Source organism: Cetorhinus maximus, chromosome 7, assembly GCF_964194155.1.
Source record: "Cetorhinus maximus chromosome 7, sCetMax3.hap1.1, whole genome shotgun sequence".
Lineage (NCBI taxonomy): Eukaryota > Metazoa > Chordata > Chondrichthyes > Lamniformes > Cetorhinidae > Cetorhinus > Cetorhinus maximus.
Window position 1 is genome coordinate 71,106,255 of NC_135885.1, and position 72,089 is coordinate 71,178,343.

Below are 72,089 nucleotides of genomic sequence, written 5' to 3' on the forward strand. Positions count from 1 at the left end.
GACTAAGTGGGAGGGGAGTCTGGGGATAGGGGAGGAGTAAGGCAGGGGTTCTGGGGGGAAGGGATTCTGCGGAGGCAAGGGGTCCAGAGGGGGGAAGGGCTCTGGAGGAGGGAAGGGGTTCCAGAGGGGGAAATGGGTCCATCAGTGAAATGCACTCCTCCAACTCACATGCCACTCTGCTGAGGGCTTCCAACAGCTCAGCGTGGTGTTCCCAGGCCTTCTACTGACTCTCCAGGATGAGTTGGAAGGCCAAATCTAGAGGCTCATCATCTGACTCAGATCTCACAGGTGCCAGATCACCAGCAGCCCCCCAAGCGCCAGGGAGCTCAATCGAACCTGCCTCCTGCTGCTGAGGACATGTGTCCATGCGATGACCACCAGATTGTGAACCTGAGCCTGCCCTAGGTCTAGGCCCCACCAAGGTGTGTGTCTCTGAAGGATGCAGGATGTGGGTAAGCACTGTGACAGGTCTTCCAGGGTGCTTATTTCCAGCTCTTCAATGGAGGAGGTGTCCTCTTGGCTGGAGATGGGGACCTGGTTGGAGCTGATGGACTGGCTAGCTGAGGGTGTTGGTCACTTTGCAGAGCTCCCTGTGAACCAAAGTATAGATAATTAGTGCATGGCAGCAGAGTCAAAAGCAGGAGAGAGAGAGCACTCACAGTTGCACTGAGAGAGGGATGACGTGATGCATGATCCTCGGGTAGATGTTCGCTGCCAATCTCAGTGTCACCGGAGACACAATCCACTTCCTCACTAGTCAGCGTAATGGCACGCCGCTCAAAGTGAGTGAGGGGCCTAATGTGGGCCACTCACCCCTGGTCTAGGACCTCTCCCTGCTGATTTGAGCCAGCTTCTCCTGCATGAAAACAGATGGAGAGAGTGTGAGCAGGACACATGGCACTGCATGGAATGTTTGTGTGGTGAGTGGAGTCATGGGCAGGATGAGGACGTGAGCTCAAGAGGCTATGAGCCTGATGGAGGTGTGTGTGAGAGTTAGTGGCATTTTCCTTGAGTTGTGAGATCCCTGTGGATGTGTGATGGGTTTGTGAGTTAAGAATGATGAGAAGAATGAGTTAGCTTGGTGGAACGGATGAGATTATTCATCCTGTGGCATCACTGGGTGACTGTCCTCTTTAGCAGGTCATTGGCACTGCCACCGCCTCCCAAGCCAGATAAGTGATGTTGCTGCCTATCCGGCTGCCAAAGTGAGAGTAGAGGACATTACGATGAACTTCCACTATGTCCAAAAGGCACTCAAGGGACGGACACTGAACCTGGGGGCTGCAGTTTCTTTGCCTTTCAGGGCCATTTCTTCTTTGCAGCAGTCGTGGGCTGGAAGCACTGAGAGGTGTGTGTGTGGCTGAACTTTAAATGTGGCGCCCGCCATGATGAAGTTTTGAGGTGATGGCGTGGCAGCTGAATGAGAACCCACCCGCCATAAAAATGGCGTGCTTCCCAGGAATGCATAATTAATGCAGCGGGTTTGGGACGATACAGTGTGAAAAGCCGCCATTGCGGCCAGCGGGTAAAACATTGTTTTACCCACCCGCTACTGAATTGAGTGCAAATCTGGGACGATTCGGCCCAATGAATTCTACAATACTTATTTTAATATAAACAAAGCAGGCAGAAGAAGCTGTACATCCGTACTCAAAGAGAACTGAAACACTATACTTGCCTTTATCTTTACTTGTAACTTTAGAAATGACTCTGTGCTTTATTATTTTACAAAGAGTTAATATGTTCACATTAAAATTCTCTGCCTGCTGTTTTAGACAGAGGCAAATTAATGCCTCCATTAAAATATTGAAGCATTTTAAGTATTACTAAATTAGTGCAATGTAAGATTGCACATGATTGCAATATACTTTATGGGTCACCTCCATTTCCTATCCAGGATTCCATCTCTGCATTGATTAGGTCATCTAGAAATTCATTTTATCTGGCACTTTACCTCTAAGTAAGCTAAAGTTAATACCCTTCTGTTATAATGTAATGAAGTTCTTTGATTAGGTTAAGAAGGCAAACCTTGCCCTATTAAACAAAACTATATTGTGGGCAGAAACCTGGTAACAGGGGGACAGGTAATTGTAGCAAAACCTGTTTCTGTCATTTAGTGGCTCCCATTGGTGAATGTGCACTTTTCCCTCAGTGCCTTCAGCTTTCTATCACTTCTCGAATGTATTCAGAAACATGCTGGAAAGCCTGGGTTCCTCTGGAAATCTCATCAGTTACATCCCCTCTATGGCCAGTGGTGAAAACAGTCACATGAAGCAAATCTACTTGTCCTACAGTGCAAATTGTGGGTCCCTTAAATCTCTATTCGAATGGCATTGGTCCAATGCAGATCAATTACCACTGGAACGTGGGACTCATCACCAGGGGAACAAGGGAGAAGAGAATTTGAGTTTTGTTTTTTTGTTCCATATGCTATTCTAAAAACCTGCTGGGTGCTGAGAGTGGACTCTGCAGAAGCAGTGATACAGGTGCAAATGCCTATCCCTAATACTTAGATAATCTCATTCCCAAGATTTGGCATAAGGGTGGGGGGTCACTCGAGGTAAGACAGGTAGGCAGGGGTACTTGCACACTGCATTTCTGATGGCACAACATGACTGTCAGGCTTCCTGGGCTTCAGTCTTTTGGTCTCCATTTGCCCTATTAGACCGATAAATGACTTCAGCCATACCCGCCTCTATCAATAAAACCAAAAGAGTGGTCAAACTTAGCTATATGTCTAAGTTGGTCCACTTTGACAGGAAAAATAGAAAAACAATATATTATTTGAATGGTGAAAGAAAACTCTACAAAAGGATTTTTGTGTCCTGGTACATGAATCACAAAATATTGGCGTGCTGATGCAGCAAGTGGTTAGGAATGCAAATGGATGTTGGTGTTTATTGCAAGAGGAATTGTGTATAAAAATAAGGAAGTTTTGCTACAGCTATACAGGGTGTTGGTGAAACCACATCTGCAGTACAGTGTACTTAAGAAAGGATACAATTGCATTCGAATTAGTTCAGAGAATGTTCACCAGATTGATTCCTGGGGTGAAAGGGTTATCTTATGAGGAATGTTTGAGCAGGTTGGGCCATTTCCCATTGGAATTTAGAAGAATGAGAGGTGATCTTATTGAAACATATAAGACCTTGAGGTGACATGTCAGGGTGGATTCTGGTAGGATGTTTGCCCTTGTGGAGGAGACTAGAACTAAGGGACACAATTTAAAAATGGGCTATCCCTTTTAAAATGGAGATGAGGAGAAATGTTGCTCTCAGAGCATCGTTAGTCTGTGGAATTCTCTTCCCAGAGAGCAGTGGAAGCTAGCTCATTGAACTTATTCAAGGCTGAGTTAGATTTTTGATAGAGAAGGGGATCGTGGCTTATGGGAGGGAGTTGGCAGAAAAGTGGAGTTGAGGCCACAATCAGAACAGCCATGATCTTATCAAAAGGTGGAGCAGGATCAAGACACCAAATGGCTTACTTTGTATGATCTTATAGTCTACAACCTTGGCAACAAGGGCATTGGTCAGTAGGGTGATGCAGTGATGTTTATTTTCTATTCATTCACAGGATGTGGGCATCACTGGCTAGGCCAGCATTTATTGCCCATCCCTAATTGCACTTGTTGATAGGGCATTTAAGAGTCAGCCACATTATTGTGGATCTGGAGTCATATGTAGGCCAGACCAGGTGAGGACAGCAGATTTCCTTCCCTAAAGGACACTAGTGAGCCATTGACATTACGACAATCGGCAATGGCTTCATGGTCATTTATTGAATTCAAATTCCATTTGCCATGGTGGGATTCAAACCCAGGTCTCCCAGAGCATTACCTGGGTCTCTGGATTACCAGTCCAGTGACAATACTACTATGCCATTGCCTCTTCAGCTGATTGAGAGGTGCCACAGAAGTCCATGGCTGAACTCTGAAAGGATCTATAGAGGTGAAGAAATTCAAGGCCACAGTTACCTTGGCTGCTACTGGCAAGGTGTGTCTATGAGTGGAGCAAGGTACAAGCTTCACTCCTCAGTGAGAAGGGTACAGATGTCTCTGACCATCTAAAGAGTCTAGAGTCTACTTTGGCACCCCCTCTCCTGCAGCCCACTGATGCCAAGCATTCCTTTTTTGTTGTGCAGGCTGCTGTTTAATGGTCTCTAATTTCTGAGGCTGTAGCACCCATTTTCAGCTTCACCCTTTCAGTTGATCAGGAAGGTCCACAAAGCCTGGGTCAATGAGCAGTGCCCTGGTGATGCTAGGAGGATGGGGAGCTGGCAAGAATCTGACTTCTGCCTCTTCCCCTGTCCCTTGATGTGCTCCAATAACTTTTCACTCCAGTGAGTGAACCCTTTCACCTATTTGATAACATGCTACTATCTTCGATATAAGTTTTCTTGTCGACTTACTCACCTCCTATTTGGTGCATGTCTGCCCTCATGAAACATGTCATTTAATCTGCCCTGCTATCCACCCTATCGCAGCCCTTCCCTTTTGTTCTTCTTCCCACCTTCCACCCTACCCATCCCCCATCACTTGCTCAAAACCTATTACATTTCGAACTTCTTCCAGCTCAGATGAAAGTTCATCAACCTGAAACATTAACTCTGTCTCTCCCCACAGATGCTGCCAGACCTGCTGAGTATTTCCAACATTTTCTGTTCTTATTTCAGATTTTCAGTATCCGCAGTGTTTTCTGTTTGTTTTGGCCCAGAATTTGCAGTCAGCAACGAAGCAAGGGCACTTTTCATTGACCTTGAAGTCTCAGTGGCTAATCTAGTGATACCTCTGGTGAGCATTTCACTCCTGTCACCCTGCAGCAATACTGTGGCTGACTGAAGAGTGAGATACTGGTGATTCCCAGCATGGAGCTACAGTGATGTCATAAAGCTGTCCAAATAACTAATCACATTAGAGGGTTTTACCAGGCACACAAACAGGAATTAAAAATGAGTAAAAGAAAATCACTTAAAAAAAATTTTACATGGATCAAATTAAAGATTAGGCCATACAGATGTGATGAAGGTAGAAGCTACAAAACTATTTTAAAAAACTTTAAACATCATTTTTAAAATAGTTTTTAAAAATCTAGAACTAATCATTTGACAAAGCTCTATGAAAACAAAATTAACTTTTCAGGGCCAGTTCTTTTGTTCATCAAAGTTGACTATCACATCACCATTGAAAACCCAGTTACACCTGATTGATTGCTGGCTCTGGGGTGGAATCCATGTCTCAGCCTGTGTCAAAGCCCTGAGTAGATGACCGACACTTCAGGATTTCCACATTAATATCTGAATGCCCAACATCCTGAAGTTACAATCAGTTTCAATAATGACAAATGCTGACAGTTTACCTTCAACACCCACCCCTCCTGTCGTAAAATCTGGGCCAAATTTTTTACATCATTGCTGGTTTCTGCAATATGCAGGCCATCTTAGTCTGGACGCTCAAGCCTGTCGAAGCACCTGTAGTGAATAAGTACATTGCTCAGGAAAAAGTCTGCAGCCAGGGAGCACAGGTTTAAGAAGATTGGTGAAGGAACCGGAGGTGAGGTGAGAGTTTTTCATCTGTAAGTAATTGTGATCTGGAATGCACTGCCTCAAAAGGTGTTGGAAGCAAATTCAATGATACATTTCAAAAGGGATTTGGATAAATTGAAGGTCAGAACATTGCAGGACAATGGGGAAAGAGTGGGGTGGGGGATGGGCTTGCAGTTTGAATGGACAGACACAATGGGACGAATGGCCTCCTGATATAAGATTCTTCGATTCTATAAGAAGGACTAATGCTTAATGACTGTACAGAAGACCGAACGACAGATCATCAAAGACACCAAGGATGAGGAAAATCACATGATGGCATGTGGCATATTCTAGTAAATTGGATTATAGGGGAGGCGGTGGCACAATGGTAATGTCACTGGACTAGTAATCCAGAGGCCAGGCTAATGCTGTGGGGACCTGGGTTTGAATCCCACCACGGCAGTTGGTGAAATTTAAATTCAATTCATAATTAGCTAGTCTCAGTAATGGTGGCCATGAATTATCGATTGTCATAAAAACCCATCTGGTTCAATAATGTCCTTCAGGAGAGGAAATATGCCATCCTTACCTGGTCTGACCTACAAGTAACCCCAGACTCAGCAATGTGGTTGACTCTTAAACGCCCTCTGAATTGGCCTAGCAAGCCACTTAGTTATATTAAACCACTACAGAATAGTCGATAAGGAATGAAACCAGGCACCTGGCATGTGCCAAAATTGGGATAATTATTCCACAGATTATTCAAGCAACAGCTTGGCATAGTCACACTCACAGAATCATACCTGAAAAACAATGTACCAGACACCACCATCAAAACCCCTATGTATGTCCAGTCCCACCAGCAAGTTAGGCCTATTAGAGATGGTGGCACAGTGGTATACAGTCGGGAGGGAGTTGCCTTTGGAGTCTTCAACATTGACTCCAGCCTCCATGAAATCTCATGGCATCAGGTCAAACATAGGCAAAGAAATTTCCTACTGATTACCACCACCGTGCTTGCGTTTACCCTTTCAGCTGATGAATTAGTACTCCTCTATATTGAACATCGCTTGGAAGAAGCATTGAGGGTGGCAGGGAAACATAATGTACTCTAGGTGAGGAACTTCACTGTCCATCACCAAAAGTGGCTCTGAAGCACCACTACTGACCAAGCTGGCCAAGGCCAAAATGACATAGTTGCTAGACTAGGTCTGCGGTAGGTGGTGACGGAACCAACAAGAGAGAAAACCTAATTGGCCTCAACCTCACCAATCTACCTCGTGGAGATGCATCTATCCATGACAGTATCAGTAGGAGCAACCACCATACAGAACTTGTGAAAACAAAGCTCCATCCTCACATTGCAGATACCCTCCATCGTATTGTATGGCACTACCACCTGCTGAATGGGATAGATTTTGAACAAATCTAGCAACAGAAAACTGGGCATCAGCAGCAGTGGAATTGTATTCAACCACAATCTGCAGCCTCTTGGCTCGGCATATCCCCCACTCTACCACTACCATCAAGCTGGGGGATCAACCCTGGTTCAGTGAAGAGTAGGAGGACATGCCAGGAGCAGCACCTAAAAATGAGGTGTCAACTTGGTCAGCACAGGACAACTTGTATGCCAAACAGCTGAAGCAACATGCAATAGACAGAGCTAAGCCAATAGATCAGATCTAAGCTCTGCAGTCCTGCCACATCCAGGCATGAGTAGTGGTGGACAATAAAACAACTAAATAGAGCAGGAGGCTCCACAAATACCCCCAGCCTCAATGATGAGAGAGCCCAGCACATCAGTGCAAAAGACAAGGCTGAAGAATTTGCAAACATCTTCAGCCGGAAGTGCTGAATGGATGATCCATCTCGGCCTCCTCCTGAGGTCCACAGCATTACAGATGCCAGTCTTCAGCCAATTCGATTCACTCCACGTGATATCAAGAAACTGCTGAAGGCACTGGATAGTGCAAAGGCTATGGGGCCTGACAACATTCTGGCAAAGGTATTGAAGTCTTGTTCTTCAGAACTAGCTGCATGCCTAGCCAAGCTGTGTCAGTACAGCTACAACACTGTCATCTACCCGGCAATATGGAAAATTGCCCAGATATGTCATGTCCACAAAAAGCAGGGCAAATCCAACCCAGCCAATTACTGCCCAGCAGTCTGATCATCACCAGCAGTTTGATCATCAATAAAATGATAGAAGGGGTTGTCAACAGTGCTACCAGGTAGCACATGCTCAGCAATAACCTTCTCACTGACGCTCAGTTTGGGTTCCACCAGGGCCACTCAACTTCTGACCTCATTACAGCCTTGGTCCAAACATGGACAAAAGAGCTGAACTCAAGAAGTGAGGTGAGAGTGACTGCCCTTGATATCAAGGCCGCATTTGACTGAGTGTGGCATCAAGGGGCCCTAAAACTGGAGTCAATAGGAATCAGGGGGAAAACTCTCCACTGTTTGGAGCCACACCTAGCACAAAAGGAAGGTGGTTGTGCTTGTTGGAGGTCAATCATCTCAGTCCCGGGACATTGTTGCAGGAGTTCCTCAGGGTAGTATCCTAGGCCCAACCATCTTCAGCTGCTTTATCAATGACCTTCCTTCCATCATTAGGCCAGAAGGGGGGATGTTCGCTGATAATTGCAAAATATTCAACACCATTCACAACTCCTCAGATATTGAAACAGTCCGTGCCCATTTGCAGCAAGACCTAGATAACACTTAGGCTTGAGCTGATAAGTAGCAAATAACATTCACACCACACAAGTGCCAGGCAATGATCATCTCCAAGAGAGGATCTCGCCTTTACATTCAATGGCATTACCATCTCTGAACCCTCCACTATCAACATCGTAAGAGTTAACATTGAGTGGAAACTGAACTAGACAAGCCATATAAATACTGTGGCTACAAGAACAGGTCAATATTTGGAATTCTGCAGCAAGTAACTCATCTCTTGACTCCCCAAAGCCTGTCCACCATCTACAAGGCACAAGGCAGGAGTGTGATGAAATACACAGCACTTGCCTGGATGAGTGCAGCTCCACCAACACTCAAGAAGCTCAACACCGTCCAGGACAAAGCAACCCGCTTGGTTGCCACCCCATTCAACAACTTAGCATTCCCTCCCCCCACAACCAACGCACAGTGGCAGCAGTGTGTATCATATATACATACCTATATATTTATCTACATCTTATATATCTATAAGATACATGCAGCAAATCACCAATGCCCCTTCAACAGCACCTTCCAAACCCGTGACCTCGATGGACAAGGGCAGCTGATGCATGGGAACACCACCACCTACAATTTCCACTCCAAGCCACACACCATTCTGACTTGGAAATATATCACTGTTCCTTCACTGTTGTTGTTTCAACATCCTGGAACTCCCTACCTAACAGCACTGTGGATGTACCTACACCAAATGGATTACACCGGTTCAAAAAGGTGGCTCACCACCAACTTTTTAAGAGCAATTAGTGATGTGCAAATAATGCTGGCTTAGCCAGTGATGACTACATCCTGGGAAATAATAAATAAGAGAAATATACCCTGGGAAGAATTGGCTGTTTGACTGCAGAGTCTCATGATCATTTATCTAGGCATTGGGGAGGAGCTGTTTTAAGGGATGTGAGCAAGGTGCTCCTATGGGAATGTCAACAATGCATACCAGTGTGTGCAGAGTAGTAGTGGCTTTTGTAGGCTAACGTTGATTTTAGTGATACTATCTGACATATCTAGCCCAGGTCTCCTTTCCACTATTAGGTGACCAGCAGATCAATCTGTTAGTGTGATTGATCTTTTGAGTGATCCTTTATTTTCAACAATATGGATTCTGTTGTTGAAAGCTGTATCAACTACCAGGAAGTTTTGACATCATTGGACATCATTTGCGTTCAACAGAGTTCATTTGCATTCATTTGACATCATTTGCACACAAAAGCAATCATTTAGCCACTATTTGATATCCCAAGGAGCGATCAATTGATAACATTGTCATCAATTGACATCAAAAGAAATCACATAGCGCTCAAGCATGATGAGCATCATTTCTTAACCTTCAGTACCCAGAAACATTCAACTGACATCAGAAGAGGTCATAAGTCATTGCAATTACAGCAAAATTTGACTAAGGCAAATTTGACTAAGTTTCACACATCAACTGGCATCAACACTATTGTGCGATGGATTTTTCTAAGACCAAGCTAATGCAATATGTTATACATTCAATCTGTAGATTGTTTAACATAGGGTCAGTGCATAGATCATGTAGTGGGGGATCAAACATGCCTCCCTTTTCTTTTCCTCAATTCCTGTAAAAGAGTCACCACATGTACATGTATGTTATAATACCTTATCCCATTCCACACAGAGAGAAATGCACTTGAGTTAAATAGTAATGTACTTGCAGTTAATTCACAAGTTCATGTTCTGTGTTTTTAGGTTTTTTGTCAGTTTGGTTCAGCTAGTGTTCAAAAAAACCCCCAAAAGTCTTGGCAAATTCAATCATAAGTTTGAGAAATTCGACAAACGTCACATGTCCATCCACCCCCCACCAACACCACCACCCCCCGCCTCCCCCTGCAGCACCACCACCATGGCCCGAGGACCGAGCAGCAGTAGCCAGCGTGACCAACCACTAAACAATAAGAAAAGGGACACTTTGCCATGAGGAAGTGGGAGGCAGCGGAAGTATCAGTGAGACCTGGGAACAGGGGCAGGAAGGGTTGTGAGACCAGGATGACCAACAATTCAAGATTTTTCAGAATTGTCCCATAATCCAGGCTTTTGTCCTGCATCCCAGGTCAGCCTCTCCCGGGACGCATTTTGTCCCAGATGTCTGCTTTGACTCATCTCTGTGCATGCACCAGGCCCCGAGCCTTCTTTTCTCATCTCTGTGCATGTGTTGGGCCCTACTGTTCTCCTGCTGTTTCTGCATCTGAGTTGGGACAGGTGTATTTGTTTGTTGATTCTGTGCATGTGTCAGACCCAGCCCATGCACAGTTTGTGTTTGGGACATATGCAGCAGGACACACCCCCACCGCTACCCCCAACAACTACAGTTCTGGCACCACCACCTAACCCCCACCTCCCTGCACATTGGTTTAATTACAGGGTTGCTGCCATGTCAAAGTGGCCTTTAAATATTTTGCCGTGACTTGGTCATCCTGGGTGAGGCTGTGGTGGGGATATGGGGCAATTGTCTCTAACTCATGCATGGGACTACCACCGCAGCCCAACAACCCAGCCCGAGTCTGATACTCAACCCCCGACCCCAGCCAGAAACCTGCTGGACAGCCCAGAACAGGAACCACCAACATGCTGCTGCTGACACAAGTGCAGGCACAAAGCCTGTGGAGATGGAAGATATCCAGGACAAAATGCACCCTGGGAAGACCTTACCCAAGATGCAGGATGAAAAGCTGAATTACGGGACAGTCCCAAAAATCCAGATGGTTTGCCAGCCTGGTAAACGGCAAGTGAGGACTGAGGGTGACTCTCCATCCTGGATTTCCCAGATTTTGCCGTGTTGTCCCAACCTCTCCTATGTGGGCTTCCCCAGAAATCCATTTGCGCTGTATTCCTCCAGGCATCAGCTGCGAGGACTTCTTAACATATTCTCTTGCTGCTCCTCATGTATCTTTGGTGTCAGATCACAGTCAGCGATCAGGTTTCCAATGAAGTCAGTGTGATAACCTGATGTGTAATATACCTTTAAGAAGAATGTTATAATAGAAGGTCACATGATCTTAATATCCAATAGAGGTGCAGCGCGGGCTACCTCAGTAGTCAATAGTCAATAGTCAGAGTCTGGAGTGTGGACACAGAGTCAGGGTTGAAAGCGCACAAGTGTAGCTGCTGAATACCTTTGTAAATAAACAGAATGTGTTCTACCCAAGAAGTGTCTACTGACCTACTCTGTCTATTGTACCAACTTGGCCATCCTAAAACAAGCGTGCAACCTGGATCCACAAGTCCCAACAAACTGGTGACCAGGATCCAACAAACTGGTGACGAGGAAAAAGCATGAAAAAGCTAGGAAAACAGCAAAGATACAATAAACTGGCTTTGGGAATAAAGCAAGTTAACAAAAGAAATCAAGAGAAATGAAATCGGCCGTACCTCGCACAGTAAATGAGAGTAGAATTTCCATCCTAATCGTCGAAGCAATCCCCTCACAGAATGCCACAATTCAGGAGAATTGATCCCTTCGATCCAGCCACAGATGATTGGTCTCATTACATTGAACGCCCCATGTTCTTATTCCAAGCGAACGACATTGGGGGGCAAGAGAAGAGGGGAGCGATCCTCTTATCCACGTGTGGGAGTAAAACCTATGGATTAATTTGAAGTCTGATGGATTCCGGTGCCCCTGATTCGAAAAGTTTTGATGAATTGGTGGACCTTGCGCAGGGTCATTACCAGCCAAAGCCCTCGGTAACGATGCAACGGTTCAAATTTAATTCAAGAAATAGAGCCCCAGGGGAGACAGTTGCTTGTTATGTGGCAAGTTTGAAACAATTAACAGAACATTGCGAGTTTGGCACATCTTTAAACGATATGCTCAGAGATCGTTTCGTGTGTGGTGTGAATGAGGAGATGACTCAGAAAAGATTACTGTCTGAAACAAATTTGGATTTTAAGAAGGCCCTAGAGATAGCATTGGCCATGGAAAGCGCAGTGAGGGATTCGAAAGCCATTTAGGGAGCACAAAATGGCATTGTCCTCCATGGTGGGCAGGAAGCTCCAGCCAAAACGAGTGCGAAAATGCAAGGCTCTGCCAAGAAGCGGGAAACAGCCACCGCCAGCAGACAAATAAAAACAAATGACTTAGCAGCGGAAGCAAGGAATAATTGTGACAGAGGTGGAAGCAAGCACACTTATAATGATTGGCAATTTAGAAAAATTGACTGTTTTTATTATCATCAAAATGAGACAGTGCAAGGAAAGAATCAGGCAGACTTTCAAATAAAAGAAAAAACCCCATGAGATTTATAGTGTAAAAGAGCCTGAAGTAACAAATTCATATATTTATTCACTGTATAATTTGAAGATTCAGAAAACAGAACCATATATGTAACAGTGAAGGTAAATGGCAGACCTATTAGAACGGAAGTGGACACAGGAACTTCCACTATAGTGATTGGTGAACATATCTTCAAATATCTGAATTATGGTGAACATAAAATAAATTTGGAAGAAACAGATGCCAAATTAAAAACTTACACAGAAGAAGACATACCAGTCAGAGGCATAAGCAGGGTTACTGTCCATTACAGAAGCCAATCGGTAAAACTACCCTTGATGGTGGGAGCAGGCGAGGGGTCAAGCCTCCTTGGATGCAGCTGGCTAAAGGAGATTAAGTTTGAATGGACTGAAATTTTCCAGCTGAGAGCAAGTGAGACACCAGGGCTACTACAAAATACACCTCAGACTTCAAGGACGAACTTGGGAAGATCCAGGGGCTGCAAGCAAAAATGTGTGTGGATCCAAAGGCAACCCCGCGACTCATGAAAGCGAGACCAGTACCTTATGCATTGCGGGAAAACGTCAATACTGAACTGGACAGATTAGAGAAACTGGACGTTGTACAACCTGTGCAGTTCTCAGATTGGGTAGCACCAATAGTCCTCGTTCTTAAACCCAACTAAAGCGTTCGAATTTGTGGAGATTACAAATTGGCAGTTAATAAAGTGGCTAAGCTGGACAGAGAGCCCATGCCAAAAATTGAAGACCTGTATCCCAAGCTGGCAGGTGGAACCCCTTGTACGATGCTTGAAATGAGTCATGCTCATCAACAAATAGAGTTAGAGAAGGCCTCCCAGAAATTTGTCATAATTAATATCCACAAAGGGTTGTACCAATATGTCATTTTGCCTTTCGGTGTCTCCTCAGCTTGTGCCTTATTCTAGAGAACAATGGAAAGTTTACTGCAGGGATTGTCCCATGTTGTAATATATTTAGATGATGTTCTGCTGACAGGACTCACTGAAAAGGAGCATTTGGAAAACTTAGAAGAAGTCTTAAAACGTTTCTTGTAGTTTGGAGTGTGTTTTTAAAAAGAAAAGCGCACATTCCAAGCGAGGGAGGTAATCTATTTGGGTCACCGGGTAGATTCACAGGGCCTCCACCTGGTTGAGGAAAAAGTGAGAGCAATAAGTGAGGCACCTACACCAAACAACACCTCCGAGCTCAAATCATTCCTAGGGATGATCAGTTACTATGGGCGTTTCTTACCTAATTTGTCTACAGAACTAGCACCCCTGCATTATCTGCTCAAGAAAAACCACCATTGGTCTTGGCAAACGCTACAGAAAGAAGTTTTCATAAAGATAAAAAAAATGTTGCACTCAGCCAATCTATTGGTACATTACGACCAAAGGAAAGAATTGGTGTTGACATGCAACGCATCTCCCTATGGAATGGGAGCAGTGCTCTCCCATCAAATGAACGATGGCATGGAAAGGCCTATAGGGTATGTATCAAGAACTCTCACCACAGCGGAAAAGGGATACTCACAGATAGAAAAAGAAGTCTTGTCAATCATCTTTGGTGTCAAGAAATTTCACCAGTATGTACACGGCCGGCATTTTACTATTGTTTCGGATCACAAGCCTTTGCTAGGATTGTTCAACGAGGACAAGGCTATACCACCCATAACCTTAGCAAAAATACAAAGATGGACATTGATCCTGGCAGCGTATGAGTATACTTTCATCCACAAGCCTGGAAATCAGATTGCAAATGCTGATGCACTTAGTCATTTGCCCTTACAAGAAAAAGATGAGGATACCCCAGTTCCTCAAGAAGTCGTTTTATTGTTGAACTTCTTAGATTCATCACCGATGTGCTAGACAGATCAGAGACTGGACAAATTGAGAGCTAGTCTTATCCAAAGTATGAGAACAAGTTCTTCATGGTTGGCCACAAGAGCAGGTATCTGACGAAATGAAACCGTATTTTAACAGAAGACATGAAATAACCAGCCGGGATGGCATCTTATTGTGGGGAGCACAAGTGATTGTTTCTCCAAAAGGGAGAAAGCCATTGTTAATAGAACTACATAGTGCACACCCAGGAATTTCCCAAATGAAGACCATAACACACAGCTATCTATGGTGGCTTGGGATAGATGGGGAAATAGAGAGCTTAGTGAAGAATTGCAAGCAGTGTCAGCAAGTGCAAAATTTATCTTCAACAGTTCCGTTACACCCTTGGGAGTGGCCAGAAAGGCCATGGGTGCGATTGCACATTGACTATGCGGGACCTTTTATTCTGTTTCTTCTTATTGTTGATGCCCACTCAGAATGGATGGACATATATGAGGTGAAGTCACCAACGCCTTCTGCTACAATTGACAAGCTACATCAAAGTTTTGCCATTCACCGGCTACCAGGAGTGATCATATCTGATAACAGCATGGCATTTACAAGTGCTGAGTTTCAATGGTTTATCATCCTCAATGGTATTACTCATGTAAAAATTTCATCGTACCACCTTCCTCAAATGCACTGGCTGAAAGGGCAGTTCAAACACTCAAGTCTGGCATGAAGAAATTAACTGGAGATTCCATTGTAACCAAGCTAGCACGCTTTATTTTCCATTATAGGACCACCCCTCACAAAACAAAAGGTTTTTGCGGAATTATTGGTGAAATGCTGTCTCAGGACGAAATTGAGCTTAATAATGCCAAATTTAGGAGGGAAGGTGGAAAGAAATCAGGAAAGTCAGAAAACTAGACACGACTGGCATAGTCGTGACAAGGAAGTTTACTGCAAGAGAAACAGTATATGTGAAGAATTTTGCAGAAGGACCAAAGTGGCTATCGGGTGAAATAAGTGCAGTGACCGACCCCTATCTTACTACGTAATGACCGAGTCATCTGGAGACATGTGGATCGTATAAGGAGAAGAGAAATTATTCACCAAGAAATTATTCCATCAGTGTTCACGACCGAGTCAGCGTTTTTGGTTGAAAGAACTCAACCGAGTACAGATGTGTCTGAAGGATCGGCCGTACCTGCAAGAGTTGAGGAAACAGATTTGCAGGTGCTCACCGAAGAACCTGATGTTCAGAAAACCGCAGAAAAGGATGTTCCTGACAAAGTATCTGAAGCTGTAGAGCTGAGACATTCTACACGCATAAGGAAACCCCCAGAAAGATTGAATTTGTAAATTACTTATATGTGTAAATAATTTGACATTTTAAGAAAATTGTAATTGTAACTGTAAAATGTATTTCTGAGTAAAGGGGGAGGGATGTGGTAATCTGATGTGTAATATACCTTTAAAAAGAATGTTATAATGGAAGATCACATGATCTTAGTAACCAATAGAGGAGTAGTGTGGGCTACCTTAGTAGTGAGTAGTCTATAGTCAAGAGTCTGTAGTGTGGAGACAGAGTTTGAGTTGAAAGCACACAAGTGTAGCTGCTGAATACCTTTGTAAATAAACAGAATGTGTTCCACCTAAGAACTGTCTGCTGACCTACTCTGTCTATTGTACCAACTGAGCCATCCTAAAACAAAAGCATGCAATCCAGATCCATAACAAACTGGTGACCAGGAGCCAACAGTCAGTTGGTGGGTTCACCCCATCATTTTAAAATTAAAATAGTTTTTTATTACTTTAAAAGCTAAGGGAGTTAACCAGAGCTCTGGGGAAATCAGATTTATAGATTTATAATAATCCTGAGGGGAGTGTGCCTGGATGCAGATCAGAACGTTCATCTTTTGTTTGAAGAGGATGGGAATGGAAATTCCCTTCAGGAGGGAAAAAAAAAACAGACAGCTGTATTTTTAAGAGAATTGTAGGTGGCAACAGATGCCCAGTTAGGTCCCCAGTCCCCAGTCCAGGAGCAGAAAGCAGACGGCCCAGAGGCTGGATGGGGGTGGATGGGAGCTCTGCCACAAATTGGTAACTCCAGAACTCTGAGAGTTAGAGACCCTAGCCAAGATTTTCCGTGCCAGCTGGAGCTGGGCCTGTTCGGTGGCATGATCGGACAATATGGCGCATTCAGTTTCACAACAGCATGAAACCAGTTTGCAATCGTTGGTTCAGTCCACCAATGGCAGGCTGCATTTCCCACCATTGGATGTCGGGAACCTCATTGTAATACATCAGCATATCATTATAAGGCCAGTCCACCGGACTCATTCCCCCACCTGCTGGATCATCCGCCCGCAACGGCGGGTAAACACGCTGACGTGTTTCACAACAGCACAGAAGCAATGTGCACCTGGTGAGCTGCACTTCGCTCGGGTCTTCAAGGTTTGTTTGCCTACCTTGCTTCAGTCAGCACTCGCAGTCATCAGCGCCAGGCTTCAGAGACAGCACCACATCACTTTTAGGGGGGCTCATGGGTAGGTCTCTACCTACCTGATCAGCCATATATGGGCGGCTTTTCAATGGCTGCAGGACAGGCTGTTGCTTGGGGAAGGGGGAGAAGTGGCCTCAGGCAAGGGAAGAGGCTGCAGGATGAGAGCTGTACTGAGGAAGGAGGGTAACCCAGGGTGTGTGTGGGGGAACATGTTGATCTGTGCAAGTGGCCTCAAGATAGTGAGGGCTGAGGATGCAGTCTCCAGGGGAGATGAGGCCAAATAGACATGTGAGGGTGTTTGCGTGAGGATGGGTGGTGATGTCCCTTGAGCTGGCAGTGAGTGAGATGCCAGTGAATGTGTGAAGGGCTTGAGTGTGTGAGTTTAGAGTGATGAGATTGTTGCCAAACGCTGGCTGCACAGATGAGAACATTCATCCTCAATCTGCATTGGATGGCCAACCTCTTTTGGCAGTGTTGGCACTGACCACTGCTGCCATTGCCTACCAAGCCAGGGTGGTAATGTTGCTGACTTTCCTGCGGCCAGAGCGGAGGTAGGGGACATCAGAGCGGCCTCCATGACGTCTAAAAGTCATCCGAGGGCTGCAGTCTTCTTGCCTTTTTGGGCCATGTCTTATATGCTGCACTCTTGGGCTGGAAGCACTGAGCGCGGCTGCACTTTAAATGTGGTACCTGGCATGATGAAGTAGCGAGGTGGGCTAATGAGAGCCCACCCGCCATGGAAATGATGTGTTTCCCAGGAATGCATAAGTAATGTGGTGGGTTTGGGACAATACGGTGTGAAAATACGACATCGCGGCCAGCAGGTAAAATGTCATTTTGCCCGCCTGCCACCGCACTTAGTACAAATCTGGGACAATTCTGCCCACTGTCTTTTTACCAAATGTCTGCATTAACCCCTTGCTACCCGGCCCTGTACTGCTGGCTGCAGCTTGGCTTTTTAGTAATTTATAGATCCAAACATGTCTATGGGTTTGAAATTATGTTCCATAAATTTCCCAGTTGGAGGGGATTCCGATCCTACATCTCCCCCTTTAAAATCTCTTTTATACCTTAAATGAGATATTACTGCTGATAAATCTTCAGCTGCGATGAGGTATTGCAGGTCCCAGCAAAATCTTACATTACTTACAGAATCTATACATTTAAATCCATCAACCCAAATCCCCCTTTAAATAATCCTTCTAATTTCTTAAATGCTTGGGTAATGGTGGGACAAGATACCCAAAATGAGTTTTACTGCTTGGTCACTTGTGTTTTGCCAACCATGGGTAACTGTAAGTGTTTCCTGCCCCTTAACTAACTATGTTACGTACAAAACAAAAACAAAAATACCTGGAAAAACTCAGCAGGTCTGACAGCATCTGCGGAGAGGAACACAGTTAACGTTTCGAGTCCGTATGACTCTTCAACAGAACTAAGAAAAAATAGAAAAGAGGTGAAATATAAGCTGGTTTAAAGGCGGGTGGGTCAAGTAGAGCTGGATAGAGGGCCAGTGATAGGTGGAGATAACCAAAAGAGGTCATAGACAAAAGGACAAAGAGGTGTTGAAGCTGGTGATATTATCTAAGGAATGTGATAATAAAGGTACTGATAGCCCTAGTGGGGGTGGGGTGGGGGGAAGGGATCAACATAGGCTAAAAGGCAAAGATAAAACAATGGATGGAAATACATTTAAAAATAATGGAAATAGGTGGAAAAAGAAAAATCTATATAAATTATTGGAAAAAAGGGGGATCAGAAAGGGGGTGGGGATGGAGGAGAGAGTTCATGATCTAAAATTGTTGAACTCAATATTCAGTCCAGAAGGCTGTAAAGTTCCTAGTTGGAAGATGAGGTGCTGTTCCTCCAGTTTGCATTGAGCTTCACTTTTACAATTTTAACAGTTGAAGCTAATGCAGATCTTGTTACTTACAGTTTACCTGTAAGAAAAACATAAAAGATCCATTTAGCTTGGAGCAAAATGGGTTAATTTGACCAAACATATCTGACAATTGAGAAACTTAAAAATGTCGTGATGCCCAATACAAATAAATTTAAAAAACGGAAACTGTTTCTACGTTTTGAATTCTCATAATGTCTTTTTCACACCTCCTCAGATTTCTTAACATTCTCCTCAGACTGTAATTTAAAACCACCCTTCCTGTTGTTTAAAATTCCAAGCTCTCTTTTCTTATTTCCCCTACTTTTGGCAGTCTGAACTCAAGTTCCAATTAGTAGTATCCAATCTCAAAATTTTCCCTTTTCTAGGGACAAAATCCTCAAAACCTTAATCTTTGTAACAAGTTTCTAACCCAAAACCAATCCAATTAGGATTAACCATGATCACTTCAAATATCCCAGATTCCAATCAATCCTCCCAAACATTAAAACTACCTCGCTCTCACATGTGTGAATTCATATCCGGATTAAAATCTCCATATGTTCATAAAAATACCCTGGAATCGTGATTCTTTCCAGTAATCATGACTCTAGATTCAATCTTTGAAGATTTTACTTCACTAATTCCACCTCCCTTTTTAGATAGATATCACAGTTTCAGGGGAAATTATAAAATATGCTCATCCACGCACATTTTTTATCACACACACATTAATTACACCTTACTTTTAAGATGGATATCACAGGTTCAGGAGAAATATTAAAACATACTCATCCATGCAAAATCTTTATCACACACACATTCTCTCACAACATTATAACTGTGAAAACACATTAAACAACCAGCTGTTTTAAACTACACACAAAAACAGGCCACAAGGGTTTAAACAACTTTTAAGTGACAAACAAGACCCTTTTCTCTCTCTCTCACTCAGCACAAGCATGCAACACAATTGGATTTAACACTTCCAACATCCACTCAGTGATAGACACTGAACACCGGAGCACAGACACACAAAATCAACAAGACACACAAACAGATTCAAACACACAGATAGAAACTGACTCCACTCACATACACACAAGGTTTCTTTTACCGTTCACACAGCATTTTAACTATACTGTGGGCATATCAACTTAATTTCTTGATTTCCCCTAACCATTTTCCATGACCCCAAAATTTCTCTTATATCTCAACCTTACACAAACAGATGGACCATGGTCTCGCTGACAGAGGACCTCATGTCTTCTCATCTCAGCAGGGACAAGTACCTGTTGCCTGCCCATTTTCCCTCTTAAGTTCCGAATTCCTTTGTGTGCCCAGCATCTTACATTCTCTGACTCCTGAAAATCCTTGCCAAATTTCTCAGCACAATAAACTGTTTTAATCGAAAGGCTTGTTAGCTTTTCAGCTCTTAGCTTTTTCTCCTCCATTCATTCTTGAATGAACACAACCTCCGCAAAAGGGACCCTGTCCCCCTTCTCCGGGAACTCAGTGAGCTGTGTCTGGACCTGTTTGTTAGACAACTTCTCTACTTCAAAAGGCACCTTGTCCCTTTTCTGTTCCTTTACCAAATGGTAAGCCGCCTTCACACTTAGTCTTCAAGCCCTGAGCCTGTGCCTTCACCTCATAATAGAACCTCCAATACTCATTTCTCTCTTTCTCTACCTTACAGACCTGGCCCTGATAATAACTCATGGTCTATTCATGCCCTGACTGTTCGGTGGCACTTTCTGCCTTTAGCCCCTCAAGTTCATTCATCAAGCAGTTAACTACCGCTTCCCTGAGTCTTGGTTACTCAGGATCTCGACTTCTTGCCTGAGTTTAATATTTTCATACTGGTCTTTACATTGATGATGGTCATATCCATACAACCACACTGCCTTTTCTATCTACTTTCACTTTTGGGATGACTCAGTCCACCCCTCGACCCGTCCTGACAGATCCTCTGAATTAGCCATTTCCCTTAATCAAGCCTCACTTGGCTTTAGCTTCTCACAGACAGACTTATGTAACCTCATTTCCATTGTCACGGGAGGATCACTTTGTCCATGGTGCCGTCTGTTCAGCTATATCATCCACTGGTCCTGTCGCGCAGTCACCCTCAGAGACCATCCCCACATTCAAGTTCGTGAAACCAGGCACACAAGTGTATGGCTTGAACAAAATGACCAGTGAAACAGTTTCTCCTGATAATTCACAATTGCTTTTTGAATCACCCACAACCCCACAGTACAAAACCCCAAAATTTAATTCCCAGTACCCAAAACAAAATCACCACAACTCGGGCTTAAACTTACAAAAATACTAACTCCACACTAAGTCCCCACGACTTGATTTGAACTTACAAAAACACAGGCAACACACCACGTCTTGTCCTGAAACCTTAAGAAAAAACCCTCAGACCAATATCAACAATATGGCTGAAACAAGTTACAAGGTACCAGCAAAAAACACCAATTTTCACACCGAACCTTCATAAAACCCTTAGACCAATATCACTATGATTTGGCTGAAATTTACCATCCCCAACACGACTGGCCTGTCCGGTGTAGAATGTAGACCTGAGTCAAAGTGACCAACGTTGGCCCTCCTTCCAACTGCAGCCCAGATACTCATATCTGCTCTTCTTTTGTAACAATTTAACTCAGACATGTCAAAACATATGTTCCAGTGTCCATTTAGTTGATTCCATGCAAAGGCCAGACAAATGTCATCAGCTCCTGCTGGATGAAACAGCACGGAGTTTTCCATGGAAGATGTATCCAGACGAATATTATTAGTTCTCATTGTATGATCAATTCTCCTACTCTTTGAGGTGGCACAGTAATAGCATAGTAACAGCACTTGGCTCCAACGTTAACAAGGGTTATAGAGGGCCAGTGATAGGTGGAGGCAAAGAAGAGATTGTCAAAAATGTCATAGACAAAAGGACAAAGGGGGGTTGACAGTGGTGATGTTAGCTAAGAAATGTGCTAATAGTGACATTAAGGGTAGAAAGCAGGACAAAATTTTTTTATATTTTTTTCTTTTCCCACCTATTTCTATTATTTTTAAATTTATTTCCATCCATTGTTTTATCTCCACCTTTTAGCATATTTTGATCCCTTCCCCCCACCCCACCCCCTCTAGGGCTATCTGTCACTTGCTCGTCCTGCTTTCTACCCTTAATGTCATCATTAGCACTTTTATTACATCATTTGGGAGGTATTGCTTTAACAGATCACCATTTTGTATCGCGTCTGCACCTGAGATTTTTCAGGGGATGATGACATGTATCCTGGAGGATTTGGAGGGAGTAATTTGCCGCATGGATGATATCCTAACCCATGGTTCACTACAATGAGCATGATGCCAAAGTGAGAGCTGTGCAACAACATCTACAAGAAGCAGGACTTACCCTTAATATCAAATGTGACTTCTCGTAATTGACGATTAAATTCCTAGGGCATTTTGTTTGTGTGTCAGGGGTCAGTGCAGATCCTGAGAAAACTAGAGCGATCAAAGAATTTCTACCTCCTCAAAATGTCACTGAGCTCCAGCGATTTACGGAGCTGGTGAATCAAGCGGGGAAGTTCTTACCCAGCTTAGCAAATGTGAATGAACCATTACATCAGGTGCTAAGACAGGACCAGGCTTGGTGCTGGGACAAAGCCCAACAGATAGCATTTGGAAGTATCAAGGAAATGTTAATATCACCAGACACATTGGCTCATTATGAGCCAGAACTGTCGACAATTGTTGCCACATCATTGACTGGATTGAGGGCTGTACTTTTCCAGATTCAGAGGGATGGTAATCATAGGCTGGTGTACTATGTTCTTTGACTGAAACGGAACAAAGGCATGCAGTATTGGAAAAGAATGCTCAGCTGCTATCTGGGCTTGTGAGAAGTTTGCAGACTATATCCTGGGTCTTGAGTTCACAATTGAGACTGCCCACATACCTTTAGTTACTCTACTAAATTAGCAAAGATGCCTCCAAGAGTTTAAAGATTTTGTGTGCGGTTGATCAAATTTGGTGCTACAACTGAGTATGTGCAAGGGAAGAAACAGACTGTAGCGGATGTGTTGTTGCATATTCCTAAAGCAAGGCCGGAATAAGTGGATATGAATTTTGTGGAAGACGTTATCTTCAAGACGTGAATGGTTTTATGGATAGCGGTAAAGGCATCCCCACGCCTGGCAGGTTTGATCCTGCAGGCTGTTGGCCAGTCAAAAGAGTGGGGATTCCTCCTTTAAAAGCTCCTGGTGACAATCAAAGGCCCCCTCCCAAATTTTTTACTCCCCATATCAGTTGTTGGTTACAGATCAGCATGTCTTAGAGAAGTCTCAGTAGTCTTCTGTTGGAACACTGTAAGTATTTATTAACTACTAGAACTATTTACACGTACAGTAAAGGCTACATTCTAGGAGCTGTCTCCATGCTTAGGTCTACACATGTCTCTGTACAACACACTGACCCCTGGGTCTGGATCCCGTAACTTTTTATATCACTGTGTGGGCACTACTGTATTCAGTCCCACATTACCTCTGTGCCAGACCCTTATACTGCAACAACTACCCTCCCCACACCACCCCCGCCGCAACCCAGTTTTGTACAAAATGGCACCCCATCCCAGCCCCCTTGGTAAGGCCTGCTAGCCTGGCCCACTTTAACTCCCAGACATACATGGAAGTCCAGGTCCATCGCTGAACACCTCCCTGATGTCTTTGGTACAGTACAGGCAGTGACCTCTGCTCCAGGTGGCTGATGTCGGTACTGCAGAGCTGCAAACTTCTGATTGGCTGGTGCTCTCTGAGGCAGAAGTCCTGCCTCTAGTCAACTAACGACCAATCGGCCATTAACTGTCTGTAGGGCAGCCATTCTCCTGCTGGGCAGTCTCCCCACCTGATATTTTGGTCATTTGATAAGGTGCCACATGGTGTAGGGGGCAACATATTAGTGTGGATAAAGTATTAGTTAGCTACCAGTAAGCAAAGAGTAGGGATAAATGGATCTTTTTCAGGATGTAAGCTGTAACTAGTGCAATGCCAAGGAATCAATGCTGGGGCCTTAACTATTTACAATCTTGAGACAGAATCGTCCCAGATTTGCACGAAGTGTGGAAGTGGGCTGGAATAATAACATTAATCTAGCGGCTGCAATGGCGGCTTTACACGCTGTATCGTCCCAAACCCACCGCATTAATTATACATTCCCAGGAAACATGCCACTTCCATAACGGGCAGGCTCTCTATTCATGCAGGACAAGCTGGTGCATAACAAGGGGGAGAGGTTGACATAGTTGACCCCTTGTTGCACCAGAGATCAGAGCGCTGTGAAAGTGCCATTTCCATGACAGGCAGACTCTCATCACCTGCCACGCCATCACCTCGCTGCTTCATCACACCAGGCACCATATTTAAAGTGCAGCCACGCGCACACCTCTCAGTGCTTCCAGCCCATGACTGCTGCACGAAAGACATGCAGAAGACTGCAGCCCCCAGGTTCAATCACGCATCCCTCGAGCATCTTTTGAATGCAGTGGAGGCTCGCTGTGAAGTCCCCCACCCCCACCTGGCCGCAGAACATAACTAATCTGGCTTGGGAGGTGATGGCAGCAGTGGCCAGCGCCAATGCCCTTCAAAAGAGAACAACCACCCAGTGCCACGAGAGGACTAATGATCTCCTCCGTTCCTCCAGAGTAAGTCACTCTTCTCATCACTCTCAACTCACACATTCACAAACCCATCACACATCCGCATAGGCCTCACTCACTGCCAGTGCAAGGGACATCACCATTCACTCTCACACACACACCTGCATTGTCCTCATCCTGTCCATGGGACCAGTCACCACCCACACATACCAGGCATACTTATCATCTGACCCAGCAGGCATCCTGCTTACACTCTCCGTCTCTATTCATGCAGGACAAGCTGGTGCATAACAAGGGGGAGAGGTTGATATAGTTGACCCCTTGTTACACCAGAGATCAGAGCGCCGTGTAAGTGCAGTCGATGGCACAATGCACCTATGGGAACCCCAAGATCTGGGCAAATTCAATCACTCTTGCATCCTGGCTGTCTTGGTCCCGGGTGAAATGCACAAAGTTGTGTGCACTTGTGAAGATGGCATCCATGACCTCATGGATTCATTTGTGGGTGGAGGCTTGTGATACCCCACAGAGGTCAGCTGTGGAGCCCTGAAAGGAGCCACTGGCATGAAAATTAAACACCATGGTCACTAAAGTTGCCGATGACAACAAGATTGGTAGGAAAGTGAGTTGTCACAAGGAGGTAAAGACTCTACAAAGGGATTTAGATGGGTTAAGTGGTTGAGCAAAAAATTGGCAGATGGAGTATAATGTGGGAAAATGTAAACTTGTCCACTTTGGCAGGAAGAATAGAAAAGGAGCATAACTATTTAAAAGGGGAGAGATTGCAGAACTCTACAGTACAGAGGAATCTGAGTGTCCTGGTACATTAATCATAAAAGGTTATTATGCAGGTGATTAGGAAGGCAAATGGAATGTTAGCATTTATTGCAAGGGAGATGGAATATAAAAGTAGAGAGGTTTTACTGAAGCTGTACAGGGCCTTGTTAAGATACCGTGTAAAGTTTTGGTCTCCTTATGTAAAAACGGATACAACTGCATTAGAAGCAGTTCAGAGAAGTTTCATTCAACTCATTCCTGGGGTGTGGGCTTATCTGATGAGGAGCATTTGAATAGGTTAGGCCTATACCCATTGGAGTTTAGAAGAATGAGAGGTGATGTTGTTGAAACATACAAGATCCTGGGGGGATTTGACATGGTGGATGCTGAGACGATGTTTCCTTCATGAGGAGTCCAGAGCCAGATATCACAGTTTAAAAATTAGTAGTCTCCCATTTAAGCCTGAAGTAAGGAGAAATTTTTTCTCTGAGGGTCATTAGTCGTTGGAATTCTCTTCCCCAGAAAGAAGTGGAATCTGGGTCATTGAATATATTCAAGACTGAGTTAGATAGATTTTTGATCAGCAAGGGAATCAAGGGTTATGCGAGGAAGACAGGAACGTGAAGTTAAGGCTGCAATCAGATCGGCCATGGTCTTATTGAATAGCAGAACAGGATTGAGGGGCCGAATGGCCCACTCCTGCTCCTAATTCTTGTATTTTTGTGAGTTTAATTTTTGTTCGGGAGAGGGGTTTTCCTAATATTGAAAACAAACAAATAAATATCATACATAAATAGATGCCCCAGAAGATGCGCAGGGGAACCCGCACCCTGCCCAAGCTCCAGAAGTCCCCTGTGGTAATTTGAGGTGCAATACACCTTTAAAAGAATGTAAGCAGATTGACCACATGACTGTATTACCCAATTGCTGTGTTGCCAGGGCTATAACATTAATCAGTAGTTTAAAGTAGGGTCCGTTGGGGAAGCACACATTGTCTTAGTGCTCTGTTACTTGTGTAAATAAACAGCATGTGCTTCATCTTATATTGATTTCTGCATCTGCAGTATATTGTTGCCAACTCACCCACTTGTAGATAGGTGTGCAACCGTGTTCACTAGCAGAGCAACCTGACAGAAGAAACATAATAACTGGTGATGAGGCAAAACACGACCAGTTGACAACACCAAGGAAAGCCTTGAAAATTCCACTGAAGTGAATCATCTGTGCCTTGCAGGTCGATTGTAAGTACAGCCCTCACCGTAGTCGTTGAAGTTATCTCCTGCCGTTATGCCACAATTTGGCCGCATGGAACCATTTGATTAGACCACTGATGACTGGTCACACTATATTGAATGTCTTGCGTTATTCTTTTTGGCCAACGATATATCGGGGGAGGAGAAGAGGTGGGAAATCATCTTATCGACATGTGGCAGTAAAACATACAACCTAATTTGTAGTCAACGGCACCCAACACCCCAGATTCCAAGGGCTTTGATGAATTGGTAAATCTTGTGAAAAGCCACTTGCAGCCGAAATCCTCGGTAACAATTCAGCGTTTTAAATTTAATTCGAGGTGTCGCACCCCTGGAGAGACAGTCGCTTGCTATATAACAGCCTTGAAACAACTAACAGAGCACAGAGTTCGGGACGTCAATTAATGACATATTAAGAGACCGATTAGTATGTGAGGTTTACGAAGGCGCCATTCAATAAAGGTTGCTGTCAGAAATGAATTTTAGACTTCGGCAAGGCGCTGGAGTTGGCGCTCGCAATGAAATGCGCAGTCATGGATTCAGAATCAATCAAAGGAGCGCAAAGTGGCTCTGTCCTTCACATTGGGAGGGAAGCACCGGTTAGAAATGGCATGGAAACGCTGGGCTCTGTGGAAAGGCAGGAAACAGCCACTATTAACAGACCAGCAAAAAGCAATGGTTTAACGGATAAAACCCAATAATGGCAGAAATGGAACCAGACAGCCTGCAAACAAACAACAGTTTAAAATAACCGAGTGTTTCTACTGCCATCACAACAGGCACATTATGCGATATTGTAAAGACAGATTGAGACAAAATTTTAAATAAAAAGGCAGAAGCCATGAAACCCACACAATAGAGGAACTAGAAGAAACATAGTCAGATATTTACTCACTGCACAACTTAAAAATGGGTAAACAGAGCCAATCTACATGTCAGTGGAAGTCAAAGGAAAACCCATCGGCATGGAGGTGGATACAGGGGCACCCACGACAGTTATAGGAGAACATATGTTTAACTATATGAATGGAGGAGGCCACTCACTAAATCTGAAAAATTCAGATGCTAAACTAAAAGTGTATGCTGGTGAGGGCATGCAAGTAAGAGGTATATACAAGGTTCCAGTATAGTATGGAAATCAGTCTGTTGATCCAAACCTAATAGTGATAGCAGGTAGAGGACCGAGTCTCCTCGCAAGAAACTGGTAAGAGAAAATAATCTTGAAAGACTGATAAGATCTGAAGCAGAAGCAGAAAATGTTATTGTTTTCAAAAAGGACTATGCAAAAACTCAAGGAACTTGTAAAGGTGATGCTTCAGGACAGAGTGCGAGTTGAAGTCAGTAACCTCCAAAAAGAAAAAGACAACCTGCTGAAAGACTTCTGCATATTGTAAGATTCCCTCAGGTCGCAATTTGTACCACTAAAAAGGTATGAGGAAGAACAGAAAGAATTCAGCAAATCCCTGGCCGAGATGAAGAATAAATTAGCCAAGAAAGTACAGCAATGCTTGATTCTCCAGGAAACAACTAACAAATATTAAAAATAAATGAAAAAGCTGAAGAATCAGCTAGAAGCTTTAAAAATAAAGACCCCTGAGTTTTCAAAGGAGCTGATAGATGAGGAAATGCTGGGAGACTCAACCATCGAGTTCACTCAAATTGAGCTTAAATCTGAGTCTAGTCTGGCCAGTAGGGAAATTAAAAAGAAGGCCGAGATTAAAGTCAGCGCTGCCAAGAAGAAAACCCATTAATGAAGATGTGTAGGAAGAAAGGGCAGAATTACTAACCTAACAAGGCCCTGAATTTTTTTTTACACAACAGGAAGCTGATCATACCACATTCAATTTAGCCTTGTCCAGCATGTTGATTTTGAGAACAGTCCTGACAGTTGACACTCACATTGTTGAACTTGGAGGGGGGTGGAGGGGGGCACAGCAGGGTGCATGCAATTGAGCCCAAAAGAGGGTGAAAGCATTTCCGTTGAAGCCTACACCACATGTAGAAGGAACTCCACTTGATTTGGAAGTGCCTGTAGGATCCGTTGAGCCTGAGAGACTCAAAGAGACAAATTTACAGGTTCCAACTGGAGAGCCTAGTGGACAGATGACTCCTGAGAGGGAGGCCTCGGATAAACCATCTAATGTTGTAGAACTACAACGTTCGACATGTTTGAAGAAGCCTCCAGAGAGACTGAATGTGTAAATAGTTTATGTAAATAGTTGGTATATTAGTTGTAGGAGACAGAGGGTGATGACAGAAGGCTGCTTCAGTGACTGGAAGCCAGTGTCCAGTGGCGTACCACAGGGATCTGTGCTGGGTCCCCTATTATTCGTCATTTATATAAACGACATAGATGACTATGTGGAGGGTTGGGTTAGTAAGTTTGCGGATGACACAAAGATTGTCCGGGTGGCTAACAGTGAGATTGAGTGTCTTGGGCTACAGGAAGATATAGACGGGATGGTCAAATGGGCAGATAAGTGGCAGATGGAATTTAACCCTGAAATGTGTGAGGTGATACACTCTGGTAGGAGTAATTTGACAAGGAAGTATTTAATGAATGGCATGACACTAGGAAGTTCTGAGGAGCAAAGGGACCTTGGCGTGTGTGTCAATAGATCTCTGAAAGTAGAGGAGCATGTTAGTGGGGTGGTGAAAAAGGCATATGGGACACTTGCCTTTATCAATCGAGGCATAGATTACAAAAGTAGGGAGGTCATGTTGGAGTTGTATAGAACCTTGATGATGCCACAGCTGGAGTTCTGTGTGCAGTTCTGGTCACCACATTATAGGAAGGATGTGATTGCACTGGAGGAGGTGCAGAAGAGATTCACCAGGATGTTGCCTGGGATGAAACATTTAAGTTATGAAGAAACATTGGATAGACTTGGGTTGTTTTTGTTGGAGTAGAGAAGACTGAGGGGCGACCTGATCGAGGTGTACAAGATTATGAGGGGCATGGACAGGGTGGATAGGGAGCAGCTGTTCCCCTTAGTTGAAGGGTCAGTCACGAGGGAACATAAGTTCAAGGTAAGGGACAGGAGATTTAGGAGGATGTGAGGAAAAACTTTTTAACCCAGAGGGTGGTGACGGTCTGGAATGTGTTGCCTGGGAGGGTGGTGGAGGTGGGTTGCCTCACATCTTTTAAAAACTACCTGGATGAGCACTTGGCACATCATAACATTCAAGGCTATGGGCCAATTGCTGGTAAATGGGATTAGGTAGGTAGGTCAGGTATTTATCATGTGTCGGTGCAGACTCGATAGGCCGAAGGGCCTCTTCTGCACTCTGTGATTCTGTGACTCTGAGTTGAAAAAAAATTAGGGTGCTTGTAATTTTAATGGCTGTTTGTTGACCTTCTCAGGATGGCAGGCTGTTACTAATGGGGTACCACAAGGATCAGTGCTAGGGCCACAGCTGTTCACAATCTATATCAATGATTTGGATGTGGGGACCAAATGTAATATTTCCAAATTTGCTGATGACACAAAAGTAGATGGGAATGTAAGTTGTGAGGAGGATGCAAGGAGGCTTCAAGGGGAAGTGGACAGGCTCAGTGACTGGGCAAGAATATGGAAGATGGAATATAATATGAATAAGTCTGAAGTTATTTACTTTGATAGAAAAAACAGAATAGACAGAGTATTTCTTAAATGGTGAGATGTTGTGAAGTGTTGATGTCCAAAAGGGGCCTGGGTGTCCTTGTTCATGAGTGATTAAAAGCTAGCATGCAGGTGCAGCAAGCAATTAGGAAGGCAAATGGTATGTTGGCCTTCATTGCAAGAGGATTGGATTACAGGAGCATAGATATCTTGTTGCAATTGTATAGACCCTTGGTGTGACCACATCTGGAGTATTGTGTGCAATTTGTATCAGTTTATCTAAGGAAGGATATATTTCCCATGCAGGGAGTGCAATGGAGGTGCACCAGACTAATCCCTGGGTTGGCAGGATTATTTTATGAGGAGAAATTGAGGAAACTGGACCTGTATTCCCTGGAGTTTCAAAGAATGAGAAGTGATGTCATTGAAACTTACCAATTTTTTACAGGGCATGTAAGGGTAGATGTAGCTAGGATGTTTCCCCTGGTTGGTGATTCTAAAACCAAAGGGCACAGTCTCAGAATAAGAAGTAGGCCATTTAAGACTGAGATGAGGAGGAATTTCTTCACTCAGAGGGTGGTGCATTTTTGGAATTCCCACCTCAGAGGGCTGTGGAAGTTGAATCTTTGAGCATGTTCAAGACAGAAATCGATAGATTTCTGGAAACTTAAAAAATGTCAAGGGATATGGGGATAATGCAGGAAAGTGGCGTTGAGGTAGACAATAGCCATGATCTAATTGAACAGTGAAGCAGGCTTGATGGGTCAAATAACCTAATCCTGCTCTTATGTTCCTATGACATAAGCCTCAGGGTTATCACTACAGTATTAGTACTGCATGGCTTCTTTCACAACCTATCATTATCACAGTGGGGAGCCTGTAATTTCACAATTTGGTTGACAGCTCCAAGTAGTTATAAAGGTATGTGGTGCTATGAATACAGATGTTTGTTTTAATGAGGGATTAAGTACATGAAGTGATTTAAATGTATTGAATAGGCTTTTATCAATGAGAATTTTTTTTAAATAGACTGAAGTCTGTAATAGAAACTTAGAACTTCAATTTTTTTCATCTCAGCATGGCAGCTGACGTCTGGCCTTGGTGGATACTGGGTGGGTCAGCTTGGAGGGTGTAAGGGCATAGGTTGGTGAGGCATAAGTTGGCATGGATGGGGCAGGGGGAGTATGTAAGGTGTGAGGGCTAGAGGGCCTTACTGTTTTTATTCTGAGATGTTTTTTGCCTGAGAAAAGCAAGGCAGGCCTTTTAAACAGCCCGTCTTGGCACTCAGCAGCCCCTGTGGCTGCCTCCACACTGTTTCCAGGGTTGGTTGGCCCAAATCTAGTACATACACATGCCCCCAGCCAGTGCAAAAATCTGACCATTTGTGCAGTTTCCCCGAGCCGGTTTTGGAGAATTGGAAAATTTCTTGACGCTGTGTTCTTGACTCAGAAGTGAAAATTTGGGCCTTGGTCTCTAGTGGTTTCAGAACCATAGGACAAAATGCAAGGCAAGGGAGTAAACGTTTTCCCAGTTGCACTGAAATTCTTGGGCATTTTTGGAGTACACATATTCACAAATAACAAATAGAAGAAATCTTGCCTGAGATGATTTAGTAAAAAATTGAAAAATACACACTGGCCCAGATCTTCCGGTCTCCAGATGGCAGGAATCAGATGCACCCCCTCAAGATGCGCTATGGAATCCTGCAAAAGTCCCGATGCAAAAACTCTCTGGAAATTGCCTGGAGCGTTTGAGTTTCCAGTGGGAAATTCCCTGCCCCCTGGTGTAGTATAAAGGCTCAATAGCTATTATGTTAATAGCTAGAGTGCATCATTAGTGATGTCAGATGATGTCAGATCAAATGTAACTGGAACTTGAGGGAAGAAGGTTTGAATGGAGTCCTGTTAAAGTCCATCTCTGTAAATAGTGTAAATATTCAATAAATGGTCACTAGATTGCAACAGCATTGTATCCAACGCTCTTCTATTGAAGACACCCAGAGCTTGATCATATTAATATACTTGGAACCCTGGATTAGATGGTTCCAACTTACTTATCTGTAAAGTTACCCAGGAAATGTTAGTCAGAAAAATCCTAGTCGAACTCCTGGGCACAATTGACACCCCCAACTCTCCCCTCAACCACCCCACTACTTCCCAACCACCCCCCAGAGCCCCTCCCTACCTAATCTGACTCTCTTCCACCACCCGACTCCATCTCGATCTGACCTAACCAGCCCCCATCACTTGCCTCCCCCTCCCTACCCAACCTGACTACCCCCACCACATGACTCCCTCTTGAACTCAACTACCACCCCAGACCCAACCTGGCTAGCCCTTACCAATCAACTTCCTGCAACTCCCCCAATCCAAGCTGATTATCCCTCAACACCCGAATATCCCCCTGACACACCCAACACCCTCCTAAGCCCCGACTCCCCCGACCCGACCTGACTAGCCCCCCCCGACTTCCCCTGGCCTCTTGACTCCTCACACCCACCCAAGCTGATTATCCCCCACCACCTAACTACCCACCCCCCAGGATCCCCTGACTCAACCAGACCAGACCCCACCCTTCTCCCATTTCTCCCACTGATTCCGCCCTAACCATACTTGACAATCCCTCCCGATCTGACCCGGCTCGACTACCCCCGACCCACCCTATCTACTTCACTCACCTGCCAACCTACCCAGCTGTCATGTAACCCACCCGCCACCCTACTCACTTACCTCACCCACCTACCCAATTATACACTTATACACTCACCCATTCACTCACTCATTCACTAGCACACTGAGAACTTTGGAGACCTTTAAATGTTGATCAGAATACAGCAGCTAGTGCAGTAAAAAGGGAGCATGGCTTCTGCACAGATCTTCACTGCTCTCTGCGTGGATTTTTGTGATGAGGGAGTTCTGCAGGGTCCTCCATCAGAAGTTGGAGAATTTTCAAAGTATGCAGGTAAGTGGGTAGTTTTCTGCCTGATCAGTGTTGGGAGCAGGGATTCCGACTCTGATTGGAAGTTTTGGGCCCTATTACAGTGAAGATTTTCCTTCAGAGATTGAGAAAGTCCTGTGTCGGGCAGAATAGGTTGTACAATGCCTAACGTCAGAGTTATGATGCTAGATGTAAAACCCTGAAATCAGTTGGGCTAGTCATGGTGTTGAACCAACCCTCCCCTCCCATCCATACACACACACATTTACTGAACAGGTAAAATGTCCTGCTTTGGGAGGAGTATGTGCAATTTAATTTGCCTTCTTTTTGTATTGTATATGTATTGCCATGGCACAAACCCAATCACTGGTGGAGTGCATGAGTGTCCTGAAACAAATCCCACCTGCAAACTTTAGGAACACCCCTCCATTTTTGAACACCCTAAGGTATACTTAGAAACCCCTTCCTGCCTCATCAACTGTACCCCTATGCTGGCCCTGCATCCACTGGAAGGACATATCCATTCATTTTGGGAACTCCAGGGCTATATTGTGAGGGTGAATGCCTGATATAACCGCTTTTCATCCCAATTCCCACCTTCAGAACTGAACATTCCCTTGGCACAGCAAAGAGGTTAATCTCCCTGAGTGTTTCAATCTCCAACTTTGACATCCATTTCCCAAGAACACAATTCACTGAAAAAAACTGGCCAGATAGAATAGTCTGCAAGATTGCATGTTGAATCCAAGTCTTGTTTTCTTTCAGTCCTTTAGACAGACCACATTTCTCGTATAACAAGAACACCTACAATGCAAACTATTGATGGCTTGTCTTTGCTGAAGTTTCAAAATGAAATTAAATGCAGGTTTCACTGAGTAAAGAAAGCAAATCACCAAAGCAAGTTAAGCTATAGAGACAGTTGACAGATGTTACCTTATACCAAGCAAAGGTGTTGAAAATGTCTTCAAACACAGATGTTTTCTGCTGTTAGAAATACCCAAGGCTCTACTTAAAATTTTGATGATATTTTATTACCACATTATCTGAGTTTGGAAATGCAAATTTTTCTCTCATAAAGCCTTTGGTATTCACTGCTAGTCCTGTAATTAATTAGCTTGAAAATGTGCCTTCTTTATTTTTGCCACATTCCAGAATATTAAGGAACTACAACAAATAGACGACTGATAATACAATGCAGTTCCTGTGGAATAACAGGATGTGACTGTACCCATGACTCTCTGACACAGCAAATTTTCATTCTTAGAGTGGAATTTTCTCAGAATTGCACTAAGTGCGGTAGCGGGCGGGTAAAATGGAGTCCTACCCACCGACGAAAATGGTAGGATTTCATGCCATATTGTCCCAAGCCCACCTCGCTATTCATTCATTCCCACAAAACATGCCGTTTCCATGGCGGGCGGGCTCTCATTCACCCACCTGCCATCACCCGGCTGTTGCATCACGCCAGGAACCATGTTTAAAAGGCAGCCGCCAGCACAGTGCTCATCGCCAGCAGCTCACCAGCGCTGCACGGGAGACATGGCCAACAACGGAATAAAGACCACAGGCCCCTGCTTCAACAATGGGTACCGCAAGTGACTGCTGGATGCCATGGAGGCCTGCCAGGATGTGCTCTACTCCCGCTTTGGCCGCAGGATGAACACCAACCTGGCTTGGGAGGCAGTGTCAGCGGTGGTCAGCGCAAACGACCTGCAGAGGAGAACAGCCACCCAGTTCCAAAAAAGGATGCATGATCTCTATTCTGCCAGGGCATGTAACTCTTTTCATCACTCCCAACTCACACACTCACAAACCCATCAAACATCCACAGGGCCCTCACTCACTGCCAGTGCAAGGGACATCACCATTCACTCTCTCACACACACCTGCATTGTCCTCATCCCATCCAGGGGACCACTCACCACCCACACGGGCCAGGTATACTTATCATCTGACCTGGCAAGTGTTCTGATACACTCGCCTCATCTCTATCCATGCAGGACAAACTGGAACAAAACAGGAGGGAAAGGTTGCAGACAGGTGGAGGGATGCAGGAGATCAAAGTTCTGACAGAATTCGAAAACAAAGCCATCCAGCTGGCCGGCAATGACCAGGACCGGTCCTGTGCTGGCGGTGAGGTCAGTGCTGCTCTACCAAGTGAGGATCCAGCAGTGCAACATCCATCAGACAACCATGCTGTGAGTGATGTGTTCACTCTCACAGACCACTACCATGCACTAATTAACTCCCCTTGCTTTCACAGGCACATCTGCCAAACAGCCAAGAGCATCCATGACCCAGGGCCTCCAATCAAGCCCTGAAGAAACCTCTGAAGAGGAATCTGAAGACACCCTCCTTGAAGTCCCGTCACAGCGCTCACCCACACCCTTCACCAGTACAGAGACTGCTGGAGGCCAGAACGTTGCTGAGCCTGAGTCAGCCATGTCACAGTTGCTGGATCTGCAAAGGCAAGCTCGGGAACATCAGGGAGGGATGCCCACTGCACTCCTCAGATTGAAAGGCAAGATGAAGGAATCCATCTGTTTCAGGCTGAGGTGATAGTGCCAGCACTGCAACGCACCAATGTCAACACTGGCAGGATGGCAGCTACCATGGCGACCTTGGTCCAGGACATCACTCCTGCACTGCTGCCTGAGCTGAACGCCACTGCTGGCCTTCAACAGCATGTACGTGACAGAGGTGGTGGGCAGCCCGATCTCACTCCAGCTATCCCTTCTGCTCATGGAGTCAGCTCTTGGGCTCTCGGGCCATCAGGCACCCAAAGGGAGGAGGATTAGCAGGCGCACGTTCCAAGGCCATCCACCCAGGTGACTGTGGGTGTGATCAGCCCATCCAATTCCCCTCTTCCTGTGACCTCCGCACCTCCAGCTTCACAGGCCGAGGAGGGTGCCTCTGCCACACATCAGTACCCCAAAAGCAGGCCGGGGCCCTCCAAGTCTCGGCCCTCCAGAGGACACCCGCCAAAGTCATCACAAACAGAGTATCACAAACAGCACACTGCCTCCACCTTTGTTGTGGATGTCCAGGGAGCACAAAGACATAGCGGCAGGGTTAGGAAAGTTAAGTAAAAGCAATTGCGCAGCCTGGCCATGGGTGTTGATCATGTGTACATACTGTTCATTATTGTCAATAAACTCCCAAGAACGCAGCCCTGCCTGTGGCTCCTTGTTCTGATGAGCAGTGTTCTTGTCACTCAGATGTGAAGCCTTTCTATATGAGACAAAAGGCAGGTGCCTCAGTCCAGGGTCTCTTCCCTGTGCTCTGTGCAGCCTTCAGACAACAGTGAAGGTCCAGCCTCACACTCCCTGGAGAAATTACTGATGCTTGTACCTCGGCAGTGCTGGTCATTGCTGCCAGGATGTAGTGGGCAGGCACCACAGAGTTCTCTCATTCTCTCTGTGTGCTCTCAGCACCTTTAAGGTGGGGCTGGCCCCCATCACACCAGCATCTGTGACCAGTGATGCTGTGCACCAGCTCCTGAAGGGCTGAGGTGCTGAAGTCGGATTCAGCATCAAATGCATCTAAAGTTTCATGGCTGCATCTCTGAAATGACCCTGATCATGGGGCACAAGCGAGCTGCCCTCAACCAGACAGGAGTCACACATTCTCAGAGGCTATGTGAAGATCTATGGAGTGCCCTCACTGCATGTTGTCATCATCCTCCTGTGATCGAGCGACTATTAGGGCCTCCACTGCATCTCCATGACAGAAGCATTCTCACAGAGGGTATTGGCGCTGCCATAAGCCAGACCAAATGTTCACACCAATCACACTGTGAGGATCTAAGGGGATACCTCACTGCATGTCGTCATCATCCCCCAAAAATCTGACAGCTAAATCTCCTGAGCCCGCCTGCCTCGTCTAACCATCGTCATCACCACTGAGGAGCTGCTCACCCTCATCCCTGTCGGCATCCTCCTCATCCGAGGAGACCTCCATCTCCTCCAATTCCTCCTCCTCAGGCAGCTCCTCTCCCCATTGCAACGCCAGGTTGTAAAGGGCACAGCAGACGATGACGATGATGCGTGATGCCCTCTGTGGACTGTATTGCAGGACACCGCCAGACCGGTCCAGGCACTGGAAGCACATCTTCAGTATCCTGATTCGTCTGCTCCACCAAGTTGCGAGCTACTGCATGAGCTTCATTTTCCGTCGCTCTACTGCAGCCTGAGGCCGCCGCATGGGTGTCATCAGCCATGGCCGCTGCAGGTAGCCCTTGTCCCTGAGGAGCCATCCCTGCAGCCTCTGTGGACCCTGGAAGAAGTCAGGGATTTGTGAGTGACTCAGAATGTAGGAATCGTGCATATTTCCTGGAAACCGTATGCACACCTGCAGGATATGTTTCTGATGGTCGCATACCAGCTGCACATTCATTGAGTGGAAGCCCTTGTGGTTGATGAAGTCCACCGAGTGTAGCGACGGAGACCTGAGCACCACATGAGTGCAGTCAATCGCACCTTGCATCTGTGGGAATCCTGAGATCTGGGCGAATCCAATGGCCCTTGCACCCTGGCTGACCTGGTCCCAGGCGAAATGCACAAAGTTGTGTGCCATGGAGAAGATGGCATCCATGACCTCATGGATGCATTTCTGGGTGGCGGATTGTGAAATCCCACAGAGGTCACCTGTGGAGCCCTGACAGGAGCCACTGGGGTAGAAATTGAACGCCGTGTTCACTTTCACAGCCACTGGCAGTGGATACCCTCCATGCCCCCTTGGCACCAAGTCCTGCAGTAAATGGCAGTTGTGAGCCACCAGGTCCCTAGACATGTCCAGTCGTCAGCGACACTGGTTCTCAGTCATCTGCAGGAATGGCAGGTGGCGTCTATAGACCCTGGGAGTCACTAGGCGCCGACCAGCCACAGCTCGCTGCTGCTCCTGGGTAACGCGTGCGGGGGCCCCTGCTGCTCCTGGGTAACGCGTGCGGGGGCCCCTGCTGCTCCTGGGTAACGCGTGCGGGGGCCCCTGCTTCTCCTGGGTAACGCGTGCGGGGGCCCCTGCTGATCCTTCATCATGAGATTGCTGCTTCTGCCTTTGTGCAGCCAGGAGCCTCAGTCGCTCTCTCCTCCATCTTCTATGGTCTCTGTTGGCCATCAAACATACAACTAGGTCACCTCCTGCAGCATGAAAGAGAGAGAGAAGGACGTAGTTATCATGGCTGTACTTAGCACCTTTCCTAGCCCTGTGTGACTGCCCCTTAACACTTCCTAGAGAGCGCTGGTCACCCCTCGGATGGCCAGAGATGAGTGCACCGCATGGCTGCTCTGTCATCCTGTGACATGGAGGAGACGGGCCCCAACCAGGATGCTGAGATTGCATGGGGCTGTGAGCACCTCCAGCAGTGACTGCTACATGGCCAGCGTTGTTGAGGAGATTGTCCAACATGTGCAGCCCAACTGCTTCGTGGTCCAATAAAGTGGTGGTGGACTCGAAGCCTGTGCCCAGAGGGGGTGGGGAGGTGGGGGTGGGGGGTTGGGTAAGGTATGGAGCACTTGGTGGCCCTTTGGCTGCATCTGATCTGTCTCAGTTGCAGAGGCATGGTCAGTTTATACAGGCATCCCTAATGCGTGGCCACTTTCCATGCTTAACCTGTCCCCCATCGTTGTGAAGCAGGTCGTGCCATACTTACTGCGCATGCCACCTATCGCGCCCGCTGCCAGCAGGCTTGGAAAATTCCACCCTTAGATTTGAAAAATGGCAGAATCTTACTGCCTTTAGAGATTTGCAGTGTTCGGGACCAAAAGCTGACCCTGACCCAGGCGGTGCCTGGCTGCTCACCCATATGATCTTACCCAAAGCCATGAGCCATGGTGGGAGCGGCACATGAACCCTGCTGGGTTATATTGTGGGACATAGACTTGACATAACAGCTTTTCATCCTAATTCCTTCAGAGTTGTCCTGCCAGCAGTCCCACTCGGAAAGGCAGGAGCTGCTATGGCAGAGAGGAGACCACATGAGCGCTTTAAGATGGAGGCACCCTCTGAAGATGTAGGAAAGTTTTACATTCATATGTGACCACAGGTGCCAGACCATCATTGCCGAGGGGAACCCCATCCACAAGATATCCTGCAGCTGCAGCTGTATCTCTATAGCAGAAGCAGCTCTGGATGGGCTGGGAGGATAAATAAAGGAGCCGTCACTGCCCTCAACCCAAGCCTGCTGCTAGTAGGCTACCTACAGGAACCTACTGACTTGGCCTGCAGTGCGGGACCCATCTGCTACTGGTAAGATCCCAGCAGCATCCCCAATTAGCCAGTTGTTTGGCGCTGATTGACTACCTGCTACTGTCGGACAGTTAGCTGTTTCCATTACACAGTTGCCAAAAGCAAGACTGGCCAGAGCTGGGAACATGTTGGGTGGCCGAACCAAAGTTCCATTTTCAAAATTCCCACCTCCCACCTCTGTGCGGCTGATAAATTTCCACCCAATGTTATGATACTGTCAGCAATTCTAACAACTGCTTTGGTGAAAATTTGTAGAGCAAAAGAAAGCTTAATTGGATTGCTGTCCACTATAGCATGCTTATACATGTATATTGTTTGGCCCAAATTATCTGGTCCCAATAGCCCAGACTTGGAAGTTCTGGGGAACTGACTTACACTGGAACCCTGAACTTCTGGTCTGCCAGTCATGGCTCTCTGGGAACCTCCTTTGATGATCCAGCCGGGGCCTGACAGCACATGAACTTAGGTTGCTTGCCCAGAACTTACCTAGTTTTTGGACCTGATTTATTTAACGCTGTTCCTAACAGGCATGGAACATGTTGGGAGCAGGCCTCTAAATCGGGAGTGCCTTCACACTCCCTCCATTCCTGGTGCTGCTAAACCTTCCACTCACAACCCCAGCTTACATCACACCACTCATCCTACCTGCTCACTCTTCTCCTGCAAACCTGGCTTACCCACTCTCCCTGCTCCCATACCCCTGCTCATTCCCACCTGCATCCCCCCCCCGCGCCCCCAGCTCACTACCCCTCCCCCACCAATGGCATGCCTGCTCCTCTCATCAACCCTCTCTCCATCGAGAGCAACAGTCCTTTGCCCCACCTATCCCCACCCCCACCCTGCTATCCCAGCATTCTCAGCTCCTTAGATCCACCAATGGTGGACGAGAGCCAGTGGTGCCTTTGTGGGGAGGGTTGAATGGTGATGGGTGGTCATGAAGCGTGGACGATGAGAGATGTGAGTGACACTTGGGATGTGCATGGGGTGGGAAAGAAAGCCAGAGGAAGAAGTTCGCATTGCAACCAACAAAAAAAAGGTAAGAACGCAATTTAAAATCTAGTCAGCGGTATAAGCCACAGCTTTGCTGCTGTCAGGAAGACCTGAGCCAATATTTCTGATGAATATATTCAGCTAGGATATTGGCAGAAGGAATGTTCATTGAGACCATAGCTGAAAGAAGTGATAAAATGAGCAGCAACGATTAGTTGATTTGAATATATTTCATTTAATATAGATTAAAGCCTACTTTACATAGGAATTCGATCAATATTACTAAAAAGGGCAACTTCTTATGCTGTTCGAGCATCATTAATGAATCAGCTAGAACAAAGGATAAATAGAAATCATTTGTCTCTATGGACCCTTTTTATTAATATTATCTTAAAAATTAAACTTGTGGCCCTGGGAAAAGCTCTAATGGTAGCTGGACAAAGCTGGAAAAATTGTGAGTGTGTAGAAAAGCATGGCCTGCCACATACACTGATATGAAGTTCATTTCTCAACACATTGTAGATTGAGTGTTATGATCCTGATGGGGAACCGTAAACTAAAATAATCTGATTTACCAAACAACTCCCAAATGAAGAAATTACCAACAATATTTCACTTTTTATAACTTTTACTTTAATAGGAATCAGAACCAACTCAAATTAAACATGAATTAACTGGCAAAAGTTACTTCAAATAGAGAGGTCGAGACAAAAAATATACATCTTCTGCAACCACAGGCACCAAAATTACTCCCTGCACAATCATGGCACCATGTGCAATCTCATAGTCTTTCCAATTCAGCCTCTTATTTTTCCACTCAATTGATTTGGCCATCGAGTTGCACTGACTGGCAGCCATATTTTATACGGGATCCACAGAAACAGTCGTCACCCAAATGGTACACTCCTGAAGAACCTCCTTAGCTAAGTTCGTGGTTATCTTGATGGCACAGATTCCTGTCAGGAAGATATAATAATTTTCATAATGTTATTGGAATTTATTGTAGAGTAATAGTGGGGTCTGTATCTATGGGTCTATGTATATGTGTGCGTGTGTGACTTAATTGAATTAAAGGCAGCTGATCTGAAGGTATTGATGTATCAGAAGATAAGCTAGGTTTGAAATATTAAGTAGGTAGACATAGGTGTAAAGGGAATAGTTGTTTTTTTTAAATAAACCAGACTAGCTTGAATTCAAAGGAGGGTGTGAAATGTTTCACCTAGTCAGGAGAAGTTTAGAGAGTGTGTTTAATTTTTCCAAAGATCATTGGTAAAATTGGTACTATGAGAGATTTTTATTATTAGAGAGGTAAAGCCCAAAGGCATAGTGAAACAATGGGAATTTGCTTTCAAAGGGGAATATATGTATAAAGGAGTGGAAGCTGTGTGTAAGGGTAGGCATTCTAAGTTCTAAAACAAGTGTGATAAAGCCTCCAGCGTCTAAGCCTCAAGCTGCTGTCTACAAAGAGCTGAAGTTAAGAAAACCCACTTTGAATTAGATTGTTCAGGGTACCGTGTTTCTTTGCCTGGGTCTTTTAAAATTAATGTGTCTTACTGTTGCCTTAATGAAAGTGTAACTGGGAGTTAGATTAACTAGCAGATTTAGAAGTTATCATAGTAGTAATTTGTAGATCTATGTATGTACTTAAAATCATTTTTTTCTATTAATAAAGGTTTAATTTAGTTTTGTAAGAAACCTATAAGACTCGGTGGTCTTATTACTATTGAATTCAAGGCATGCATCTCAAAATTTATACAAATTACAAAACAGTTGTGGCAGTTGTTTCAAGTTTCCCTTTGGGATTTGAGCAGCTCAGCATTTACCATCGGCTGTGCCATAACATTCCCCAGAGACTCCTTTATCTGAATCCTTTAATAAACTGCGTTGAACGATCTGGTTGGATGCAGCAAAACTGAAGCAGCAGAAGTAAAATTGTCCAATCCATCCCTGTCTTCAGCCTTCTGTCCTGTTTAACCGAATTACTTACACACAGCTCCTTGAAAATGTCCCTTCTTTATTCTTCCCTTTGCTGCAGCTCATCTTTGTTTTTTATTACAGTAGCTTCTTTGTCTGTCTTCTCTGTTGCTAGCCATGTGTTTTTTTTAATCTTAATTTGCTTCCTGTTGGTATTGCTTCCAAATCATGGATCACCAGGTCACATGATCCAGTATTTCCTTTGCTCCAAGAAAATTGCAATTGACCTCTTTACAATTGATGCAAGCTCTTAAAAGTCCGTTTCAAACATTCTTAATTATAGATTCCCCAAACAATTATAGATTACCTACACATTTTAAAGAAATTACTAATTTTCCTTACTGTACTGCTTTGGGTCAAAAGTCACCACAAGAGGCATATTAGGGATAGTTTAATTCATTCCCCCTTTCCATGTACCTACTGCAGGATATCCTGATCCAAATTTTGTTAAAAGTTTTATGTTCTTCCTTTAGCTACAAAATAATTGGATCTTTTAGCCCATCCAATCAAAATAAGCACGAGCAAATATTTATTACACAATACATATTACACAATATGTAACAAGTTCTTGGACTTTTTACCATCATTATATGTAAACAGACACAGTCTGATCTAATGAATAAGAGCCTAAATATTTTCAGAAATTATTATTTATATCTTTGCACTTCGATAAATGTGAATACTGAATTATCAGGAAACCAATCCATGTCTACCCTCAAGTACTAACTGACCTTTATTCCCTGCCAAGGGCCACTTAGACGATTCTTGGTTTACTGAGAGATGTAGTCACAAATATAATCAATAAAGGCAGGTTCCCAATAATGTTTTCTTGTTCAGTCTTTCCAGCATAATCTAATTCTTATAATTAAATGTCTACTTCATAGGCAGTGAATCTAACTCATCGCCAAAGAGCAAATGGAAAAATCTTTACTCTGGGAGCAGTCCTATCAGTAAAACAAATATTGTTTACCAGCTGCCTGCATAAATGTTGAATGTTGCTGCAGATCTCACTTGAATATGCAATCTAGATATTAACGCATTGCACTTTTCGAAAAGAGCAAGCTGCTGACCTCTTAATTATTTAAAGTTTATATCAATGTGAGAATCAAAAGCTCGAAAAAATCTGTTATTTTCATACAATTTGTGTGTTAATAAGCGCAGTGATGATTCAAAGAGGTTGTGTTATTGGAGTGAAACATGTATAATTCCCACTTCAGGCTCCAATTGTTTCTTAAAAGATTGCAGAGTCTGAACAAAGTCTAGGCAGTTGGATCACAACACCCTTTGACCTGTATTGTACTATTTTGGCTATGTAGTTTAACACCCTTCTGACTATCCACTAATATCTGTGTCTATTGGAATACCTAGGTCTATTTTAGATTAAAGGCTTAGCTATATCGACACTATTCATGGAGCATGCACATCACTTATTTTTTCTTCTATGATCAGCATTTGTTAAACTTTTTCAGCCATTTCTCTGCCTGCTTGCATATTGTATTCAACACATTTTCTCATTTCTGTGCTTTCTCCTCGAATTCCACTGCCCCATCTAGCTTTGCATCACCTGCAATTTTGATCATTTTGGAATAAGCATCTAAATTCAAGCCATTTTTTAAAAATTAGAAACAGCAGTGGCCCAAACTAAGAGGCTTGGAGCACTCAACTAATTACTTTACGTCCTTCTCCACTATCCCAGTATAACACCTCCAGTAAGTGCTTACCTTTTCTGCCCTTCAGCTGATTTCTTACCTAAGTCCATAAAGCATTGAGTGTAACCAAATACTTTTTGAAAGTTGATTCAATACTTCATGGGGACTGCCGCCATTCTCTAAAAATTGGTTCCTCAATCAAGGTCAAACAGAATTAGTTCCTCCTGAACAAAAACAAAAATACCTAGAAAAACTCAACAGGTCTGACAGCATCTGCAGAGAGGAACACAGTTAACGTTTCGAGACTGAATGACTCTTCATCAGAACTAAGGAAAAATAGAAAAGAGGTGAAATATAAGCTGGTTTAAGGAGGGGGTGGAGTGGGATGGGTGGGACAGGTAAAGCTGGATAGAGGGCCAGTGATAGGTGGAGATAGCCAAAAGATGTCATAGACAAAAGAACAAAGAGGTGTTGACGGTGGTGATATTCTTTTTTTACATCTTATCCCTCTTTTCTATTTTTCCTTAGTTCTAATGAAGAGTCATTCGGACTCGAAAGGTTAACTGTGTTCCTCTCCGCAGATGCTGTCAGACCTGCTGAGTTTTTCCAAGTATTTTTGTTTTTGTTCTAGATTTCCAGCATCCGCAGTGTTTTGCTTTTATCTTAGTTCCTCCTGAAACCATTTTGACTGCTGTTTACAGAAAGTGGGTAGATTTTCTCACATTGATTTGTGCTGCTGTTGCACAAGTGGAAAAAGACTTTTGTCCACCAGTGGGCAGTCAGGAGAGGTATTTGCATAACAGTTTCCTGGGTAAGCTCATTTACATTATAATTGGAGCAGCGATAGATGTTAATCCCTTGTAAAATAATCTTGGTGCTTGAATTAGCAGCTGTAATGACAGTTAAACATGGGCATCCAGAAGTTGCTGTCAATGATGCCTTGCTCCTCCACAGGGTAAACTGTTGCAGTACTCACTGATGCAATCAGCACAGTCCGTTTATATGAACTTCAACTTTTTTGCATATTCTCGCTGTAAAACCATTAAAATTTTTAAGCCTTGTTGAATGAGGTGTAACTGAGTTTGTAACAATGTACTAAATCATAATTACTGTTAAGCAATTTTTCTGGCCCTTAAAAACTAAGTGCATGTGTGTGGAGTGTCATTCCCTCTATTACATGATAATAATTCCATAATTTTGAAATGTAAGAAGTTTTTAAAAAATGGTTTATCATGGTTCAGCCTCTACCTTAACCCCATGTTAATATCCAAAGCCGTATTTCACTCTCCGATTAAAAAGGGATCAATAACCTGTGCTTTATACTTCTTGGTTTGCTGTCTGTGAACATTCTTCAATCTGATTGGCTACTCAGCCTGTTTGATGACTTCATTGTTGCTGGATTGGACAGATTTCCTACAGATGGCACCAGATCGAAAGTCATTTCAGAATAGGAGCAACCTTTTTTGGGCAGCCATTTTCAAGGTAAGTGTTGAGCACCATCTGTTCACCATCCGCTCATCCCAAATTACCCTTGAACTGAATAGCTTGCTTGGCCATTTCAGAGTCAACCATATTGCTGTGGGTCTGGAGTCACATGTCAACCAGACCAGGTAAGGATGGCAAATTTCCTTCCCTAAAGGATATTAGTGAACCAGATGGACTTTTAACAAAACTCAATTATGGTCTCGTAGCCACCATTACTGAGACTAGCTTTTCAATTCCAGATTTATTTGTTGAATTTAAATTCCACCAGCTTCCATGGTGGGATTTAACCCATGTCCCCAGAGAATTTGTCTGGTCCTCTGGATTATTAGCCCGGTGACATTACCACTACACCACCATCTTCCCCTAACCTTACAATGCCAATAACATACCAGGGTAACACACCAGAAATTCCCCTTTCTTCTTTGTCCACTCTGGGCACCAGCAGACACTTCCAAAAGTGCAAATCTTGGCTTCATGGTAGTACACTTGCCACTGTCAAAAGGTTGTTAGTTCAGTCCACTTGAAGTTGAACACATAGGTCCGGAATTTTGTCTCGGCCTGGGGGAATGCGAGTCAGGCCCTTTTGCAGCTTCCGAAACCTTAGCCCACCTCAAAATCCCATTCCCATCATACTTGTGTCTCTGAGAAATGTGGGCGGGAAGGGCTTGGGTTTTGCAAGCCGCAATGCAGTGCAGGAGGAGTGCAGGTACAGAGGTGGGCCGGTTAGAATGTCCACCTTGGTACTTGGAGACAGCAGCCCATTTCACAACATTGCTCTTTTGTCCCCTAAACCTCAACCCTCATGCACCATGCACCCCTATACTTCTCCATGCTTCGCATATCCCCCATTCTACACCATACCCCCACATACCTCCCTTAACCCCTCCATGATCCCTCATATCCTCCATGTCATCCCACCATCCTGCAAGCCCCCTCATTCTCCAAATGCCCTCTCCATGCGCCCATATATCCCATGCCATCCTATACCCCTCCAAGCCCACTCAAACCATCCCTGCCCATTCCTCTTCCATTTCCCCATGTGTCCTTCATTGCTGCTCATCCAATATCCATGAGGGGTAGACCTCAGGCTGTCTTTGAAATAAAAAGTCATTTTTTTTGGCTCATCGCTTGCTAAGACATTCTGTTTAACCTTAAGACATTTGCTTTACATATGGGCCATGAGATCGCCCCCCTCATTATCAGAATTAGAAATGTATTGTTTCAGTCCCTGTGCTAAAGACATACCCTTGTCAGACATCATGGCCTTCACTGCCTGGTTTGTCAGCTCAAGAAGCTGCTATGGGGGTTTCTTATTGAGAGAGAGAGAGAAAGAAAGCGACAGAGAGCCCTATTCCTATAATATTTAATATATTCCTTTGGACTTTATATAAATATAACACAGCGATTTCTTATAAGACACTTCATTGTGGAAAAAACTCTCATTCATAACAGCCATTAAAAATGTAAATTCCGTCATGTGGTCAATCTGTTGTAAAAACGAACATATGCCATTTATCACATCAAAGACAAGTAATCATTTAATATCCTCTTAAAGCTGCTAAATGAAATTTCAGTAGAGCCCCCTGCAGAGATACGTGGTACTGGAGCATTGGAAATCAGCCAGGCATTCATAATAGACTCATCTGTCACCTGAGAAATCTAATATCGAGGCTGAAAAAAAGATGGTTTCTTTTAAGCTACAGATGGTGTTTCATTTCCATTTCAAAGCAAATTGACTGTCGATCAATTGAGTCGAGCATGTATTTAGATTTTATTTTACGTTCAACAACAGGGCAATATTTTCAAAGCAAAAGATCTCCAGACATTTAAATCCAAAGTCCAAAACATGACTAGAGCTTTTTTTTACAATTTGAATGCATTATTGCACTTTCTCAAATGGGCAAAACACTTCAATGCATCCCAACACTTAAACAACACTAATTAATGTAATGGTCAATTCACCTTTTCAGGACAGAGCACTGTGAAGAATCACTGCAGTTAGAACATATCTACATTATAATACCGCATCTAGTAATGATATTTTAAGTTGTGAAAACATTTTAACACTTATCTGTTAGAATGTTCCTGACTCTGGGGTCAGATTTTCATCTCCCAATGGAAATGGAAATAGGGTCCAGAGAGCTGAAACATTGAAGTTTTTCACTGATAAAATAAGTTTCCTCTCCCTTCCTGACCATGCGCTATTTTTGTGCAGCCTTTTCGTGAGTCGGGCAGGCATTGGATCATGGCTCAGATGCACCTCTCCTGAGGTCGCGGTCACCATTTTCAGCCCTATAACAAATTTGAACTTCTTCCCTACTGCTATTTTCGTGTGGTGGTGTGAGTTTTGTAAGCTCAAAAAAAACCTGCCTCATAGGAAAGTTTGTGACCATTGGGGGAAGCCAGCTTCAGTGCAGTATTGAGGGAATGCTTCAGTATCAGGGTGCCATCTTTCAGAAAAGATGTTAACCAAGATCTTGTCTGCTCTCTCAGTTGAGTCAAATTGAAAGAAGTCTTGATGGACATCTATCACTCAATCAACGTCAATAAGCAGATTGCTATTTATGGAATCTTGATTGCATAGATTGTCTGAAGCATTTCTCTACTTTACAGTTTTGCCCTAAGGTTCCGTGTCATAATCAACTAATGAACACTGAATTTGTATTGATTCTCCTGTTAATTCCCCACAACACTATGATAAGACTTGGGGCTTGATTTTTTCTCCTCTTCTCCAGTCAGGCAGCACCTACTGGCTTGCTACCAAAGTTGGATAAATGGCATGATTCCTGGCATTTAAACTTCTTACTAAATATTAGTCAGTTTGATGATTATTTTTATTGTGTCTTCAATGAGATGGAGTGATTCTATTCACTCTGGAGTTGTTGGACTCCATGGTATTAACTCACTGGCAGCCAAATGCTAGTCAAGAACTCTAGCAAACCTGAACCTGTCTTTTACCAATGGTTCCTTCTGTATGCACATTACCTTCAAACCACAAAATGATCTCTGGTTACATTTAGGAAAAAAAACAGTAAAATGTGGGAAATAGGAATACTGGTCTGAAATGGTCTTGTATACCTTAAATTGGAACACCAGTAAAACTGGGAAATAAGAGTACTGGTCCAAATTGTTTTTTCCTTCTGTCAAGAAGCCCACCCATGTCATGTGTTTCAGACAGATTTCGCAGTTCTGCCATGAACCAAGCAATATTTTCATGATCACTTTACATCCTTTCAAGGTTAAACTTGAATCATTCTTTCAAGTCTTGGGTAAATGAGTTCATTGGCCAAACAAACTTTAACTGCATGCCTTCCTATGTTCTCTTCAGTTGTTGCTTGCAATGAATAATGGAGAGAGACTGATGTAAGAATAAACAGTGATGATTTATTGAGACATAAGGCAGAGCACCAGATCATACGTGCTCACTCGGAAACTTCCAGAACTAGACTTACAGTTCCTAGTTGCCCCTGCTGTGCAGTGATTCATCAGTGCTGTTACATGATCAGAACACTTGCATTCCCTTAAAGGGACAGGTTACCTGACTATACCCTCCCCCTTTCCTTAAAGCTACAGCTAACAAGCTTAAAACACAGTAATTATTTACACAATAACTATTTACAGGTCAAGTCTCTCAGGAGGCCTTCTTTGACAGGTTGAGCGTCATAGCCCAACAACCTCAGCTGGTGTTTCTGAGACCTCCTTTTCAGGGGCAGTTGCCCACTATGTCTCTCAGTGGGTGATTTCACCATCTTCCGGGTGCAGTCATGTTCATTCCTGTTGCTCCTCCCCTCCAAGCTAAAACAGGTAAAGGGCAACAAGCACAAAGCAATACAGCGATGAGCTACATGATGTGTGAGGAGAAAGAGGAAAAGGAAAAAAAAATATTTTTGTTTTGCTTTCCGAGGGCTGTCAATAATTTCTCTTTTTCTTTCTGTGTGTCCTTTTCTTGGTAGCACTGACTCGTATCTCTGTCTTCTCTTTAATTTCGCCTGTTGGCTGGACTAGACTCAGGCATGAGCTGAACATGAATGAGCTCAGTAGTTGGGTTCTCTGACATCTCTTCTGAGAATTCAGGGCCTTCCAGCTTTAGCTGCAGCTTCAGCTCTTCCAATTATTTCCTATTCTCATTAATAGTTTTCCAGAGAATGGCATATCATTGCCCCTTCTCAGATAAGTCATTACTTAACTTGGCCAGAGACAGGCTTAACTCTTCCTTTTCTTCTTCATATCTTTTTCATGGAACAAATTGGGAGCTGATTGAATTTTGTAGCGCACAAAAGCCCTTTAATAGATTTTCCATTTCCTTTTGAAGGATGCTGACTTCAGCCTGAACTCTGTCCCAGTGTAACACTTCTACAGGCTTCTCCCGTTGGTTCTTTGCGTACTCATTTTTTTCTTGCAACGCTTCTGGTGTCGAATTGGGAACTTAATGGGCCCTCAAGATTTATCTCTCCCAACCAGTTCCTTCTGAGGAGGCTCGGTCCCCTCCATGACATTACAAATAGAGGTCATTTTGCTGACTGTTCCTCATACTGCACCTTGACTTGACATATCCCTTTCACATTTATTTCTTCACCTGTGTATGTCCTCAGCTTTGTGCTCAAAACTTCAACTTCAAAGGATGGGTTCCTTTACTCAGATATCTAAATGTATGCTCTCCAATGACAGACATCAACACACGCGTATCAACTTCCATCTTAATGGGTTGTCCATTAACTGTAATGAGTACTTAGATTGGCTCAGTTCTACCCACCTTGAGGTTATATAATGAATGGATGCCTGATTCTATTTCTTCTGGCTCCTCCACGAGACATATTTCATGATTTTTTCTTCTGCCTTTATAGTGTTGCTTTAGCCTTTCTCCGCAGTGCCGCATTATGAGGCCATAGTGGTGGCAGAAAAAGCACTCGACTTGTTTGAGCTGTCGTTCACTCACTGGAGGCCTGGATGTATTTCTCTCATTCATGTTGTGGATTTTCACTGCAGTTTTTAAGTGGTCTGGAGCTAGTGAGCATTTCCCGTCTTTCCGTGGAGTCCAAAGATTTCACGTCTTTTGTTGCTGTATTCTCCCGCTTGACCAGATGGATGGCGCCATTTTGTGTATCTTTTATAACTTCAGAATTTCTAACAGCACTCTCCATTGCAGTAGCTAACTCTAATACCTTATTGAAGTCTAGCCTAGGTTCGGCTAGCAAACGCCTTTGGATAGTATCATCTCCACTCCCACATATCAGCCAGTATCTCAACATATCACTAATGGACGTTCCGAGTTTGCAATGCTCAGTTAATGCCTTTAAAATGGCTACATAGTCAGCTATTGTCTCCTCTGGAAGCCTGTTCCTTGAATTGAACTTGAAGCACTGCATAGTAACTGGGGGTTTGGTCTCAGGTGGCTCTGTATAATTTTTATTAACTCGTCGAAAGTCTTTGAGTCTGGGATGCTAGGTGACGTAAGACTGAGGATCAGCCCGTACGTTTTGCTCTTGCATGAAGACAAAAGAATCACCCTCTTCTTTTCCTCCCCCGCAATGTTGTTAATGGTAAAAAAGGATACTAGGCATTCGACACACTGAGACCAGTCATCTGAAATGGAGTCGAGCGGATTGACACACCCGAACTGCGGCATCATGAATGACTGCACTTCCAATAGGCTTTCCAGATAATGACGAATTTAGGTGTTTCGCTTACCATGGAGTCACGCTCTCTATGGGGTCTCTTATAATTTTCTGTCCATAGCCATTTTTCATGTATTTACCCTTTTAAACGTATTGCCGCTTTAAGAGCAGTCACCATTTTTTTCCAACTCTGTCTCTGCAGCTGTCAGCTTTTCTCTGCTGGGTTTTGCACTCTTTTCAAGTTTTGTCAGGATCCCCACGATCACAATTCTGCAGGGGTTTTTTTTTTATTATTTTAAACTGCAGCACTGCTTTCTGCTCTGATTGCCGGCTGTCACCTATTTCACAAGCTTTGCTCACCTGTCATGAAATTTATTTTCTTTTGTTCTTTATCCTCATCACTACTTTTATGTCTTGGGTAAATGAGTTTCTTGGCCACCCGAACTCTAACTGCTTGCTTTCCTATGTTCTCTTCAGTTGCTGCTAGCAATCAATAATGGGGAGAGACTGATGTAAAAATAAACAGTGATGGTTCATTGAGACATAGGGCAGAGCACCAGAACATACGTGCTCACTCGGAAACCTCCAGAACTAGACTTACAATTCCCAGTTGCCTGCACTGTACAGTAATTCATCAGTGCTGTCACATGATCAGTACACTTTCATTCTCTTAAAGGGACAGGGTACCTCACTTTACCACACCTTCCCCGATAACAAATGGCTTCGGGTGTAAACGTTCTTTAACCACTTGGACCAACTCCTGTTTGCCTTTAAGCTGAGTAGGAGTGATGTGATTCTGGCTTTGATGATAACTGCCCCTCCACCCCCAGACCTGGCAGAAATCATGGCCCAGTTCTAATACATTCAAAACCCCTTTACTTATATCAAGTAAAAACAGGGCCCCCAGGATCTTAACCAACCCCTTCACACCCCAAGCTGGCCAACTGCAATTTTAACTTGTAATCAATAAGGATAATCATGGCAAGCCAGCAGGGCATCCTTAAATATATGGTTTGGGTTCTGATAACATCAGGATATAATCTTCTATTTTAACCCAAGGTCTGAATGGAGATGCAGTTGTAACCTCCTCAGCAAAGCAAACCTATCAGAAACTGCACCAAGGTCTAGAAAGGGCCCAGTGAAGTAATTTTTTACATTTTCCCTGCATGCTATGAAGAGCAGGAAACAGACAGCCAACCAAAATGACAAACTCCTTTTTCCTTCTTGGGCACCATAGGTACCATTACACTGTTCACCTTTGAAATCAATAGCTGCACGAATTACTTTTCATGCAATGTTGCTAATAAATCTACAAAATCTATGTCTTACAAGATGTGTTAATTCTGCCAATCAAAGGTCAAGATATGGAGCCTGAAGCACCTCTGAACACCAATCTGCCATGGGAGGAGGGCCTTTTCAGCTTGGGGGGATTATTGTACCATGTAAGTAGCCAAACACCTCTTGTGATGCTCAATACTTAGGTTGAGAAAGAAAAGCATGATTGGATACCCAGGAAAATGCAACTGAACAAGTAGGCTGGCTTGTGATTATTAATGGAATCATTGCAAAAAGTGAGAAGTTGCACTTAGCCTGTGAAGTTGTAGTCATGTAAGAAAGAGGACGCTCATTTTGTGCTCATGGGTTGAAATTTACATTCCCGCGGGTGCGCGCGCACCAGACTCGATCGGGCATGAAATCACGCGAGAAGACATTGGGCGAGCATTCTGATGTCATCGCACACTTGCACGATATTTCGCTCGATGGGCACAAGCAAAAGTTGGAAACGTGCCCACTGACAATTAAGAGGGCAATTAAGCCCATTAACAGAACAATTGTCTCTGATTTTTTTGTGGCACATCCAACCTTACGGTTGGCAGATGCCGAAGCAGCCAGGCTGCATTTGCATTTTTCATCAAACCTCATCCAAGGGCGGATGAAATTTCCGATATGAAATAAAATAAGAATAAATATCTGTGGACAGCATTTTTATCAGCTATATTGATTGTGATGCATGAACATTTTTTTGCAGCTTTTTAAACCTTTATTTGAGCATTTTTAGGTCTTCAGCTCCCACTACAGCTGTCTGCCTGCAGGGAGCTTTCTCGTAGCGCTCACCCACACCTGCGGAAACGTCATCGTCTGCCCTCTTCCCGCCCCCACCCAGGTAGCGTTGAGCATTTCAGCATGCTTTTCACATTGGCTGGCCGTTAATTGGCCAGCCAGTGTGAAACCGCAGTCAGGCATCCATTCCCAGGCCCGATGATCGCATGCGCCCACCAAAGGTAAAATTCAGGCCCATGTGTTAATAGAGCTTATAAAGACTAGCATGGTCAGGTAGTGGCAAAGGTATCTGAGGCCCTGTGAAGTGCTTGCTTTTGTACTGCAGGGATGGAATTGTAATTTCTGAGAAATAGAATGATTATAGTATCAGAATTATACAGCACAGAAATAGGCCAGTTGGCCCATCATGGCAATGCTCGCTCTTTGAAATAGCTATCCAACTTATTACGTGAAAATTTCACTTTCCCTATGGCCTTTGCTCCTCTTCAAGTGTAAATCCAGTTTCCCTTTGGAAGTTACCATTGGATCAGCTTCCACTATCCTTTCAGGCATTTAGATCATTATAAATCACTGTGTTTAAAAAAAAATTTCATCTTGTGTCTGATTTTTTGCTAATTATGGTAAAACTATGTCCTCTGGTAACTGACTCTCCAGTGAAAATTATTTCCTTTTATTCACCCCATCAAAATCTTTATGGGGGTTGATTCATGCTGTTCTATATCTTGATGTCTATATATCTTTATTAGAGGATATAGGAACAGGAGCAGGGCCACTCAGTCTCATGTGTCTTCTCCACCATTCAATTTGATCTTCGTTGATCTGTACCTCAACTCCATTTATTTGCTTTAACTCCATATCAATGGATGTTGATACCTAACAAAAATCTATCAGTCTCAGTCTTCAAAGCTCCTTGCATCCATTGCCTTTTGCAGCAGTAAGTTCCAAAATTTGTGCTATCCTTTGTGTGGAAAACTGCTTCCCAGATCTAATTTTAATATTATGTCCCCTTGCCCCATCAAAAGAAATAGTTTCTCTGTATCTATCCTTTCTCTGTGTTAACCCTATCTATAGCTTAGGCCTGATTGGGATATTCATGACTTTTGCAGGTTAGGTGAAATGAAGATGAAGCTTGATACAAATTGATAGGCTGCTTCATTTCACAGTAGGTGAACATATAAATTGACAGTTATGATCAGACTCAGTTAATTTAATCAGTACAATTAATCTTTTCTTAATTATACAGAATAAAGAACATGTCATGCTTCTTCATAACCATATCCGTGGTTTGTGATGACCCATGTACTGGGAAAAACCTGTATTTTCTTTTGTGCAATATCCCTTTAAGAAAAATGTGCTGGAGAGTATTTTTAAAGACGGTTAAATGGTTTCCTGTTTATGGCATTATTAGGTTCCCAGAAATGCCTATGTGACCTGGGATTGCCATTGGGCTGACCGGCTCAGAAGAAAAGGGTAAATAGAAAGCTAATTGCTGTGGTATATGGTTTTCCAGCATGTCTTTGTGGTAGGTAATTCAGAGCACTAAGAATTGGTGCAAAAAGAAAACAAGATAGTCTCTCTCTGAATGGAACAGTTTTCTGTTTGGCAGTCTTCAAACAGATCCTGGCATTGGAGCAGGTCTCTGAGAATGGAACAGAGACTGTGGGCAGAATCGCCTCAGATTTGCACTAGCAATAGCGGGCGGGAAAAATAATGTTTTACCAGCCGGCTGCAATAGCAGATTTTCACAGGCTGTTTCATCCCAACTCCACCTCATTAATCATGCATTCCCGGGAAACACGTCGTTTCGATGGCGGGTGCGCTCTCATTTGCCCATCACCTCGCTGCTTCCTCACGTCGGGTGTCATATTTAAAGTGCAGCCATGCATATACCTCTCAATACTTCCAGCCCAGGATTGCTGCGTAGAAGACATGGCCCAAAAAAGCAAGAAGACTGCAGCTCCCCGAATCTGTGACGTATCCCAGGGATAACTTCTGGACACGTTTGGAGCCCACCATGATGGCCTCTATCCCCGCTCTGGCCGCAGGAGGTCCATGGGAGTCACCACTCCAGCTTAGGAGGTGGTGGCAGAGGTGGTCAGTGACAATGCTGCATAGAAGAGGTTGGCCATCCAGTATACAAAGAGGATGAATAATCTCCTCTGTGCTGCCAGGGTAAGGCAACTATCTCATCACTCTAAACCCATACACTCACAAAGCCATCACATGTTCACCTCGCTCACTGCCAGCTCAAGGGATATCACCACTCACACTCTCAAACACACCCTCATATCACCATCTGCCCTCATGTCCTCTGGAGGGACTGCTTCCTCAGCCTTCACCCTCTTGAGGCCACTTGCAGAGATCAACATGTGTCCCCAAACACACTCTGGGATATCCCCCCTTCCCCAGTATAGTCCTCGCCCTGCAGCTTCTTCCCTTGCCTGAGGCCACTTCTCCCCCTTCCACAAGCAATCCCTAGTCCTGCAGCCATTGAAAAGCCACCCCCGCCTTACGGCTGGTCTGGTAGGTAGGGACCTGCCCATGAGCCCCCAAAAAGTGATGTGGTGCTGTCTGTGAAATCTGGCACTGATGGCTGCGAGTGCTGTTAAAAGTAAAGTAGGCAAACAAGACTCTAAGTCCCGAGTGAAGTGCAGCTCACCAAGTGCACGCCGCTTATGCCCAGTTGTGAAACAGGTCGCTGTGCAATCACACCGAAGAGCTCTGATGATCCAGTGTGGCAGTATGATTCCAGTAAGCTGGGCTTATAATGATATACAGATGTTTACAATGAAGTTCCCGACTTGCAATGTCGGGAAACGCGGCCCACCATTGATGGGCAGAGCAGACGGGTGCAAACTTGTTTCACAATGGCTTGAAACCAATTTTTGACCTTCCTGCATATTGTCTGCTCATGCCTGCCATGATGCCCGATGCCAGCGGGCATGGAAAAATCTGCCCTCAGTTACTGTGTGTGATATACAGTTGAAAAGGGCAGAATACTGAAGACAAGAAGAGGAAGAGATTGTGGATTGGAAAATAGCCATTGCTGCTGTTGAAGTGGTGCCAGTGCCCACCAGACAATTTAAAAGGATTGGAGAAGGGAGTCTCTGAAGATTCTGTACCTTCAAGACTGTTGTGATCCGAGTGAGGGAGGGTTCAATGATGTGTGCCTTGTTGGTGGTAACTGTTTCTGGGAATTTCGGATGGAATACAGTCGCTGGTGAATGTGACCCAAAGGCTGGGTGGGAGATCTTACAAATGAAAGCTAAGTTGGAAAGACTGTGAGATTACATGTGATCACATATTTGTGCTGGAAGTAATGTGAGTGCTTGTAATTATGAGAAGCCTCTCTTTGTTGTATTTACTATTTAAAGCTAAATTTATCTTTTTATTTGAAACATCCCTCACCTATTAATTATTGCTTGAGCCTTTGGCTTTAGTTAGTTTATTACAGTTTAGGTTTTCAAAAGTGAAATCTTCTCCAGCAGTTTTCTTTCTGTTGATGTCATGCAGATTCCTTTCAGTTTAAATGTTATCAGTTCTCTATGGTGATTGTAATTGGTTCATCTAATTTAACTTAAACAAGATGACTTCTAGCTGTTCTCCACCACCTATGACCTCTTCGTTCTGGTAAAACATCTGACAACTTTTTCTTTGGAAAGCTCTTTGTGCAGTGGTCTTCTTCTATCTGTGCGAAGCCTGTGTCTCAGCTTTATCTTCTATCCCTTGTTCAAAGTCATTAAATGAAATCAAAGTTTTTTCTTTAAAATTCATTGAGGTGTTTTACATTTGCTAAGACAGGCTTATTTATATATTGCTTATTTACAGGCCAACAGCTTATACAAGCTAGTCTGTTTGGATCTTAACTACCTATCACTCATGCATTTTATTTCTTAAACTTTTATGAAGGCACTATGCTTCTTAACAACCCAACAATAAAAGTAACTCTATTTTTCAACTCTGTCCTGTTGGGAAAAATGGTAAAGATATCCCAAATGTTGCCACAGTTATAACAGTAAAACTAGGGGAGAGGTTTGAAGTTGTGAATAATGGATTCATCCCTGATATCGGGAAGAATCTCTTCACACAAATAGTAACCAACAATTGGAATTGAATTAAGTAGAGTGATAGAGTTGGAACCTTAGTGTTAAGAAAGAGTCATTTGGATGATGTGATGGGGAGGCTGTACCTGGGGGATTGGGTGGAAACCCCACTTACATTGTGTTATGTTATGCCGATGTTATGGTGGCCGATTAGGAGAACCCTGGAGGAAATTCCCAGCATGTTAAGGTTATTTTTACCAAAAAGTTAAGATGGCCCAGAAGCCATTCTTTATCTTGGGAAATAAATATTTTGGAATTAATTTATTCCAAATGGTAACTGGCATGTTTGCAACAGCTTGCATTAGCTCATGGTTACCTTTCTGTTCCAGTTTGAATTAGAATTATTGCTATTAGATTTGCTTTTGCTTTTCTATTAAATGTTGTGAAATTGAGTTTAGCACAATCGACATCCTCAGAACTGTAAGGTAAAATCAAACGGATGGAAAAGAAAGTCCAACTGAGCCAAATTTCCTCCACTTTTCTGCTGCGCTGCCACTTTGGGCTGAATTTTCGTTTCTGGGCAGAAGTCAGATCTGTTTCCAGGTCTCAAATCCTCCCAGCTTATGAGGAGCAGCAGGCTGCAGTAAAAGGCAAGTAACTGGCAGGGTGCTTCAACATGAGAGTGCCCTGTCATCAACCTTGTTAAAAATTCACATAAAGACAGAAAAAGCATCTAGGATACCACTACTGGGGAGGGGAGGGGGTGCAGAGTGTTGGGCAGGGGGAGGGGCTGCGGAGTCCGGGGCGGGGGGAGGGTTGGTGATGGGAATCCCTCAGCACGGTGGCTTTTGACTGCACCTGAACCCAGACAGGCAGAAAGGGGCTGGAGCACTCCCCCTCCCTCACCTCCTCTTCTGCTGGGTGCACACTTCCATGGAGTTAAGCTCCCCCCTGTCACATACAGAAATTGGAAGCTGACCTGAAAATCCCAGTTGGCTTTCTTCAACTGTCCTCAACAAGACTCTTGAAGAGCTTAATTGATTGCACACCTCTCTGAAAATGGCCCAGCACTGGGATCGGGATTGGGAGAGGGGCACGCCAACCTATCCATCTTTTCCAAACACCCAATCTGAGATTGAGTCCTTCTGTCTTTAACATGGGACTTGGTTCTTAGACAGACTGTGGACATATTCTGGTGTCTGCTTAGCACTTGTTTATTAATGCTACATTTAAACAGGTTACAGAGTAGGCACATTGCACCTGACAATGGTATTCCAACTTCTCTCTCTCAAGAGACAGAGTCTAACACATGACTGACTGATTTCAGTGGTACCATCTATGTCAACATTGGGAAAACACATCTGCTAATCCTTTTTATACACATCCCCCCAAGTATACTATCCCAATTTTTAACAGCAACATGAAACTATGGCCAGGATTTTCCGGCCCTGTCGTGGGTGGGACCCGCCGAGGGTGAGGCAGCGCCCCAGCCAGAAGTCCATTGATTTGCGGCGGGACCAGAAGATCCTGGCAGTGGGCAGGTGCGGAAAATCCCACCCTATGGGCAGAATATTCTGTGCCCACTGGCATTGGGCGTGATCAGTGGTGTGAGAGGACAATATGGCGCGATCAGTTTTACGATGGCGGGAAACCAGCTCATGATCGTCCGCTCAGCCTGTTGATGGTGGGCCACATTCCCCGCCATCGGATGTCGGGAACCTCGTTGTAATACATCAGCCTATCCTTATTAGGCCAGCCCACTGGAATCGTTCCCACCCCACCCACCACCAAAGGCTGGATTGTCTGTCCACGTCATTGGGAAAGCATGCCGATGTGATCCACAACAACACATAAAAGTTGTGCACTTGGCGGCCTGCACTTTGAGGGAATTCAAAGGTGAGTACACAGTAACATTGTGCAGCACTCACCAGGGTCACCTGTTGGACTTCAATCTTCACGGAGAGCAGGGGACCGGGGTTAAGGGCAGCCCTGCCATTGTGGCGACTGATGGTGGTTAAGGGCAGCCCTGCCATTGAATATAGCATACAAGCATTCGGGGTGGGGGGGGTAGAGTGGGCAAGGGAAGTGGCCACGCTTTCGTGGAAACCTGTATAAAAAGTGACCATTCCTTTGCAACTGAGACAGTTCAGGTGCAGCCACATTGATATGATTGGGGTCTGTCTCCTAGTTTTTCTGCCCACTCAAGCAACGCAGAGGCATCAAAGTGCCACCAGGTGCTCCAGAGTTTCCCCCCTGCAGCCCCAGCCCACTAGCCTCCCCCTGCAGGTTCAGACTGCAGGTTCACAAACATTTTAGTGGAATGCAGGACAGTTGGACGACTGCACATATTGTACAATCTCCTCACTAAAGCTGGCCATGGAGCAGTCACTGCACAGGACTGGCCCAGATCGTCGCCGGCCCTGGATTCTGTTTTCAAAGTCTGTGAGGACCTGGATTTTGGGCATTCTGCCACCGGCCTGTGACCTCTCCCTCTTGTTGTGTGCCAGCTTGTCCTGCATGAATAGAGATGGAGAAAGTGTAAACAGGATGCCAGCCAGGCCAGATGATAAGTATGCCTGGTTGTGTGGGTGGTGAGTGGTCTCATAGATGAGATGAGGACAATGACGGTGAGTGTGAGAGGATGAATGGTGATGTCCGTGGAACTGGCAATGAGTGAGGGCCCTGTGGATGTGCGATGGGTTTGTGAGTGTGTGAGTTGAGAGTGATGAGGAGTGACTTACCCTGGCGGGAATGGAGGAGATCATTCATCCTCTTGCGGCACTGGGTGGTTGTCCTCTTTTGAAGAGCATTGGCACTGACCGCCACCTCCACAGCAGGGTTAATGCTGTTGCTGCCCATCCTGCGGCCAGAGCAGGGGGTAGAGGACATCGTGGCAGGCCTCCACAGCATCCAAAAGTCACTTGAGGGATGCAAGAGAACCTGTGGGCTGCAGTCATCTTCAGTTTAAGGGCCACGTCTTCCATGCGGCAGTGGTGGTCTGAAAGCACTGAGATGTGTGCTTGTGGCTGGACTTTAAATAGTCGCGTGGTGTGATGCAGCATTGAGGTGATGGCGGGCGGGCAAATGAGGACCCGCCCACCATGGAAATGACATGTTTCTCAGGAGTGCATAAATAATGTGGCGGATTTGGGATGATACAGCGTGACAACCCACTATCGCAGCCAGCGTTTTTTACTCACCCGCTACTGCACTTAGTGTAAATCTGGGACGATCCCGCCCTATTTCTTTAACTATTTATATTAGACTTCTGTAACTTCCTTTTTTACAGCTACAGATTCTACTCAGCTCCATTTCCCACTCTTGCCCTCCCCAAGTCACAGTCCTGGGGGAATTCAATCTCCCTCAGCATTCTCGGCCCTTAGGGAAGATGTCTTGGAGACATGACAACACTCTTCTACATCTGCTAGGACATCATCATCTACAGAATGAGACAACACTTTGGCATCATTGCTGGTAAGCAGAGACTGGCTGCAGGATAACTGTACTGCAAGGACAACGAAGACTTTGGAATGAAAGGCTGTTCCAAAAGAGAAGATTGAAGATAATCAAACTTTGGATCCTCAGGGACGGGAAAAGAAGAGCTCAGGACACTCTGAGGAACTTGTAGCTCCCTCAAAGGGCACTGGAAGAAGCTTTAGAAGTGGAATGATCTTCAGCTCTTGGGAAGACTATCACAGCTGCATCAAAGACTGAAAAGGCAAAGGAGATCTGAGATCTTACTGAACTTAGGTGACGAAGGAAAAAATGACCAACTTCCTGTAAGACTGTCAGGAAAAGAAGAAGCGATGATTTACCAACGATTTTCTGGGAGGACCATTTACTTTCTGTAGACAGTGGTAAGAGAGCACACTTCTCTCTGTACAAGGCTGCTCCACTATGGGCAATGGGAAAAATTGCTGAGAATATGGAGGCAAGACAGCCTCAACTTCTGTAATGAGAGGAATCTCTTGTAGACAATCAACTCTGGGACAAGATAACTGGACAGGATTCTGCAGCTTCAGAAGTGCTGAAGATTCTGCAACAGCTTCTGCGCTGACCTCTGGCTCTGAAGAGCTGGTGCTGAAGTATAGGTGCCAATTGAGTTTCACCCTGGGAAGGTACCAGCTCTTTAGCAGTATGACCCTCTATGGACTCTAACCTGGATTCAGGCAAAGCATTCTTTGTGGAAGACTCTTCACGAACAACAGGAAATAAAGAAGCCAACACATCAATAGATTCAGTGGAACTAAGATCTGAATGCTACTCGGCCTGTAAAAGCACAGCTTATTCTTCTAAAAAGGCAACAGAGTCTACATAAGGTGCATCCATCAATGGGAAAGATTAATCATTCTCTAGGACCACAGCCTCCAAGAGGTCATTCAGTACTGCAAGGGATTCTTCCTTATCACTCTCTAGGAAGAGCCAATTCAGCTCAGCAGGCCCTCCTGGGGATAGTCAACAGATGTTGCAGTGCCTTCTGTATCTCCCACCTCTGGCCTTACTTTGTGAAAAACTGAGAGATTCATAACTTCCTTGTCTGCCCTGGGCCTAGTGGATGGTGTCTCTGTGAAAGAAAGGAACTTACTGCTGAGTGTGCAAACATCTCAGCTTCTGAAGGCTGAATTTCCACTGCTTCTAAAGAAAAGGTTGAAGATTGTTGCATGAAAGGCAGCAAATTGTTTAAATGATAAGCATTATCTGTTTTTCTATGATTCCTAGAAGTATGCCAACATTATCACTCAATAAGGATGTAGGTTGATTGTGAAGAACAGAGAGGGAATCAATGATCTGTCACAAAAACAGAAAATGCTGGAAAAACTCAGCAGATCTGACATTTGTGGAGGGAGAAACAGAATTGACATTTCGAGTCTATATGACCCTTCTTCAGAGCTACAGAGAAGTAGAAATGAACTGTCACCCTTGTAGCTAAGAGGAGGAATAATCTTGCCTTTGATTGCTAGGTCTATGCCGCCTGGACCTTGTAACTTGATTTCTGATGGATGAAGGGCCATTGGCTGAAGTCAGTAGAGATCATCTGCTAATATGTTAACAGAAGCTCCAGTATCAATATTAAAAGTAGTATCAAAGCCTTGAACTTGGACTGTAACTGACCACTAGTCTGGGTAAAGACTATCAACTGCTCCTAGGAAGTCTGTAATTTTGTCCTTTTCTGGGTCTTACATTTCTGTGAAGGAATGTGTTTTATAAACATTTGCCTGTCTGCAACTTTGATTAAAATTCCTGGATTTGCTAAAATGCTTGAAATTTCCAGTTTTGCCACACTGGAAAAATTTATTCCCCCTGCTGGACAGTCTTGACACCCATGCTTGTTTCTCGCAGCACTATGCTATCGCATAATTTTGCGTGGTTTGGTGGCTTTTCTTGTGGGTGGGGTCACTGTCTATGGGCCTATGCAGTCAATGGAGTCATGTGAAGACTCAGAGTTGTCCGGAATTATAGCCCAATTTGGTGCTTAGAGTTGTGGCCGCCTCGCCCATGGAACTGCCTGCTCGATAATGGGGTTTCATGGCAGATTAGAAAAGGTATAAAATGCTTCAAAGTTGGACTTAAAATCTGTGGTGATCTACTGCACACCCTGTCTTGGAGAACATCGCTTGCTACTGGACCTGCTGCATTAAGCAAAGAGCTAACTTGAAGCTTTGGCTCCTTTTCGTGAAGACCTGGTGCTGCCTAGCACTGGAGAAAATGGCGTTTCCATCACTGTCACTGCTGGCCTTTCTGTGGCTCCTTGAGGCGGTCAAATGGGCCGCACAAGGCCAGGGACTGCTCACCAGGTATGGTCATCCTTAGCTCTCTGCAGTGTGCCTGAATTTCTTCTAGCTGTTTGCAAACGTTTCTGCACTCTGTGGTTCCTCCTATAACATTGATGTCTCTTTTTAAATTGATGTTTCCACAGCTGCCCCCATTTTCTGAGAAGGGTTCTTCTGTCTTGGACTCCAGGTGTGGGGCTTGGTTTGTGGACAGACTGTAGACATACTCTGCTTAACACTTGTTTATTACATTATTACATCTAAACAGGTTACAGAGTAGGCATGTTGCACCTAGGAATGATTCCAACTTATCTCTCATCTCTCTTATGTCAGTGGTACTTCATCATCTACATCATACATTAGCATATCCCACCTGTTAACCCTTTATACTACACTCACTGGGGCTAAAAAATTTTGCCCCATAATTCTGAGAGGAGCTTGGCAGAATAACTTGGGCAAAAAGCCAAGATCCAGCTGCCAGATTCCCGATGCTGGCTATTCTCACTTTCTTGGTCAAGGAGGGCCCTGGCATATCTAAGCGTCACTAGAGAGCACCAGTTGATACAATTCCAGGGTGACTGTTTGGCTGTAGCACCACCTGCAATTTTCAGACCCATAATCTTCTCATTCCTGTAGAACAACTATCTAAATGAATGGACGTTTATATAAGATATGTGTCTGTGAAATCATTGACGGTCACGTTTGAAACAGAAACTTTCCAAGTTTGTGATTCACTGCTCAAGACAGCCAAAACTGAATGAACGCAGCCCTGAAATAACAACATATGGGCACCAGAAATTCTACTTCTTTGGCATTTTAACAGAGGTATTAACCTACTTAAAGCAAACGGGCAAACATGTCAGCTAAAATTATGAGGAGAAGAATTTCTGAGGAGCACATTCAGCATTTATATGCTAGCCTCATTTCAGAGCCTTGATGTTTTGGAACTGAAACAACATATATAAAACATGCATCCTCACCAATGCATTTATTGGTATAACTAAACAGAATATATTATTCACTGTGAGGTTAACTTTATAAATCAGGTTTTACTGCGTGTTAAGGAGAGGTGCTGAGGCAAATGCCTGACTTGGCCTGGACAACAGCCAACTAAAGAGATTAATGAAGATTCTGTCACCGTAAAAGTTCTAATTGATTTTGCATTAGTCAAGCTCTTCATCATCAAATTCATCAAATTAGCAATTCAAAAATCCTCTAGCATTCACAGAAGAAAAAAGTCACATTTATTGAGCTATAGAAATGAAGTGACAATTTGAGAAAGTCAGTGAGGCACAATTTTCCTGTTTCTGCTCTATTCATAGATTTAATGATCCTGAAAGGTAGCATTATTTCTGAACACTTTTTTCAAAGGATAAAATACACAAACTGACCAATTATTTCATCAACATTATGATGTACCCATATTGATACCTAGCAGATATTCAAGCACCTCAAAAACAACTTAATTTACTTCAGTCATTTTGAAATAACACATTTGTCATGGTCAGACATAGTAGGTCAATAAAAATGAAGGATGTGCACAAAAATACTTAGGGTCACCTTATGTTTTTTATACTTGCTACAATTTTCTTATTTACCTGCACTATTCTGATGATATTTCAAACCATTTTATGTCAACATATATGTACATAATGCATGAATATAGTTGGGATTTATTGACTTTATTTCAAATAACCCTGTTTATGACAAAATTGTAATTGCTTTTTAAAAAAAAACTGTTTTGCTTACTACAAAAATGAGTTGTTTGTATCCTGCCAGGTGAATTCTATTATCAAAGAACCAGCAATATACAATAACGACAATGGATAGCACATTCAGAGAGGTGGTCACGCCGCAGCTTAAGGGCCTGAGGACAAAGAGGGAATGGACGACCACCAGGCAGTTCAAGAGAAGTAGACAGGTAACGCAGGCGTCCCCTGGGGCCCCGCTCAAAAATCGGTTTTCTGTTTTGGAAGCTGGTTGCTCAGAGGAGTGCAGTCAGACCCAGGTTTGTGGCACCATGAGTGGCTCAGCTATGCAGGAGGGGAGGAAGAAGAAAGGAAGAGCAATAGTGATAGGGAATTCATTGGTTAGGGGAACAGATAGGTGTTTCTGTGGCCTTGGACATGACTGCAGGGTTGTATGTTGCCTCCCTGGTGCCAAGGTCAAGGGTGTCACTGAGCGGCTGCAGGACATTCTTCTGGAGAAGGGTAAACAGCCGGGGGTCATGGTCCACATTGGGACCAATGACTTAGGTAGGAAGGGGAATGTGGTCCTGCAATCAGAATTTAGGGAGCTGGTAGAAAATTAGCAAGCAGGACTTCTAATGTAGTAATCTCTGGATTGCTCCCAGTGCCACATGCCAGTGAGTACAGAAATAGGAGGATAAGGCAGATGAATGTGTCGCTGGAAAGAAGGTGCAGGGGGGGAGGGCTTTAGATTCCTGGGACACTGGGACTGGCTCTGGGGGAGATGGCACCTGTACAAGCTGTACGGGTTGCACCTGAACAGAGCTGGGACTGAGTTCCTTGCTGGGAGTTTTGTTAGTGCTGTTGGGAGGGCTTTAACCTAACTCGGCAGGGGTGTGGGAACCAAGAAAAGATATTAAAGAGGAATACCAGAGTGCACAAAAAAACTGGGAGGGACAGATAGCAATCGTACAGAGAATAATGAGTTAAAAATAGGTAAAGTCGGGGTAAGGGAGACAGTAACAAAATCTAAATCAGGGTTACTATGCATGTATGTACAGTAAATAAGATTGGGGAGTTACAGGTGCAGATTGCCATGTGGAAATATGATGTTGTGGCAATAACAGAGACCTGGCTTAAGGAAAGGTAGAACTAGGTGTTAATTATTCCCAGATACAAGATGTTCAGAAAAGATAGGAAAGGAAGGGAAGGAGGAGGGGTGGCTGTATTGGTTAAGGACAGCATTGCACTACTGGAGAAAGAGGATGTCCAGAGGGTTCAAGGACAGAATCAATGTGGCTCGAGCTAAGGAACAAAAAGGGTACAATTACATTGCTCGGTGTAGTCTATAGACCGCCAAATAGTGAGAAGGACGTAGAAGAACAAATCTGCAAGGAAATTACAGAGAGATGCAGGCATTATAGAGTAGTAATAATGGGGGACTTTAATTACCCGAGTGTAGACTTGGACAGTGGTAGTGTAAAGGGCAGAGAGGGGAAAAAGTTCTTAGATTGTATTCAGGAGAATTTTCTACAGCAATATGTGTCCAATCCAACAAGAAAAGACACACTGTTTGACCTGGTTCTTGGAAATGAGGCAGGCCAAGTAGAAGAAAGATAGCCTCATTAATGGTGATAATCCCTCTACATTACTGGTTTAAAAATTGAATGATTCTTATCATTGTTTCATAAAATAAGAACATAAGAAATAGGAGGAGTAGACCATTCAGCCCCTCAAGCCTGCCCCACCATTCAATAAGATCATGGCTGATCTGCACCAGGCCTCAACTCCTCTTTTTTGCTAGCTCCTCATAGTCCTCGTTACCCAATATTTCAAAAATCTATCGACCTCATCTTTATAATACTTTCAGTGATCTAGCTCCCACAACTCGCTGCAGTAGAGAATTCCAGACATTCACTCCCCTCTGAGAGAAGAAATTCCTTCGCATCTCAGTTTTAAATGAGTGTCCCCTTATACTATAACTATGTCCCCTAGCTTGAGATTCCCCTACTAGTGGAAACATTTTCTCAATATCTACCCTGTCAAGCCTCCTCAGAATCTTGTACATTTCAATAAGATCACCCCTCATTCTTCTCAACTCTAATGAATAAAGGGCTAACCTGTTTAGCCATTCTTGATAAGTCAATCCTTTCATCCCTGGAATCAGCCTAGTGAATCTCTTTTGAACTGTCTCCAATGCCAGTATATCCTTTCTTAAATACGGGGATCAAAACTGTACACAGTACTCCAGGTACGGCCTCACTAACACCCTGTACAGTTGTAACAAGACTTCACTATTTTTAAACTCTAGCCCCCTAGCAATACAGGCCAAAATTCCATTTGCCTTCTTAATTACTTGCTGCGCCTACATGCTAACCTTTTGTGTTTCATGCACAAGAACACCCAAATTCCTCTGTGCTGCACGTTTTTGGAGTCTCTCTCCATTTAAATAATAGCCTGCCTTTTGATTCTTCCTACCAAAGTGCATGACCTCACACTTTCCTACATTAAATTCCATCTGTCAAGTTTTTGCCCACTCGCTCAACCTATCTATATCCCCTTGCAGATTCCTTATGTCCTCATCACAACATGCCTTCCCACCTATTTTTGTATCATCAGCAAATTTGGATTCATTACACTCTGCCCCTTCTTCCAAGCCATTAATATAGATAGTAAATAATTGAGACCCTAGGACTGATCCTTGTGGTACTCCACTGGTTGCATCTTTCCAACCTGAAAAAGGCCCATTAATCCCCACTCTTTGTCTTCTGTGTGTTAACCATTCCTTAAGCAATTACATTAGCCCCAATACCGTGAGCTCCTGCCTTGTGCAATAACCTTTTATGTAGCACCTTATTGAATGCCTTCTAGAAATCCAAATACACTACATCTACCAGTTCCCCTTTATCAACTCTGCTTGTTAAATAGCCTCAGGTCAAACAGAAAGGACTTTCAGATGTGTGATGTTTGTTCACTTGTCAGTTCACAACATTACATAAACACTGAACAACATATTGATCGAGAATACGATGATGGTAATGGAAAAATAAACAAGCAACTATTTGGAATTACAAGAATGAAAATTGAATTACAAATGGAAAGTGCAGTAGGGCAGAGCTCTAAAGATATGCTTGAAGCAAAATTTCCATTTGACCTCCAATGCAGAAAGATTTTTGGAATTCTACTTTCTTGAGAAAGATGAAACTCAAAACTATTTTGATGGAAACTTGCCTCAGGTGCAAGAATCTGAAAACCAAATAAAACATGTTACGATGCTGGGTGGAATTTTCTGCTCCTACCAGCAGCAGGAATCGTGCCGGGCAGGGGCACTAAATTTGGCATGATTGACAATGTTAATTTCTCATTGATGGGAAATTAGTTTGGATACACCAACATTGAAAGAGAGCTTTTGGCAACCATGTATAGATGTGAGAAACTCCATACATATCTCTATGGAATAAAGTTCAGAAGTTCATGTGGACAGCAATCTTTGTCCACTGGAGCTGATCCACAAGAAGAATCTATGTAAAATACCAGCAAGGCTGTAGTGGTTCAAGAAGGCAACTCATCACCACCTTCTCAAAGGCAATTAGGGATGGGCAATAAATGCTAACCTAGCCAGTGACACCCACATCCCAGGAACGAATAATAAAAAAAGATTACATAAATTACTCTTGAGGCTTCACAGTTATGATTTCACTCTGAAATATGAGCCAGGAAGAGAAATGATGCTGGCAGATACTCTATCTCCATTGTCGCTACAGGAAAAACAGGAGATAGAAGATCTAGATACAAAGATCCATCACCTAGTGAATGTAACACCACCAAAACTAAGTCAAATTAGAGATTAGACCAGCAAAGTTGAGGAGTGACAGATGCTTTCTCAGTCAGCAAGTGATCAAGGGTTGGCCTCATAAGATACAGCACACACAGCCAGCAATATGGCAGTATTGGTCTATCAGAGATGACATCTCAGTGGAAGATGGTGTTCTTCTAGCCGGATCCAGAATAATCATACCCAATAAAATGCAGGAAGTTCTTCTCCAGAAGACACATGAAGGTCACCTGGGAATGGAGAAGTATAAGCTCAGAGCCAGGTCAGCTGTGTCCTGGATAGACACACAAAAAGACATTGAAAACGTGGGGCAGAATATTCCGTGCCCACTGGCATCGGGCATGCTCAGCGCCGTGAGCAGACCAAATGGCGAGAAGGCCAACAATTGGTTTCACGATGTCGTGAAACCAGTTTTCGATCGTCCGCTCATCCTGTTGATAGCGAGCTGCATTTCCTACCATCGGACATCGGGAACCTCATTGTAATACATCTTCATATCATTATAAGGCCAGCCTGCTGGAATCTTCCCCCCATGCTGGATCGCCCGCCCACATCGGCATGATTGCACGAGGGCTGCCCTGCGGTTGAGGTGACTTGGGGATGGGGGCAAATGCTGCCCTGCAGTTGAAGCACATTGGGAGGGTGGGGGGGGGGTCCGCAAGGGCTGACCTGCAGTTGAAGGTCGTGACCTACCACAAATACATCCTGCAGGTCTGTGCATGGTTTCCATGGACTGTCCACGACTCCTACATCCTCAGTCAGTCACAGATCCCTGGCATCTTCCAGGGTCCACAGAGGCTGCATGGTTAGCTCCTAGAGGGCAACAGCTACCTGCAGATGACATGACTAATGACACCTGTGCTGCGGAATCAGACTGCAGCAGAGTGAAGGTATAACAAAGCTCTTGTTTCAACGCAGTGGAGGCCCTAATAGTCACGTGACTGCAGGAGGATGATGACGACATGCAGTGAGGACACTCCGTAGATCTTCACACAACCTCTGAGAATGTCTGACTCCTGTCTGGCTGAGGGCAGCTCACTTGCGCTATGTGATCAGGGTCATATCATAGAGATGCAGCCATGAAACTTTAGAAGCATCTTATCCTTTGTCCGCCTTCAGCACCTGAGCACTTCAGGAGCACAGCATCACTGGTCACAGATGCTGAAGAGATGGGGGCCAGCACTGAGAGCACACAGAGAGTTTGAGAGAATTCTGTGATGCCTGCCCATGACATTCTGGCAGCAATGACCAGCACCACCAAAGTGCAGACATCAGTAATGTTTCCAGTGAGTGTGAGGCCGGACCATCGCTTTGGTCTGAAGTCTGCACAAAGCACAGGGAAAAGGCTCTAGACTGAGACACCTGCATTTATATTGGGCAGAAAGGTTTCACAACTGAGTGACAAGAACACTGCTCATCAGAACAAGGAGCCATAGGCAGGGAGACATTCTTCAGAGTTTATTGACAATAGTGAACATTATGTGCAAGTGATTAACACCTGTGCCCAGGCTGTGCAACTACTTTTACCTAACTTGAGGTGTCAGCTGTGGCTCAGTTCATAGCACCCTCGCCTTTGAATCAGAGGGTTGTGGGTTCATGTCCCCACTCCCGGAAACCAAGAACTGTGAATGTACTCAAAAGAGTTACATGCGATCTGTTGATAACTCGAAAGAGTTACATCTTTCGAACCTTCCTAACCCTTCCGCTATGTCTTGGTTCTCCCCGGAATCCACAGTGGAGGTGGAGGCAGCCTGCTGACTGTAACACCCTTGGCGTGTGTCCTCTGGAGGGCTGAGACCTGGAGTGCCATGGCCTGCTTTCGGGGTCCTGCTGTGTGGCAGTAGCACCCTCCTCGGCCTGTGGAGCTGGAGCTACTGAAGTCACAGGAAGAGGAGAGTCAGATGGGCCAGACACTTCCAGAGTCACCTGGAGAGATGGTTCCTGGGGGTACACATGCTGATCTTCCTTCCTATGGGTGCGCGAGGGCCTCGGCTAACTCCTTGAGAACAAGGGGTAGCTGGAGTGAGACTAAGTTGCTCTACACCCCTCACACATACACACTGTTGGAGGCCAACTATGGTGTCGGTGATGGACTTCAACCCACACAGCAATGCAGGAGTGATGTCCTGCACCAAATCTCCATGGCAGCTGCCATCCTACCAGTGTTGACCTTGGTGTGTTGGCATGCCAGTACTATCATCTCAACCTGAAGGACAGACTCCTCCATTGTGGCTTGCAATCTAAGGAGTGTAGCGGACATCCCTTCCTGATGATCCCGAGTTTGCCTTTGCAGCTCCAGCAACTGTGACATGACCAAGTCCAGAGGCTCATTACCTGACTCGGACTCAGCAAATTTCTGGCCTTCAGCAGTCCTCCGAATGCCAGACACCTGGGAAGTCCCTGCCGCTGCCTGCTGTGGGTCAGACAGTGTGATGTGCTCGCCAGATTGTGATCCCCTAAGGCTACTGTAAAACTAAGTCCCACCGAGGTATGTTCTCCGTGCTGGTGGAGGGTGTGGGCGAGTGCTGTGATGGATCTTCAGGGAGGGTTTCAGCGGATTCCTCTTCTGAGCTTCCTCGGGAGCTTGATTGGGGCATTGACTCTCTTGGCATTTTCCCAGGTGTATCTGCAAAAAGAAGGAGAGTTAATTAGTGCATGGTAGTGGCCTGTGAAACAGCCTCACCGTCAGCACAGGAACAGTTCAGCCCCTCGCTGGCCAGCTGGCTGGCTCTGTCTTCAAAGTCCATGAGGACCTTGATGTCAGGCATTCCTATACCGGTCTGCAACTTCTCCATCTTGTTGTACGCCAGCTTGCCCTGCATGAATAGAGATGGAGAGAGTGTAAGCAGGATGGCTGCCAGGCCAGATATGTATACCTGGCATGTGTGTGTAGTGAGTGGTCCCATGGATGGGATGAGGGCAATGAAAGTGTGTGTGAGAGAGTAAATGGTGATATCCCTTGAACTGGCAGTGAGTAGGTGCTCTGTGGATGTGTGATGGGTTTGAGAGTGTGTGAGTTGAGAGTGATGAGAAGTGTGACTTATCCTGGAGGAATAGAGGAGATCATTCATCCTTTTTCGGCACTGGGTGACTGTCCTCTTTTGCAGGGTGTTGGCACTGATCACCACTGCCACTGCCTCCCAAGCTGGTTTAATGATGTTGCTGCCCATCCTGTGGCCAGAGCAGGGATAGAGGATATCACAGCGAGACTCCGTTGGTTCCAGGGATGCATCATTGAACCTGGAGGCTGCATAATTAATGCTTTGGTTTTGGGATGACATGGCGTGAAAAGTTGCCATTGTGGTCGGTGGGTAAAATATCATTTTACCCACCTGCTATCACACAGTGCAAATCTTGGATGATTCCGCCCAATGTTATGCACAGAAGGAGGGGTTAATTTAAATAGCACTAATTTATCCTCTCACCACGCATCCATAAGCTGAAAGGTCATTTTGATTTGTTTCCCTCTTTTTAAGTGGTGGCGTATTTCCCAACCCCCTCGCTTTGGTGCAATCCAATTTTCTATTGATAACCCCACAACAAGCTTGGGATAGGATGAACTCAAAGGGTTAGTTTATTTGCATACGCTCAAAAGAGGGTTTGCAACACCCCCCTCACCTTCAGACAGTAAAGAGAGGGATAGAAAAAAGAAAGATTTACACTGCAGGCACCACAGAGGAAAGAAATATTGTTTTACCTGGGTTCCAGGATGAAAGTCCAATGAGGTATTCCTTCACGGAGATCGGTGGGTTGAAAACCGATGCTGTAGAA